The following is a 71,098-nucleotide window of genomic DNA, read 5'->3' as shown; positions in this document are numbered from 1 at the left end:
CTTCTCTAGAATGGCTCAATATGGACAATCCCCCAGATGAATTAAGGAGAAAGGGAAACAGTGCAAGGGAAGAGTTGTGGGGATTCACCTGCCGTGCGTCCAGTGCCATTAGTAGCTGGAAGGTGAGGTGTTGAGGAAGGAATAGTGCACCACAGTCAGCTCTGTGGGCTGGTTTAAAACCCAGCTGAGAAATTAAACCCACTCAAGGCTGCTCTCCTTCCCCCCACCTCTTCTGATAATGGAGGAACACTAGGTTGGAACCCAAACTTACTGAAAAATCACAATAAGCACAAGAATATTCATAAAAGAGTGCAGAAAAGAGAGAGAGATTTTTACCCACAAAAGGTGGGTATTCACCACCAAACAAATAAAAACACTTTCTGAAGAGAGTGTGTGGAATAGAATAGACAGGGGTAAAAGCTCCACCCCCTTGTCTCTGCACCCAGGACACTGTCAAAAAACCAGAAGGATAACACATTGCATTTAATAGTAGCTTTCCAATGGCTAGAAATGAATATTTTAAAGGACGAGTGGGGATGCTCACAGGAATGATTTCACGATTATTCTGAACAACACCAGAGCTCTCTCTTTTTGTCAGGGATTGTCTGTTATTTGCACAGCGCCTAAAGCTGCTTCTCTCCTCTGGCCTGAGCCATTATGGTAATAATGAGAAGAACAACAGCAGCGCCGTGCTCTGTGTGTTAATGGCCCTGTGCCGAGGTGAGAGCGGGTTACAGAGTGCTGGCAAAGATGAAGAGAGAAAAAAACAACAAGGTTTTGGATATGACAGGAACGTTTAATGATAACTGCATAAACAGTGGGGAGCTGACAGGCCAAAACTTTGGTGGAGAAGCAAAATCCTGCTGCAGGGATACAGTAGAAAGACAACAAATGCAGCACACAGTGGTGGAACTGTTGGGAAAAGAGAATGTCATAAGGAGAACTTATGTTTTTTCCCCTTTCTCTTTTTTTCTTTCTTTAATTCTCAAGAAGAAGGTGGAGAACAAAACAGAAAGGAAGAAGAGGGTTTTTATTTTTAATTTTTTATTGGTGCCACAAGAAACAGGCTGTGAATGTGAAATTCTTCAGGACAAAGATGATCAGCAGACTATGGGGTTGCGTGAGCAGGCCATACTAATAAAACTGATGCATCCAGGACACACTGCACTGGAAATAAAAGAGAAGCTGTAGGATCACAAGTAAATTAAATTAAAATTAAAGGCAACCTGTAAGATGGGGTGTTTAATTCTGAACTGTCTTTCATTTGCCTTTTGAAGAACCTGTCCCATGGGGCACATAGGATTGTAAGAAGAAATGGGCAAATCTGAACAATTTAGCAGATGCAAAGATGTTCATAATGGCAAGAGGACAATAACTAAGCAGAGGCCATGCCCAGAGGGTAAATGGCAGTACCCTGGCCCCACTAAATTCTCTTTTCATCCCTCATGCTGTTGCTTGGGAATATGTCAAAGCCATGATAAGGGGAAGTGTCTGGAATTTTGTGCTGGGGAGTCAAAACATTTTTTTATTTTATGAGGGATCTTTGTAGAGGGACCTTATTTACTATATTTCCAAAAAAAACCCATAGACTGAGTAAAACTCTGTTTTCCAGTATCCTCCCAAGAACATTACTTTATGAGGTTCTGTTGATTTTTCTCTGACATATCCCACTTGCCCTTGTGTTTACTGCTTCTACCCCACAATACAGCAAACCTCTTTTGCCCCTTCCATTCCTATGGGATGAGTCCAGTTCATGCAATCAGGACACTTTTCCTGGCATATCTATTGCCTAAAGTATATATATTTTTTTAAAAAGTAAGTTGTCTCTTCATACTCAATTGAAATAGCTAATCTATTTGATTACTAATCAAATAGACTATTAATAAAATTTGAATACTTATCTATTTGACCCCTCTGTGAGGTGGCTCTCATCAGCCCCACGCAGCAGCTCTGCAGTCACAGCACCCTCTCCACTCTCCTGGCTGCTCCTGTCAGTCAGCAGCTCTTGCTCCAGGCACGTACCTGGGGCAGATGCTGCTGGAGGCAATGCCAGACAGGTCCTGAAGCTAAGTACAAACCCTGCTGTCTCAGTGGAAAGCATGCAAAATGCATTCTTTGGAGATGGTTTTATTCCAGATTTTTGTGTGTGTGTGTGTTTGTGAATAGCTTTGCAAACCAGATTTTTTTTTTTTTTGTGTGTGTGTGTGTGAATAGCTTTGCAAAGCCCCTTAATACAAAAATCCAACAGTGTATGTCTAACAAAAAATGAGTGTGAAGGGAACAGCTTTATGAGGCTAATAGCTTTCCCTCATTTCTCCTCCAAGTCACTCCAGAGGGTAGGAGGACTAGGAGTTGGAAAAGAGCTGGAAGAACCTTCCTAGGCTGGAACTGAGGCACCTAAGCCAAACCCACCCTGGTGCACCTGGAAGGTCATTCAGGGCAAGTTTTGGGCTGAAAGCAGTTGCCATCCCCATGCCTGCAGGGCCCAAAGAGACATCCTGAGCTCTCTTCACTGGACCACCACACAGAGGGGACATGGCCAGATCTCTAATGTGGGCCCTGGGGAGCAGAAGGCATCACCTGATCTTCCAGTCAGTACAACTCAGATGTTTAAACATTAATTATTTTTATTCTGGTGTCCCTCTTACTTTTAAACAATGTTTTTGGGGTTTTTTTATTTATTTGCATGGGGTTAATCACCTCCCAGAGAAGTACTCTGCTGTCCCTTGACCCTCAGCCACGAGCTGGGGACCAAGAGAGCTGAAAGACTGAGACCCCCAAAGAGCAAACGTTAGAAAGAACTGGTTTGGAAATAAACTGACTGAAAAATCTTTATTGCTAAACACAGCATATGAAGTAAAAATAAAAGAGGAACACAAATGGGGTGGGAAAATTTTCGAGTTCTCAGAAAAAGACTTTTCTGCCTACTGAAATGTTTCAACAGATACATTTAGCCCAGCCTTTCTTTGCATACTGAGACAACTCAGAAAATACTTCCTGACATGGATAAGACTCCCCCCAATGCTCCTTATTTAGTATCTTCTTTATAACCAGATTTACAACAGCAGTCCCATGAAGATAACCCTTAATGTGATGATTAGGGCAGATTTATTAGTCAAGCCTAGCTCATCTTCTCCCCTTTTGCCAGTAATTTGGTGGCATACAGAGCTGAGATTGATAGTCTGCTTAAGCATGCAGCTAGTACGAGTCTCAATTACTGAAATGAGCTATTGAGGAAAGTTTAAGAAGCCTCCCCATGCTCCTCATCATCTCCTAAACAGTCAAAGCTCTCTCACCAAGAGAAAGAGTTGGCTCTGCCTCGTCTCCCTTTAGGTAGTGCCATCGGATTGCAGCTGCCCAGTCAGGTTCCCCTTAGGGATAACAGCCCATTACAAATTTACAGTGTGCCAGGGAGCTTCCAGCTCCAGCATGGCACAAATTAACAGCATCTCACATCACCAGCAGGAAACAGTTGTTCCTTGGAGTTCTTCTTGCCAGGGTACAATACAAAAGGCGGATGGGCAGTTCAGGAGCAAAACTTCCACTGCCCACAGCAGCTCCAGGTTTCTCCATAGCTCTGATGGGACTGTGACTAGAAACCTCTAAGAAATGCACAGAGGGTGCTGTAGGCTGCTGCAGGGGCTGGGAAAGCTCTGTTGTTTCCTCCTTGCAGCTGTGCAGATCTGAGGGCTGCCAACATCTCTGTCTGGCCAGGGCACTTCTCCTGGCAGCATTCTGGGAAGAACAAGCAGCTGTATCCCGAGGAATGATTGACAAACTCTGTCACCCATTGCAGCTGAGAGGCTGGCCTGTGCTGCTTGCTGTAGTGGTTGGTCCTTCACCTTTTGAATGGACTGTGAAAAAGTGCAATAAAAAGTACATTCTTTTTCCCCCAAAAAGAAGCTTTTCCTGTCTCACACATCAAAGCTGTGTTTTGCAACTCTAACATGTTTGCTGTGCCATCCTTTCTCTTTTCTGAGACTCCTCAGAGGCTCGTTCTGAAAATCTGGCAAGAACAACAACTGATCTCACCAGGGTTGCATAGTTTGTCTCTCTCCTTCTGTGTTATTGTAGATAATTAGGCAAAACTTAAAACAATGAAATTGTGTGGTATTGACAAGGGATCTTTGAAGATTTTTTCTCCACCTGGCCTTTTTTCCCCCAACTGAACATCATTTTGAGTACAAACAGACTTGAAACACTCCTCATCACATGTGAAGGTGATTTTAAAGATTCCTGCAACAGCAGGTCCCTGCAATGTCAGGAGCAGTCCTGCAATGCTTTTTCTCACCCAGTCCTGGTGGAGTGGAGTACCTGCCCCTTGAAAAGAAGTGAGCACCAGCTCCCTGAAATGGGGAAACACCACAGAAGGCATGGAGAGGCCACAAACACAAGTATGGACACACGGATGTCCCTTGCTGGAGCCAGCCTTGGGGGGAAGGAGGGCAGCTGAGCAGCTGAGACTTGAGCACTGCTCACTGCAGTGTGTCACTGCTGGGGACAGTGACACTGCTGTCCCACCACGGGCCCTGGGGGTGGAGGGGAGGGCTGGCAGTGTCAGCCAAGCAGGGCTGCAGCTCCAGTTTTCAGTGCAGGCTCTTCAGCTGTTACCAGCACACGAGGGGTTTACCAGCAGGAAACAAACATGGATCTTACGACATAACCGGTCCTGGGGGTGCTGCCAAGCAAGCACAGCTTAAAATCAATCAGGCAGCAGCATCAAACACTCAGTGCTTGGCTGAGTGCTTCCACTTGCCCCTGCTCAGCATCCATGTCAGCTGGGGCAGACACAGGACCTGTGGGAAGGGTGAGGGACACAAAGGAGCAGCTCTGGCACAGCCTCCCCTGCTTGGCCAGGGCTGTCCTGACTCCAGGAACAGCTGAACCCTCACCTCAGCTTTCAGCTCAACTTCACCCAGCAGTGGGGACAAGTCTGTAGCTCTGACAAACTGCTGTCACTGTGGTTACAGTGCTCTAGCTGCTGCTTCTCTGAGCATTTCTTGCTGGGCCCAAACAGAGGGTCAGCTGGGAGCTACAGCTCTCAGTGTCCCAGTGGAAACCATCTCCCAGCCTGGAGCGGGTTGGTGCCAGCCTCCTGCAGTCTGCTCAGGGGCCAGATTCATTCCTGGAGTAATGCCTTTACCTCTGATGTCCATGGGCAGCATCTCAGCCAGACCCGAGGCTCCTCTGAAGCCTCTCCATATCAAGCCTGTGCTGTTACTGAGGTGATTTTTACTCTCCTTTAGGAAATACAAAGCTCTGAAGAAACCTGCCCTAAAAGAAGAGAGATTCTGATTAGGTATAAGGAAGAATTTTTTGATGGTGAAAGTGCTGAACCACTGGAACAGGTTGCTCAGAGAGGTGATAAATGCCCTATCCCTGAAAACTTTGGAGGTCAGGTTGGATGGAGCTCTGAGCAACCTGGTCTAGTGGAAGATGTCTCTGCTTACTGCAGGGGTTGGACAAGATGGCCTTTATGGCTCCCTTCAGAAACCAGCTATTCTGTGATTCTTGGAAATTCTAACTTCAGACAAGAGGAGGAAATACTGAAACATGCAGTTAAAAATTAACTTACTACCCTCAGTGAAGTTTGCTTTGAGACTGAAATGCCAGAGGACCAGCTGGGTCAGCCTGGAGATGAACCCAATACTTTTCCCCAACAACTGCATTTGGAGCAAAACTATGCTCAAGGGTCCTTGTGGAGCAAACTGCAGACAAGAGAATTAGAGAATTTCATGATCCTTCAATAGGAGAAGTGCTCAGGACAGGAGTGTTAGAAGTGATTTTTAGGAGAATACTGCAGGTGATACTTGAGACACATGGAAAATCTGTGTTTGAAAAAGCCAAGGCATAACATTGTCTAGCAGCAAAGCAGTGGAGGGAGGAGAAAGGCACACACTGCAACAAAGCACCTCAACAGTCTTTAAATTTGCTTTGCAGTGAACATTTTCCTTGAAGGTTCAGATTTCAGGGATCAAAGACAACAATCTCCTCAGGATTTTTCCAAGATGCTTGAATACTTTCTCATCCCACCTAAGTTTAACTGGCCCTAAAAATGAGACATTTGGGTTTCAGGGCATCCCAGAGAATTACTCCAGTGAAACTCCTTAGCTTTGTCCACAAAAATATGAAGCAATGATAATGATGAAGAGAAGATGTGTTCAGACAGAGAAGATGGACCAAACATAAACCCTTACTAAACCACCTGAAATCACAGCCTCTGCAGCCTGCATCCAAGTCTTCTGGCATATGAAAAACTGAGATTATAGGCACACTTCTGTTTTTGTTAAGTGTAGAGCCAACTGTTCATATGTTTTATACTTTTGAAAAAGTAGAGTTAGGATAGGGTCATGAGCCATAGGATCCTTAGGGTTTTACCCAATGAGTATCAGTCTAATCACCCGAGCTGAAGCTGTTTTACACAAAATGCAAACATCTCCTTCCTTGCCTTCTCTGTAGCCATGTTGTAGCCGGACATTCCAATGGTTGGAGGTGCCAAAGCTTTGACTGACCACCTCTGAGGTTAGAACTCTGCTGGACATGGCAATTCAGGTCCAGTAGCTCTGCCTTGTGAACTATCTTGAGCAGCCTGGACTGATTTCTGCACTTTATATGCCCAGCATCATTTGCTGTGTTTTCCTCTTGGTGACCAGTAGACAATTCCCCAATGGGACCCTGCTCCCTATTTCCCTGGAGAAAATGAAAGTTTTGGACTGAAAAAGGAGGGAAAAGCCACTTTTTCAATATTGTTATAATTCTTCATTTACGAGGTGCAGAGGCTGTTGTACATCTCTCAAGTCTTAGATTCTCTCTGCCTCCCCTTTAAGTGTTACACAGAAATGTAAGGAAGAGGGAGGTGCCTGTCCCAGTGATTCCAGTAATTTATAGAACAGGTGGATTACAAGAGGTGGGTAAAGCTGGCAGACTAATTGCTTGCAGGTAAGAGGCATTTAAAATGGAGACAAGTTATTGTGAAAGAGAGAATCTATAGTAATCAAGCAAAGAAAATTTCCAAGACACCAATAAAAACTGGTGTAACAAAGTGATATTTTGTCAGTACATGAAAGAAGAAGAAAAATATTAGCAATGATCTAGCACCAAAAATACAGACATTTGGACTTCAAAAGTATTTGGTTATTCATCCAATCTTTAATTGGAGAGCCCCCTGTGGAATGTGGAAAGAGCTGTGAAATATGGAGAGGTTCTTAATCAGAAGTTGTGATATTTCTTCCAAAAATATGCCCCAAAACAAAACACTCCCTTAAACACTGCAGTTTTCTATGAAAGAAAAAATGGGGAGTTGCAACACCTAAATATTGTGGAGAAAAGTTAATTTTTCATTTTGGAAGCCGCCAAAGTTCTCAATGAGAACAAACACCTGCTGAAAAGAAGGAAAGAGAGAAAAAACCCACAAAACCCCTCAAAACCTCCAAGAATTTCTGCTGAAAGGCAATTTTAATGGAAAAATTCAGGGCCAGATGGTGCCTGTAAAACTCAGCCTTGACTAAAGAAGAGTATAAAACTCTATCTTAGAAAAGGAAGGAAGGAAGAAAGAAAGAAAGAAAGAAAGAAAGAAAGAAAGAAAGAAAGAAAGAAAGAAAGAAAGAGAAAGAAAGAAAGCCCAAAGTTCATCTGGAAGAAGTGGCTGTTGACCATGTACACATTTTGTGCAACCATACAATAAGATGATGTATGTCTGATACCTCTGGCACTTTGGGATGCCACAGGAGCTTAAGAATTTGGATCACACTGAAGGAATGTCTCCAAATGTGGCCAGGAAGGCAGGCAGAAAGGTAGAGGGCTTGAAAGGGGAGGACAGGCTGATGAACTCTAAACCAGATTTTTCCTGCCCACATAATACAGCATTTCTGCCATAACAGATCTGAGTATTTCTGGTAGTTTTGGGTAGAAAAGGAATAGGATACAGGGTGTGCCAATTTGGAAGAAACCACTAGCATGTTATTAAATATTTAACCTTCCAAATTTAATTGGTGAAATCCACTGGGAGCCGTTTCCAGATTGTTTGCAGCGTGCTCTGGGAGCGGTTCCAGGTGAGCAGTGACTTCAGCCCTGCTTCCTTACCCTCCCTCTGGGGCAGAAGGGACAATATGGAGTGATGAAGGGTTCGAGCTCTTTTTCAGCTCTCCCTTTGTAGAATAAATGGCTCTGTTTCCCAGCTGGTTGTAAAACCAAGTCACTGCAGTGTAGCTGCTCTGATTTACACCAGCTGAAGGCCTGGCCTCCAGTTTGGAGGAAATGGGCTGCCAGTTTAATTACTTCATCCCTGCTATGGTATTAATAATCTGGGAATAAATTTTATGGTGCTAAGTAACAGCAACACTGAAGATTTTGTCACATGCATGACAATTAATGCAAGGTGCATGGTATTTCTGCTCCCCCTGTGTTCCCTTTTAAATGATGCCCCTTGTGATTTGAATTTCAAAGAGTATTTCTCCCAGTATTTCTTGTTATTGATGGTGACTGCTCTCAGGAGCAGCTCAGTGCTGCTTTGTTGGCTCATCAGTTTTGATTCCATGCCCAGATGCTAAGGACAGAAGCATGCAATTAATTTGGAAGCACAACCCTTGACTGATTTCAATTGGGAGATTTTTCTTGAGCACCAGAGCCCTGACATGTCCCTGTCCAGCTTTAGTATTGTCTCTACATGGAAAATGTCTTCCTTTTCCACTACAGATCTCTTTACTGAGAAGGCAGCTCAAAATTCTGCTATATATGCAAATACATATTGTAATATACAAGGAGACCAGCAGAGAATCACAAGCTGTGGGTGATCCCTTCATTGTAGGCAAAAGAGATATGAATTTTTGGGATTGATGAGTAAGATGAAAAGGAGAAGGAGTTTGGGATCCAGACCTTTTCCCATGAAGGACAAAAGACAAAAAGCTGCTTTTTTTTCAAGATAATTCTTTTTTTAAAAAATTTTATTTCTCTGGAATGATAAGAGCCTTTGAGGCTCCAGACTTCCTAAGAAACTTTCCTGTACTCATCCCAACCCATGCCCTGGTGCTCTGAGCCTGGAAGTTCTGGCTAGGTTAGGAAAAAAAGGAGCATGCCTGCCCCAAAACATCTCCATAGCCAGAGCAGGATGCCATCCTGGGAGTTAAGGCACTAGGAACACAAGCTCCTAGGCTTTCTGCATCACACAGGACATGCAGAGAATCTCCAGAGTACCTCTAGGGTATTTGTTAGGACATGTGCTTTGGGAAAAACCAGTCCTCTCCTTTAAGAAGTTACTCCATGTGAAAAAAAAAAACAAACCCACTCATCATATATAAAAGACAGGTAAGCACAGGGAAATTAATAAGAAAAATAAATTTATGTTCCCCTCTTCAATTCAATCAGTTAATTCAGTGAGCATTCCTGGCAGCTAGGTATTTTTCAGCCAGATGGATTAATTCTTTTAGTGGATCTAGTGAAATGTGGGGCCACTGGAGAGTATTCAAGCCATTTGTCCTCAGCTACACTGCTTACAAGCCATGATGTCCTGTTCTTCTGGCCTGTCTCCTCACCTTTGCCCTTCCACATGTTTTCATATCAGTATCTTTCCCCTCCCCACCTGGGAAATCTGACTGGTTCTCATGGAGCTCTCTATACTTTCCTCAGCTTCTCACTCCTGTTCTCTCTCAGGTTCAGGACCCTCTCTTGCTGTGCCCAGTGGTTTTCCATGGTCTGTCCAGGCAGACAACGCTGAGGCCAGGCCCTAAAACTGGCTCCATGCCTCAGCAGGTCTGCAGGCTCTTGTCAGGCATCCTGAGGAGCAGTGGGATGTGTCCTTATGGGGGGAGATGCAGCAGGAGACTGGAAGTGGAAATCCAAACTCCTCTTTATTTTCCCAGCCTGTTAGTGCAGAAAGAAAAAGGAATTTTCTTTTGGTTTTACCAACACCAAAGCATTTTTCTAATGTTACAGGACAGGCACTGTCCAGTTTGAATCTGAAGGACACTTCTCACTCCTGTTCTCTCTCAGGTTCAGGACCCTCTCTTGCTGTGCCCAGTGGTTTTCCATGGTCTGTCCATGCAGACAACGCTGAGGCCAGGCCCTAAAACTGGCTCCATGCCTCAGCAGGTCTGCAGGCTCTTGTCAGGCATCCTGAGGAGCAGTGGGATGTGTCCTTATGGGGGCAGATGCAGCAGGAGACTGGAAGTGGAAATCCAAACTCCTCTTTATTTTCCCAGCCTGTTAGTGCAGAAAGAAAAAGGAATTTTCTTTTGGTTTTACCAAACCAAAGCATTTTTCTGATGTTACAGGACAGGCACTGTCCAGTTTCAATCTGAAGGACGATGGAGAATTTGGAACCCATCATGTCCTTTGTGCACAGCTGCTGTTGAGGATTCGAAGCTATGGGGCTTCACCCACACTGTGTAGGCTGCAGGCAGCAAGAAAAGAGCCTGGCATTCTCCTCAAATCATAACTGCCAAGGTGGGAATCACACGCAGAAGACTCAGCCCAGCATCCTCCTGCTTCCAGCTGCTGCCCCAGGGTGTTGCATCTCCCACAGATGACTTGTGCTGAGTCCCTTGGCACTGCCTGGATGATCCAGGGCTTCTCCACATGCCCAATAATCTAAGGGGGTGAACCCACTCAGTGTGATGATCTGAAATCCATTCAATTTAAATTTACCCATCAGTAATTAATTTAACCCATCAGCATGCCCAGATATAAATCCAGGTCTGAGATTCCTTACAGGACTAGATGCCTCCAACTCCTGCTTTTACTGTCTTGGCTACAAAAAGTATCAGGTTTTTCTGGAAAGTACGGTCTCTTACCATGTTTATACACAGGTTCCTACCTACTGGGTGCCTGAGCAATCCATAAGAGTCAATTTTCATGGCACTCAGCTCCAAAAAAGTGTCTGATTTCAACAAAGCACTTTCACCGTGGATGAAAAGGCATTAAAGGTGAGATGCTAGATAATTCAGGAGATCCTAAATCACAAACAAGAGGAACTTTATAATCTCAGATATTTGGCTGACTTGGTTCAATGTCTGCAGCACCTAAATATTTCACCAGTGGCTGGCTCCTTCCTTTATAAAAAAGTCACGAGGTGGCCTTGGCATGTTTTCTGTCTGACAGATGGCCACATCTCAATTAGCACTAACCTGTGCCCTTCCTCTCTACCTCCAAAGGCCAGTGCAAGGCAGCACAAAAAATGACACAGTTCCCTCTCTCTTGGAGGTGCCCGTGCTGGTCAAAGAGCCACCTTTTGGACAGGAAGGAACTGGTGCCAGAACTTGCTGTAAGACTTCCTGGAAGAATCCCAAAAAGTTCAAACACAGGAGCTGTATGCAGTGAGGCAAGGCACAGATGGCAAAAGAAAGGCAGTGCAGGTTTTTTCTGAGCCTCTGAGTCTCTCAGCTCCTGGACAAATGAGAAACTGGGCTGCTCTTGCTGAATTCAAGCAACTTGTCTAAGGCAAAGGAGATACAGACAACCCTTCCTAGGGATTGGAATATATAAAAAGACAGTGCTGTCCCACCTTTCCTAACAGGTCCCTCCAAATTAATTTAGCACCAGATGCAAAGACCTCCTTCATCCTCCTGGCAGATGATATCTAGCAGCCACTTCTGGTTTAATTAGGCAGACAGTGATTGTGTTTAGATTTTTCCTCTGTTGCAAGTAAGTATGCATATCCAGTTTATAAAGAAGAGTTCAAAGCAATGAAATATTTGATCTTGAGCTAAGCTACATCATTCACTCAGCCAAAAAATTGTATCTTTTGCTTGTCGATTTGCTGTGAATACAGAGTAAGAAAAAAACGTGCTCAGCCTGGCTTAATCCAAACTCTCATTTTTATTCTGGTTTCAGAACTACCAGCAAACAAATCATCATGAACCTCAGCACCCACACAGCTCAGCCATTCCAGCTAACCAATTTTTCTTTCTCAGAAAGTTAAAAGCACTCCTGGCTACGCCTTTGGGGTTGGATCCAATTACATAGAAAGATTCTTTTTGCCTTTGGCAAGAAAAAATTGCAGATTTTGGGCTACTTGCTGATTGCTCTGTTCCATCACTCTGAATTATAATCAAGCCACATATGGTTGAGACCATACCAATAATTCTGGTGCCAGGATTTTTGACTGACAGAACCCAGGAGACAAAAGCCCTGCACAACCTGGAGCACAGGGTCCTGGGGCCTTGTTGTGCCCTCTGAGTGATGAGCAGTTCTTTGGGTATTGTAGACCTGGAGGTTATTCTTTTTATTCTGGTTCATTACCACTGTAAATTCCAGCTCTCAGCCCTTCTGCAACACCTTCACCTTTCCATCCCCTCCATCTCCTTTAGCTAGGTGTGCACCACAGGAAGATTTAGCAGAAGGAGTGCAGTGAAAGATTTAAGCCGGGTTCTTCTGCTAGAAGAAGGAAGTTTCTCTGTGGTGATCCCGAAAATCTGGGCTCCATTCTTGTACGGAGAAGAGGCAGGAGGAGCAGCACCTGGTCTGTCCTCTGTCCTTCCCTCTCCGGTGATAGGTGGTGCTGCTGCTCTTCCTACAGCCCACCAACGCACTCGCAAGGCTCTGCCTTTCCACTTCCTCATTCCTGGTGTCCCGAGCATGCATCACATTATCCCAAATTCTGGCTTTGGGCAGCTGAGGACCACACTGAAACGTGACTCTCCCACGAGCATTTTAGCACCTCAGTGGATGCAGCAGTTTGGGATTCTCCTGAAGTCCTGGAATGCTGGCTAGACAAAGCAGTTCCTGCAGCACTGGGTGTGTGGCTCCCAGAGCAGGACTCTCTCCTGCTCTCACGCTGTGCTGGCTCCCATGTGGTTTGGTCCTGGGGCTTGCAGAGCAGCTCTGCCTCCAAGGACTCACCAGAGGGGACCAAAGATCAGGACGGAGTGAGTCCCCAGCCAGGTGCTGTTCCTTAGGGTGCTTCCACTGAAGGCAGTGGCCAATTGTTGGGTCAGCACTAGCCCTGTAACAGCCCTGCTCAGAGTGACCCGTGGGCTATGACTGCCCTGAAGCTACAGTGATATATGCCTGCAAAGTCTCATCCCTTCTTTGACTCCTACAAACCTCCATTTTGTAAGAAAAGCTGTACATGTCTGGTAATTTCTTCTTCCAGGCGGCATTTCCTTTTTGACGTCCTGCCTTGATGGCTCCCAAATCCCCAACTCCTCACAGGCAGAAATGAAGGACCATGGAGGCTCACAAGCCATCATGGGCTGTCCTGCTCCAACAGCCATCAGACCCAGGGAGGTGGACTTTCTTCCTCCCCACCTCTGCCCCTTTCAGATACCTCTTTGTGTTGATCCCTGTCAGTGCAGCACTTTGTGCTTCTGTCTGCACAGAAGCTTTCCTGCTGAGGTGCATCTCCATCAGCTTTGGAGAAAAGCACCTTTGGAAACAAAAAGAAAGGGTTGGTTACCACTGCTAGACACCTGACCCCACAAGTTCTTGCCACAAGAAGCTGTGAAATGTGCTGGCACAATGCATTAAGGATGCAGTGCACAGCCTGGTATTGAGGAGGACTCTCAGTGATGCTGCTGCACCTGAAGAGAATCCACCAAACCACAAACGAGCCTGCTGCAGTTCACCTGCCCCACCACAAGCCCCTTTCTGTTGCTATTTGAAAAACTTTCTCCAAAAATCAGCAGGGTACCAGAGAGCTGCAACTATTAAAATCAAATCAGGCATAGTCATCGGCTTTCCAGCAAAAGGAACACGACAATTTATGGCAAATGTAGTGTCATAGGAAAGTGGCATAATTAACAATAGTTAATTATGAGTTAATTAGTGTATTGGTAAATTCTTTGATGGTTTTGGGCAAGAGAAGAGGCTGATTTAAAAAAATGGGAGAAGTATGCTCTGGTCTGTAGCAAAGGTTGCAACTCCTGTCATTGTTGGATTGTGATTGCTCCTCTACTTAGATCTTCTTGGTTCTGCTGAAAATTTCAAGTAAACCAAATGAGATCAGATTTCCTCATGGACACAAAGTCCCATGGTCTTCACAGACTGAAGGAAGAATGTGCTTAGTTTAGTTCAGGGAGAATGGCAAACACAGAGGAACAGTGTTAGAGGAAACTATTACTTCCCTGATGTTACTGAATCTCACTTTGATAACATTATGGAAAAAAACCGATATTTTGGAAGTGTCAGAAGGAAACAAACTGCCTGGAAGCAAGAAAATTTGACTTGATGATCCAGAAATCCGTTCCCCAGTCCATTCTGCATAAATGATTTTTTTTTCTTTCAAAAAAAAAAATCCCAACAAATCTGTTTGGATTTCCCCCTATTTCATAAATACATTTGGTCACTGGAAAAATGAATTTCAGCAGGAGTTCACTATCCATCCAAACCAGCTGGTATCTCCAATCAGTAGCATTGATGACTGATGAATTTGTACTGTAGGAGCTGAAATACCTTTGGCTGCAAACCAACCCCCCTTAAAGTCATGTCCCTGTATAACCAGGATAGAAAGGCCTAAAAGTATTACTTGGTAAAGGCATAATGACAGTGATTTAGAGACTTCTATTCACAAGAAAATAAAGGTGAAAAACACTCTGGAGAATCAGGGTGATCATAATTTGGGACTATTTCTTTCTGCTGATTATGTATAAATTGTCTCCCAGTGCCTATTACATTAAGGAAGAAACTGTTTTCTCTAAGATACAAAACCTCCCTGCAGTCTGGATCAACTCAGCAATGAACAAAGGACCAGATATTTAGAAGGAGAGAAAAATCTTCTGTGAACACCATTAGGATATACTAAACACAAAGTGAGTTTGGAACACCAATAAAATTTTGTTGAAGAGCAGAAAACAGGGCTGGAGAAAAACCCTAAGATGGGATCAAGTTAGTTAACGTGCGTTTTTGAATCTTGAACATTCTCCTTCAGCAAAGATTTGCCATGCCTTCTTTTGGGACTGTGAATAACAAACGATAAGCAAGCAATGAGAGGCAAAAGCCATAACCTGGAGAGATGGAGGCAACAAAAATGCACCAGGGCTTTCCATCCTCGTGTCTCTCTCCCTGTAGAGGCAAAGGGAAGCAGTGATCTAAACAGAACATGTGATTTCCCAGCAGCATTTTGAGCCGGGGATGTTGAAGCATCTAGAAAGAAGTGGCGACAGAGAAGCTTTCAGGCAAATGACTTGGCTAGCAGGCCTGTTGGGAATGGGAAGAGGAGTGAATGAGCACGGCTTACCCCCGTTATGCAGGATTGTTAGGAAAGCGGGGAACACCCCTCAGTGCCCCGGGATGCAGCCCAAGTGCGCTGGTCACTGCGCTAAAAAATAAAACACAAACATTTAAAGTTCTCCAGAGCTGCTGGAGCTTCCCCACCGTGCTGGGGAGCTGTCCCGGGCTGCTGGCAGCGCTGGCGGCGGGGGAGCAGCGCTGGGTCCCGCCGCGGCAGGGCGAGGTGAGGGGCAGCCGGGCTGGGCCGAGGCTCGCTGAGCCCCGCTGTGTGGGGAGCAGAGCAGACCTGGCCGGGAGGAAGGCCTGGAGAGGAGGAGGAGGAGGAGGAGACGGAGGAGAAGGGGGTCATAGAAGGGAGGGTTTCGCCATACTCACCCGGGGCGGGGGTTACACACCGAGGGATGGGAGGCTGCTCCTGCTGCGCTGCAGGAGGAAAGTTGGCCGCGCTGCCGCGCAGGGCTCCAGCTCCTGCCTCTCTCACTCCGCCTGCCTCTCTCTCTCTCTCTCTTTCTCTCTCCCTCCCTCCCTCCTCCTTTCCCTCCTCCTCCTCCCGAGCCCACAGTGCCGCCGAGGCGGTGCAGGCGGCGCAGCCCCTTCTCCTGTGGCGCTGTGCAGCCCCGGGCCCGGTCCCCGCCGCCGCCCCCGCCGCGGGCATGCTGCCGGGCGGAGCGCCCGGGCGCTGAGCCGCCCCTCCGGCCGCGCCAGCGGGAGCTCCGCGCCGCGGGTCACCTTGCAGGGAGGTGAGTGACCCCCCCAGCCCACCCCGTCCGATCCCCTCCGGGCAGCGGTGCACCAAATGCCCGCTCCGCCGCACCCTCCGGAGCATCCTCCGGAGCGCGGAGCGCAGGCGGGGGCACCGCGGCTCCCGCAGCCGCCGCGGCCGAGGGGCTCCGGGGGGAGCGCAGGGAGGCGCGGGGACTGAGCGGGGCCGCCCGCAGAGGTGCTTCCCCGGTGCCCTGCGGAAAGCCCGGATCACCATGCCCGGTCTTGCCCGGCGGGGGCTGGGGGGAGAAGAGGCTTTTCCAGTGCGCGGCGAGATTGGGAACATTGGAAGGGAAAGTGCGCGCGGGGTTCTCCTTTTCCCTTCCCTCCTCTTCCCCGTGAGGAATCCCATCCAGCGCGCTGTGGCAGAGCAGCTTTTTCCCCCAGCTCCGCTCTGCCAGCCCAGGGAAGGTTGGCAGCGGAGATGCTGAGCTCCTGGCAGCCGCAGCTCCTGCCCCTTCCCCTCGCTATCCTGCTCCGGAGAGGCGCCGGGCTGAATTTCTTCTCCTTCCCATCCTCTAGTTTGAGAGCAGTGACAGCTGAGTTGGGGAAAGGGCTGGCTGAGGCAAGGAGGCAGCAGTGGTGGCTGCTGTCGGTGGCAGTGGGGTGACATTGGGGAAGTGCCCATCCTCCTGGATGGGGTATCACAGAAGCATCCCGCAAGGGGTCAGTTCTTCAGCAGGAAGAGGCTGGCAATGCGCTGAGACCTTTCTGGAATTGGCACTCCAGGAGCACAAGCCTTCCTGGAGCAGGATCGGTAGCCAGGAGTGTGCTGCAGGGGCAGAGGTGCCAGGGTCTGTGTGGGACTGGCCATGGTGGTGGTGGGGTATAACCCCCCATCCCTGGACAGAACATGGAGCAGGAGTGGCAGGAGTTGCTCCAGAGAGCAATCTGTTGAACTGTGCCTTCAAAATCACTGGAGGGGAGCTGTAGCCTCTGTGTGTAATGAAACAGAAAAAAAAAATAATTCCAAACTTTCCAGATAGATTAAATATTCAAATTGCAATTAATTAGATATTAATCTGGTGTAAACAGAGCATTAGCAACAATTAAAAGATGCTTTGATGGTCTTAAACTCAAGATGATGCATTAACTGGCACATTGAGGGGGATATTTGTGTATTCTAAAAAGCAGCCAGAACAGAGAATACACTTTCCTTCATTCATGTATTTAAATGACTTAGTTTTAATTATCATTAATTAACTGTCATCTTTAAAGTAGCTGCAAGTTGATGGTCTGTATTAATTTCAAATTACCTTGCTCCTAATACAAAGACTGATTTTACTGGACAAGGTGACATTTTATTGGCAGTTTTGGTAACTACAGATCATGCCAGGGTGTGTGTAGGATAAACTCATTTGTAGGAATTAAATGAAGTCTCCTCTCATTAGCTGGGCAGGCAGATGTCTCACACCACTGGAGCCACACACTCTGGAATAAATCTCACACACAGGGGAGGGCTCTCCTTATACAAATGCAGATGTAATGCAGTACTGGTGTACACAGGCACCACCACAACACATTTAACTTGAGGAAGGATGCTCTCAGGGTTTAGAACGCTTTTTCTTCCGAGGACAGTATTAGAGAAAATGTGCAGTGTGTTTGCATAAGGGGTTTTTTGTCTTTCTTTCTCTCTACAGCAAATTCATATCTGCAGACAGCTGTAAAATGCTTCCAGTAGAGTTATTTAATACTATCCATGTAGCTATTAAGATTGCAGATTACATCTGTGGTTATTAAGAGTCCAAATTTTGTTGTATTCACTTTGGAGACTCAAATTTTTACAGGTTGTGGTTTGTACGGTGCAATTGGGGGGAAGAAAAGGAAAATAACTGCAGAGGTGCACACAGGAGAAAAATACTCTGCGTGTACATTGGCTTTGCTTTGACAAACATGAGCAGTGTAAGTGTCGGAATACACATCCTCCAGCAGTCATGTCAGTTGTTTCTGAGTACCCTTTCTCTGGCAAAAAACCTGGAAACTACTTAGAGTAATAGGGTCACAGCAAAATGTTCCTCTTCAGATGGAGATGCCTGTGACCCCGAGGATTCACATGGAGCTGGTCTAACCTGTAGCACCTAAATCAAAATATTCTGTGATTTCAATTTGGTGCTGTAAAATCAGAAGAGTGACAAACTGGTTGTTGTCACTGCACAAGCAAAGACTGCATTTTGAAGCAGTGGTGCAGTGCATGAGTGGTGTGAGTCCATGCATGCCTTCAGCAGTGCCAGTTTTATACCTGGCATCCCTATGGATGTGTATTTGTACGTGTGTCCCTATAAAACCTGATTGTGTAAAGTTCCCTCATTTACCAGTAACTCTCCAAATCCATGCTGCATTTCTGCCCTTACACTTTGAGGCTTCACAGAGGCATGAGAAGAATGAACTGGCTGTTCACACACCAAGTTGGAATAATTCTGGCTGAATTTTGATGAGGTTTGTGTGCTTTGATTGACTGCTCAGATACCTTAAAAATCCCTAGGGAGAACAAAGAACTCTAAAATGGTATTTGCTAAAGGACAGAATCATCAAATGGTTTGGGTTGCAAGGGATATTAAGATTATGTAGTTCCAAACCCCCTGCCATGGACAGGGATACCTTCCACTAGCTCAGGTTGCTCGGGGCCCATCCAACCAGAAAACTTCCAGGGATGGGGCATAATCAAACAGTTCATCTTCTAGAGAAAGGACCTAGGAAAGACATCCAGCCTGGTGTCAGGTGCTGCAGGACAGCTGTGCTCAGTGTGCTGCTTCAGGACATCTCCCACAGCAGCTGTCCCCTACATGCAATGACTTACCCAGTCCTTCCCCATAGGGTGGTGTCCCCGTGTCACCCACACAGCTCCTATCTTGTGCTCTTTGCAACAGAACAATCTCCCTTCTTCCAGCTGCATGTGGCTCACAGGAGCATGGAGGCAAGGCTGTGATGTGGATGTGCTGCCAGCCCAAAGCCTGTGCCTCCCATACAGAAGTCCCTGAGGTCCTATATCCCTTGTCCTCCCAGAGAACAAAGAGGACAGCACTTTTCTTCATGTTCAGACAATGCCCTGACTCTAATAGGCATCAGCATTACTCATTTCCATTTTTGTTTCTGCAGGGAGGGGTCAGTGTAGGGTTAATAAAGGTCTGTAAAGGTCAAACTATGCCCCACTGATGCTGCTGCTTCATTTTCCCCTGCCTGCCCTCTCTGCCTGCAGCTACCACTCTCACCATGGCTAAATCACTTACTCTGTAAGGCTTTTGTCCCACAGTATAGTCCTGGCTCTGCAATTTTTCTGTCTTATGGAGCACAGCTGATTTTATGGCCCCAGAAGCGTCTGTTTACTCTAATCATCCTTGCACAGATGAACTGACTCTAGTAATTTTGCTCTGTTTTTCTAGCAAAGTGACTTACAGCCCTGGGGTGCTTTGCTTGGGACAGGAGGGACAGAAATTTCCATTTTGCACCAAGTCTGCACCAGCACACTGTCTTCCTATTCTGTCATCTCTATATTTTCCATCTGTGCTTCAGGAATACCTCAGGTCCAGCCTGGAGCACAGCACTGGGGGTTTACGTGCAGAGCAAGTGTGAGGAAGTGTCTTGTCCTGCTTTGCTTCCTGCATGCAGTGTGGGAAAGCAAGCAGAGCCAGATGAGCAGGCTGTGTGCAAGAACTGGGCTCTCTGGGGGCTTGGCTGCCCATCAGGAATGAGGCTGGAGTGAGTTAGCAGGGCCAGCCCTGGATCCACATTTGGGTGTTCCTGTCTCTGTCACAAACACAGTTAAATGGGAATTTAGGTCCAAGGGGAGGCACAGGATTCAGCCAGCAGGCAAACCAAGAGGGCCAGGGGATGTTGTGATGTTGGTATTCATGGGAGAGGCTTCCAACTTCTCTTTTGGAAGCTCTTAAAGTAAGAATTGCTCCTCATGGCTCAATCTCCCCAGTATGAAATAGGGAGTTTGAATATGATTCTCCTGGTCTTCAGTATTGGGGAGCCTCTTGAAAACACAGCAGGAAAAACACAGCCAGACTTTCTGACTGCTTTCACTCTGCAGAGGAATTGCCAGAAGTGGCACAGGTGTCAAGGTGTTTTTACCCTGGTGCCTTCCACAATAGCCAGGGTTATTTACACCAGAGCAAGATGCTCTTAGGCCAGTTATTTATTATCTGGAAAGTGCAGTGAATGAAAAAGTTGTGAGTTCAGACTGAACCCCACTAAGAATTAAGGCTGAAAATTCTGAGTTGTGAAGAATTGCTAGAAAAGTCTGAATGTGTCTTTTTTTTTTTTTTTAATTGGAGGCAACTTGAGGCATAGTGAATTAAAAGCCAGCTTGTTCAATTAAAAATAAATAAATGAAACATTGCATTTCATTTTAGCTTAGGCAAAATACTTCCATCTGCTCAAAAGGAAATACTTTGTTGTAGGAATAACATTATTATATATTAGGTCGATGCAAGGTAATTCCTCCTTTCTTCCCCACTCCATTCTTTAGTTCAGATACTGAATTAAGCAATCAATTATTCAGGCAGATATGCAGATGGTAATTGTTTTAACATATATCTCTGCACAGGCAATCAAGAGACCTGGATTTTATTTCCAGCTCTATCTTGACATGACCTTGGGCATTTCACCATTCTCCAAGTTCCTTGTTTTTAGGAGGACAGATCACATCTCACAGCAGATTTGCTGCATATTGGTAATACTAAAATAGCATGGAGGTCTTTTTAATTCCACTGTTAGCAATGAAACACTTAGCTATCACTAATGCATGCATTCCTAATTTTCCCAGTGTGAGTAAGTTGCACTGCCTTACGAAACTCCCTGTAGTTTACTTAATAGAGTAAAAGGAATTCCAGCTGCTGAAATACAGCATTCCCTTGAAACAAAACCTACTTTAATAAGCCCATCTAAATCAAAGAAGAAAAATACAAGCGGAAAAGGGTTTTTTTCCTTCATTTTGTTAAATATTTCACTTTGTAATCAGCACTCCAGATCCATACATTGTCTGTGATTTTTCTCTTGCATAAGGACTGTATTTGTTGTTGCAGTTTCTAAATGTCTGGAATGCCTCAGTCCATGCTGAATCTTACTGCATTGTGCTTTAGAAACTCCCTCTCACCTGAGAGCTCATGCCAGGAAATCTGCAATTTATGTGGGGCTTGACTGCTCTTCAAGAGAGCTTTCTCCCCCCTGCTTTCTCTGCTCTGGCAGAGGGGAAACCAGCTTCAAACCCAGGGGCATTTTGTTGAATCTGATAATCCTGGGGCTGAATCACCTTCTGCTGCTGGCACAAAGGGTCACTATTGCCACTTCTTGCCATTCTGGTGATTTAGAGTCACTGAGGGATTTGGGAGCAATACTTTTGGGGAGCATGGGAGACAGGTAGGAATCTGTAAGGATCAGAGGGATTCAAATAATGGGATAATCAAGTTAAAGGAATCTCAGGAGGTCTGCTGTTCTGTCTCATGCTCAGAGAGGTCAGCTCTGGGATCACACCATGATCCTCAGAGTTTCATTCAGCTGGGTCTTCAAAACCTGCAAGGGTGGAGACTGCAAATCCTCATTGGGCAGCTTTTCCCTGTGCTTGACTGTCTTCATGGAGAAAAGATTTCCGCTGATATCCAGCAGCCCCATGCAGAAGCACATGAGTTTTTGATGCTTTTTTCCTGGCTGATGACCTGCCAGATCTGCAGAGAATGGCAGAGGGTACAGCCTCAGGCTTTGACAGCAGATGGGGACTCTGCCTTCAGCCTCACTTGCCTTCATCTTCCAGTTTTCTTGCCAGTGAACCAGTCTGCTGGGCAGGTGATGCTTGGTCTGTGTGGATGAATGTCCTTCTGGTCTGCTGTGAGGAGGTGGCTGGGGCTGGTCAGCCATAGCCCAATGTTCCAACTCTACGGCTTGCTCAGAATTCAGGGGTTTGTATTCAGAGTTTCCCAACTGCACAGGACATTGGGTGCCTGGCAAGGGTCTCCAGAAGGCTTAAGCTGTGCAAAGTCCCATGGAGAGGAGGAAAACAGCATCCTGTCAGGTCCTGGGAGAGCGAAGGAGATTTGGCTGTAACAGAGCTGGCTTCTGCTCCTTGTCTGCTAGACACTGGGGCACTGCATTTAGCTGTTCTCTCCCTGCCCTCCCTATAGCTGGCATTTCTCTGTCTCACACCCTCTGCTTAATTAGTTTGTCAGGCACTGTCATCGTAGCAGGAGGCTGCAGAACACCCAGCAGAGCGTGGCTCTCAGTGCAGCTCCTCATTGTAGCTGGGCTCTGCTCTAACACGAGTGATAGCTTAATAAACCACAGCACTGCAGACTAGAGATCCTGGCACTGCTTGCAGCTTCTTATTAAAATAAGAAAGGAGGAGGGGGGAATTCAAGAAACTGGAAAGAGTGAAGGTTAAAGTAATTAATGGACTCACTTTTTATAGCAGACTGGGGTAAAAATGTCTAACCCCAAGGCAAACATTAGATTGCAGGTTGATATATTGATTATATATCTATCAATAGATAGATTGATTAATAACTTGAACTTGGCGTTTCCTTCTGGTTCCCATCTCAAGTATGAGTATTTCATACTCAAGTATGAAAATGCAGAATTATTTCTGGTTGGCCTCAGTGCCACTGAGTGATTTGTGGGACAATTAAAGCCATGCAAAGTCAGAAGAAATCTGAGTCCAACCAATTAAAATTAACTCTGCATCTTGGAGCAGACTGAAAAGCTTTTTTATTTCAAGAGCTCTGATGAATTTCATTCTCCTGTCAACATCATTCTGAAACCTCACCATGGTCATAGGTAATGAGAGCTTTTTTCTGCTTTGAATGTTGGCTTCCTGCAGAGGAGGCACCCTCCCTTCTCCTCAGGTGGTCTGTCAGAGGTTACCTGCTTTGGCACTGCCATCCAGGGATTCTGGGCTGCAGGGAACCTGGAAACGGAGCAATCTTAATTTTAGGACGTGCCTGTGAGTCACAGGCATGTGGGCCTGGCCCTGGCCATGTCCATGAAAGCTCCCTGTGAGGGTGGAGTGGCTGGATCCACGTCCAAGGAGTCCCTGCAGGCAGGACAAAGGCTCTGAGCCACTGCAGAGGCACAGGCGCCTTTTTCCCCTAAGCATCACCCTAAGTGACCATGTGCCACTCTCTGTCACAACTCCATCTCAACCTCTTCAGGAGTAATACTAATATAATTATTTCTTTCTCTTTTTTCCCTCTCTTAATGTATTATCTTGAAAAGGCCTGAGTCTCATCAGCCTCTTCCCATTAAGCAACTCTCTTGCAGGGCCAAGAACGTTGGGTCAGGCTCTGGTAAGGCAGGCAGCCAGCTACAGATTAAAAAGCACCTGGGGTTAAACCATTTACCTTGATTGCATGCTGCCATCCACATCTCCCTGCTCACCTTCCCTGGGGCATGCTGCCTGCCCTGCTGTGTGGGACTCCAGGGAGGATGTCCTGAGCAATGGACTATCCCTGTTACCAGAGGAGCTCTGTGAGGGAAGGATGCTCCCTGTCTTGTCTTCGCCTCATTTTGGATGTTTTTTCCCACTTTTTGCCCATGACCAAGGGGAAAGTGTCATTCAGAATCTGCAATATTGGTTTACAAGACTGGTTTAAATGCACAGAAGGTAAGAACCTGCCATATAGATGTTTAGATCCATGGTAGAGGCTGAGAAACAATGCAGCTCCAAATCATGCAATAAAACTGCCCTAAAATGGCATTTTCCTGAGTGCTACTTAAACCAGATTTTGCTGAAATGATGTGACCACAGGCAGGTGCAAGGCCTGACCCAAGCTTTCCAGCCATTGATGCAGTGACGGAGTGCTGACCTCTTCATACATTTCCCTAGGAGAACATTTGTTTTATTTGTGAGTCTTCCCCCAGTTTCTGCTACATCTGTGGCATACTCCTCCTGACCACTTCACTTTGCTTGTCAGGTGGCAGGAATGTGTGCAAGAGGGTTTGTAGTTTTTGGATGAAGTCCCTCTGGCTTCAGCAGGGTTGATGGTTGATGTTACACATCAGGGGGCCTCTTAAATTTTCAAGCCAGCTTGGGAGAAACTGAGCAAAGTCTGAGAATTTACTCTTCTGCCCATGGGGATTTACTTTCATACAGTTTCTTTGGGGGAGGTGGGAGGAGGAAGTGGAAGGTTTGTGGCCAAGCAGCTGGAGGCCCAGCAGGATGCTCCTGCTATCTGGATTGCACATGTAACTTCCATGGGATCCCACCATGGTGGAATTTCTCTTCTGTAGCTTTACTCCTGGTTCACTGAAGAGAACCACTGAACTGCCTGACAACACGAGAAAATGGGGCTTTTGCATGTTAAACCAAGTGCTGTGAATGTAAATATGTCAGCACTCTGGGTCAAGCTCTTGTGTATGTTGAACAAGTTTTTTGCTTAATTGGTAGTGTTAGAACAGCTCTTAGCAGTGGTTTAAATACCTCTTGCATCCAAAAGAGAGACTGAAGGGATTTGGAGTCTGGAGTTAAGAGGAAATAATGCTGGGCTTTTGCTAGACATTGCTGTGTTAGAGGTTGTCTGACATAAAAAGGAAATAGAGAGAAAGCGTTGAGTAAAAAAATTACATTTGTTTATGTATTGTTATGTATTGTATATGTATTCTTGGTTTCCTCCAGACAGCACAATGGGGACAGGTAATCCTGCATTAATAATTTGGTCTTAGGGAATATAATGTGGAGAATTTTGAAGTCAGTAGAATGTCTGTAATTTTTATGCTCATGCCCAGAAACAAACCCCTGAATTTAGAGTTCCTGTGGCCAATACATAAAGTATTTTAAAAGGCATTTTCCTTTGGCTACACCTGAGAAAAATCAGCAGCCTGGTGAGAAAGTGTTTGGGCTGGAAAAAATGGATTTTCAAAGGATAGTAAAGCACTTGCCAAGGGCAAGGGTGGCTGCAGACATTGACAGGTGAGCACAGCACCTGCCCATCTTTTGCAGTTGCAGATGTCTGAGAACTGAAAATGGTTCTTTCAGGAGATTTTTTTGGTTGTTGTTTTGATATTTTTTTGGTTTTTTTCCCATCTCTTATACAAAGTGTTTAGAGGAAAGGGATGTTGTTCCCAGGATGACAGCTGTGTACCTGTGGGAGGCTGGAGCAGGCACCAAAGCTATTCTTTGATGGGGTCCATCACTACCAAGGCATTTCACCTCATCTGTTTCCCTGCATGCCCTGGATGTGGGGCAGGTGTTCTTTGCCTCCCTGAGTGGGGCTGTATTTGGAGAACTAAATCAGGGTGTGCACAAACATGGGGCTCTGTTTTCTCTTGAGACTGTACAGAAGACAAGCTGACCTGAGTCCCTCAATTCATTGCCTTTGTCCTCACCTTCATTTCTGTTCCCTTTCTTCATCAGGAAAATGGGAGCCACTCACCCGGCGTGAGCTCTAAGGCACAGCAAAAGCAAGGCCACCGGTCCCATGCCTCAGACAGCTCCCAGTATGGATGGCTTGGTTGAGCAGAACAGCGTGCTGATGCACAGTAAGATCACTGAGGCTGGGAAAAGGAATGGCTTGATTAACACAAGGAACTTAGTGGCAGAGAGCCGAGATGGCCTGGTCTCCGTGTACCCCACCCCTCAGTACCAGAGCCACAGGGCGGGCAGCCTGTCCTCTCCCAGACGCCCGGAGAACGGCAGGAGTGACCCCGTGCAGCAGCTCCTGGACCCCAGCATGCTGCAGCAGACAGTGGAGTCTCACTACAGGCCCAACATCATCCTCTACTCCGAGAATGTGCTGCGCTCGTGGGGCGAGGGCCTGGGCTCGGAGTGCTGCGAGACCACCTTCATCGAGGAGCGCTCGCCCACCAAAGACAGCCTGGAGTACCCCGACAGCAAATTCATCGACCTCTCCGCCGACGACATCAAGATCCACACCCTCTCCTACGAGGTGGAGGAAGAGGAGGATTTCCAGGAACTAGAGGTCAGATGTCACTTGGGATACCTGGGGAAGGCTGGGAGGAGGAGGGCATGTTGGAAATTAAGTGTACACCCCCCTAGAGATGAACAGCAGGGGATCAGCTGCTTTTTGGGTCAGCTGTATCACTTTCTCCTCCAACTAGGACAATGAATGATTGCTCATCTTTATTTGTTGGGTAAGGTCCCAGATCTGTGGATACCGATGGCAAAATTCCCACTGGCCCTAATGGAGATCAGCATTTCCCTTCTGCCTCTGAAGGGGCTGGTCAGAAACAGAGGAAGACCCATGTGCTTAAATGCTGTTGGGGCTGGGAGCATCTGTCTATCTGCATGGAGCCCATCTTACTCAGCAGGCCAGCATCATCTCTTGCCTTCACCTGACTTGAGCAGAATGTTTTAAATTACTGGCTCAGACACAACACATTCCTGTCTCGGAATGAATGCAGAAACAGAAGTCTGTGGGTTTCAAGCTGCAGTGGATCCTTGTCTCTGAAATAAATGATATTTTTCTGCTGGAGCTAAACACTTTTTAGATCCAAATACAATGTTTTCTACAGGAGTCCCTTTCCTCATTGATTGCTCACTGTAAAGTAACAGGGAAGACTATGGGAACAACTTAGTTCTTTCTTAAATGATGCATTTTTAAAAAAATTTTATTTTAACCAGAGGCCCAAGTGTGGCAGGTGTAAAGTAACAGGGAAGACTATGGGAACAACTTAGTTCTTTCTTAAATTATGCATTTTAAAAAAAAAATTTATTTTAACCAGAGGCCCAAGGGTGGCAGAGATTTGTGTTTGCCAGTGTTTGTGGGAATGGAGGGTGAACATAATGCTGGTGATCTGAACACTTCCTCCACCATTGGTCAGAGACTCTTAATCTAGCAAAGACCCTCTGGCTGTCTAGAGCAAAGCTATGCCTTCAAACATGAATGTCACAGCTGAGATAGGGACACTGGTCGTGTTTCTCTGTTGCTGTGATTTTCGGTTAGGACCGAGATCCAACAAGCCCTAAAATTTCTATTTTCACCTCCTGTAATACCAGTGCCTCACCCTGTGATGAGCACAGGGGAAATCCAGCAAGAGCCTGACTTCCCTTTTATTCTCTTTTCTCTCAGTATGGGTAAGGTGGGAAGAGGGAAGTGTTTTTCGCAGTACGTGCCATTAATGCAGGATTCAATGCCTCCACAGGGAGACGGAAAGCTTCTCTCTGAAGCATGTGAGAGTATTAGCTCAAATCACACCCTTCCACAGAATTTCAGAATTGACCGTGGGAAGTATAATTTCCTTAATCAAAACAAAATTCCTGGTTGCTGTCTTTTTGCCCCAGTTTCCTCTCATGCAGTAGTGACACAAGTGACTGCAGCACACATGGTGTTATTGACACATCTGGCCTGACATTCAGGCAGCAAAAAAAAATAAAAAAATCTCCCTCTCATCAATTCAAGTCAAGAAGACATTCTTGAGTCAACTTTTGGAGAATGAGATAAAAAAAGGCTGGGAAAATGAGCAGCATAAGGAAAAAACCTCTTCAGAGTGGTACTGGAGGAACTTGATCAGCTTTTCACAGAGAACATTTGTGTCTTAGAAACCAGCTGTAGAACTTCATCCTCCCCTGATCTTAAGGGGAGAAATGAGACAGTAAATTTTGGTAACATGCTCTGACAGTGTGTGCATCCTTTTCCTTGGCTCCTTCTTCTTTCTGACCTGTTTCTCTGGAAACAGACCTGCTGAGATGAAAGGTGGCAGTTCTTGAATGAGTATAGAGCATCTGGAATCGCAGATTCCCTGTCTCATTTGAGTCTTTGGGGTGACGCTGTGCTCACAAACACAGGTGTGTGCACAACCATCTTGACCTCTGTGAACAAAGTGCTCAGAGTAAGATGTTCACAAAGTACACGACACTCCATGGATTGTCCTCTCCATCAAAATTTCTCCTCCACTAGGAAGAGGGGAGGAGAAAGCATGGTTTGGATAAGGACCTGGTTAGCTGGAAACATTTACTTGGCTAGAAGCCTCTGCTTTGAGAGCAGTGTCTGTCTCCATTGCTGTGCTCCCTGACCCACCCTGTGAAGCACTGAGATTTTCACACTCTTACATGAACTTTTCCCTGATCCCAAAGGATCAACCTGCTGAGCAGCTGTTTGCAGCTGTTTGCAGCAGAAGTAGCTGCTGGCAAGTATCTTCCATTCCAGGAAGGTCCAAATTCTGCAGATTCAGCTGGTCATGCAGGAGAGGAGAGATGAATTTGACAGCACCAGACCAGAAAAAAATGTGTCTGCTGTGTTGTGCTCTTCTGGTTCACAGAGGCTGGTGGACAGAGTCTGTGTCTGTGTCGCCAGATGTGTGAGGGCCTCCTGGGCTTGGCCAGAGCACAGCTTCATTAGAGACCTAAATTCATGTGTGGAGGAGACTCTAGGGATGGAAGAGCACTATTTAAGGACAAACAGCCACTGTGTAAAGTGATGAACCATGCCAGATTGTTAACTACACAAAAACAGCACCTGAATCACACAGCACAAGTGTGTCACACTAGAAAGAGGTTTTTTCCCTGCCAGTTATTGACAAGAAGCAAATGCTTTTTTACTTACTAATAGGTGGGATGGGAAAGAGTGAGTACCAGGACTGGGAGCAGAAGTGAGGAGGAACAGGGTGACACCACAAAGGTGCACATTTTGCTTTCCCACCATGAGAGTCCTAAAGGGTTTGAGTCTGCCACAGAGTGGCACAGGACATTGCTGTGTATCTTGTCACGTTCACTGTCAAGCCACAGCTCGTTGAGGCGTGGAAGCTGCAGAGTGTCAGAGCAGACCAGGGCTCATGTCTGCTTTGGCACTTCTTTCTGGGATAAAATTCTATCAACTAACCCCTATTTGGAAACATTGCAAGAGAACAGCTTTGTGCAGAAGAGGTCTTTTCTCCTGAAAACTGAGGGCTACCTCCTGATCTCCACATGTCAGTGCAAGGCAAGTGGAGTCCCAGCTTGAGCATCTCCATAAAATGCCTTCTGGAAGACACACCAGCCATAGGGTTGTGAGTCATTTCTCTTTCTCCATGTCTCCCTGGCGCTGCCTGCCTTATACCAGAATGCCTGCTTAGGGTTTTTCAAGATGGATATTTAATTTCTTAGAAATGCAAAAAAATTGATCTCCTCCCTTTGTAGTGTCCCCCCCACATCAATGCAAGACTCTCAGAGGAGGGACACAGGCAGAAAATAATTTTATTGCAGGTCAGACTGCTTCTAACATGATTGCCTTTTTGAAAAGAGTTGGGCTCTTGATAACCAGAAAGGTTGCTGTTCTCTGGCAGAAAACTCTGCAGTAGAGAAAGGTTCTGGAAAAACACAGCCATTTTGATAAATTCGGTTTTGGTTTGAAGAATTGACCAAGCCAAGCTTCAGGGTTTGCTTCTGTGTTAGCTGTCAGCCTCCTCAGGATGGGCCTGTCCAGCTCAACATGTCTTAGATGAGATGCTGGGAAGGAGACACCTTCTTGCCTTCCCAAGTCTGGGGACCCTGAAGAACGTGGGAGGTGCGACAGAGGAGCAGGAGACATCCTGATCATGGGTTGTACCCTGCAGCAACATTTCACCAACTTATTTGTAGGGAATTTTTACTAGCAGTGCTTCTCAACTCCTGGTGGAGTGTTGTTCAGTCTGCCTAAGAAAATCATAGTTTTCTGGAGGGGAAAACATCTCAGAAACAGCTCTCATTAGCATATAGAGCCCCGCTTTGCTCCAGCAATTTCCAGGCATGAAAACAGAAGGCTGCACATTCTGTCAGGGATTTAAACTTCTCTCTTCCATGCCCATCCCTGAAATCAAATGATTCCCTATTTAGGCATCTCTGTAAAATTTATAAATATCTTATGAGTTCTTTACGCCACAACTAATAGACAGACAACTTGTCAAATGTGGCGGCAGTGAAATATGAAATGAGTTACAAGATGAAATACCCTCCTGTTAAGAGTTCATGTGCCATCTTTTATCCAAAAATAGCATTTGTCATATTATACTCCTGCTAGTTTCCCTCCTAGCCACTAGGTAGATTGCTTATTTAGAGAAACCCAAGCTATTCATGGCAGCAAATTAAATTATTCATATACGTCGCATAAAAGAATACCTTGGAGCTCTCTCTTAAAACCCTCTTACTTTTTCCCAGCACCCAGCAATATCTGAAACAATCTCTAAAAGCACAATAAAATGAATGTTCTGGGAGTGAAAGAAGAAAAGAAATGCAGTGCTTTCAAGGTATAAATTTCTTTTTTTTTTTCCACTAGAAGTTGCTGGATTCTGTGGTGAAAACTCATCCTTTGGACCTGAGCATGCTATTGTAGAAATACAATTTGGATCCTATTCCATCCAATCACTCTTCTCAATGTTTCCAAGCACCTCCTGACACATTTTTTTCCACAACATGAAGAGAAGACCCTGAGGAGATTTATGCCCATCAAGCCCCGTGACATCACTCATGCTTTCTGTCAATGCTTCCAGCGTGTGGTCCTGCTCTGGGCTGTGTCCTCAGCCTCCCCTGGCTGTGGGTATCCAGAAGGCATGTTTGAACACTCCTTGGGGACTGTGTATGGTAGAGTTCCCTCTACAGAGTGCTCTGCAACCCAAAGACAGGGTCTTGCAGTCTGGTTTTACTGATGAGTTCACTGGCTGTCACAGGTCTCCCCTGAATTGGGTGTGCAGCTCTTTTCATGTTCTGCACCTGGGCAATGGAGGAAAACAGCGCCATAAATACCTTGCCCAAGCTCCTCTAAGGCTGTGTTGAGAATATGGAATTGTAATTTTCAGTGGTTTTGTCCCATGGCATATGCTCAGAAGAGCACAGGTGTGCTGTCAGAGGTGTGGTGCCCAGGCATGAGCTCCTAAGAGGAGTGGCACTCAGGCATGCAGTCACAGCACTGAGTCATCCTACCCACAGGACACACTTTATATCTCTGAGTTCCTTCAAAGGCACATTGTTAACAGATTACAAGAGTGATTACACTTTGCATTTGACTTATTTTTCTCCTTTGAAGGAGAAGCCACTCAAGTCTGGAGATACTGAGCCCTGCCAAGGGATATTAACCTCTATTAACCAGCTCCAGATGAAGGGAGCATGGCTGGGAAGTCACCTTCAGCAGTGTCCAAGTGCCCTCCTATGAATCTTGTTAACAGTAGCAATTCCCCTTCTCACACCATTTCCCTGAGTTTTCAGACTGAAGCTCTGCAGTGGTGTCTCTGGGATGCAGCCTGTGGGTGGCAGGAGCTCTGGAAGAGCTGCTTGCTGCCATTTGTAGAGGGTGGATATTTAGCACACTTCTTTGAGGACTGCTGTGTCAGCTGAGAAGCAAAAAGGGGACAATCATGAAGGGTCACAGCACTTGCCCCAGCTTGTTTTAGTGCAGGTATTTCATTGCTGTCTGCAGTGATCCCCTTTCCAGTGGCAATGTGCTGGATGCCAGTTCTTGAGGAGCTACAAGCAGGCTGGCTGAGGGTGCCCAGAAAGCATCACAAGGGAGGTGATCAAAGTCCAGGGATCAAGGAGGAAGGATAGGCCTGGGCAACTACATCCAGGGGGTTTTGCCCGTTGAGTTTTGGTGTTGCCAAGTTACATGTGAAAAGTTTTCCAAGCAAGGAGAGACCTCTGTGAGCCCATTCTGCAAGGCTGCCTGCCTGACTGACAGGGCAATTTTTAGACTGGGAGTTGGGGAAACAAGAGGAGCTGCAGCAGGTCAGTGTTAGGGGATTATGGATCCTTTAAATGCCTTTAAAACTGAAAGGCAATCTCAAAGTTGTATAAAGAAATAAATAGAAGAAAGTTGTATAAAGGAATAAATAAATAGACAGGCAAATTTAAATAAATAGCAGGCTTTAGAGACATCACCTCTTAAGAAGTTATCAGCAAGATAATTGTTATAATAAATAATAAATCAAGATAATAAATAATCATCCCCCTGCTGCTCAGGGATGAGTGAGTGTGTGGAGGCAGAGCACTGATAAAATACAGCCTTTGGCAGAAGAGTCTCCATCCAGCTGCTGCCTTCAGCACCTGCTGCATGGAGGTGAGCTCAAAAGACTTGCAGGAGAGCAGAAGGATGCAGAGTGCTGGACAGAACAGGTCATCATGTTTAACTACATTACGGGACCAGGCATTGTGTGGAGGGAAACAGAGCACATATTAACTTGGAGCAGCATTGTGTTGGTCTTTGTCAAACCAGACCACTGGACCATCTGGATTTGAAGGCAAATCCCACGGGGCCACATAAGGAATTAGTTTTGTATGCAGTGTGTGCATGCTGCTGAATTGGTTGCTTTGAAGGAAAAAAGGAAAAGGGCTGCTTCCTGAATATCCATCAGAGGTTGCTGGCAGCTGTAGTTCAGAGCAGACCCTGTTGTCTGACATCTCCAGTGTGCTTGGCAGGCTCTCTGCAGAGCAATTGTAATGTCTCAGTTGAGGTAAAGCTCATAGCTTTTAGGGGTAGCCAGCCTTGATTTAAGAAAAGGCTTTTTTTTTAAATAGAAAATCCATTACAACTGCAGAAAAGGGTTCATCACCATCTCTGTTAAAAATCTGCACCTTGTGTCTGCTCTTCCTCTATTCTTCTTTCAGTCACTTCAGCTTTTCTACAGAATGAAAGAGCTGCCTCTGATCAGAAATTATCTGTTCAGGCACTTATGGGCTGTGATGAAACTGTGTCTTAAATGCATCTTACAAATGGAGTTGGCTTCCCTTCTTTATTCCTTCCTGGGTAGATGTTTTTTGTGGCATTCTGCCTTCCAATGCCTGATTTCTCCAACAAACTTGGGAAATGGTGCCCGGGAAGGGAAGGGAAGGGAAGGGAAGGGGAAGGGAAGGGAAGGGAAGGGAAGGGAAGGGAACTCTAACTAATGAATATAATTCTGACTTCTCAACAAGAATAATATCCAGCTTCTTCAGTGTCAGGGTGCAGTTCTTGCAGGTCCAGGAATAAGTGAAGACAGAGAGCTAGGTAGCCAAATTATCAATGATCCCAATGTCAGGAGGGGTTCTGAATGGAGAAGATTTCTTAGTAAGCTCAGGATGAGGTGTCCTGTTGTGAGAGAGAATGTTGGGAAGGAAGGTTTGCTTGGGGAAAGGAGTGTTTAACTGGAAGAGTTGAGGTACCTTTTGCTGTTGGATTTCTTTCTGGGATTTCTGACTTTTTTTCACCCTTCTGGTTCACAGTTGGTCTGCATGGGCAGGACTTTATGATTAGAATTGTTCTCTCACACTTGGTAACTCCTAGGTGGGTCAATTTGGCCTTTGGGAAGCAGCATAACTGATAATTTTGTGATTCAGCACATGGCCAAAGTTACCTGAGAAATCTTTTCCCCATTTCATCTTCACGTGAAAGAAAAGGCAATTTGAAATATCAGAAAGGTGATCTCCACAGATACTATACCAGCACACAAAAACCTGAAAATCAAATACTTGAAAAATCAAAAGCATTTTTTGGTTTTGTATCTCACCTGTTCAGGTGAGTGCACAGTTTCAAGGGGTGGTTTCAGCAATACTGTGGATTTTCTCCCTCTCCTTCTCCTCCTTTATTTTTGAAAGGAAATATTCATCTGACTACAGAGCCCCTTCCTTTAGTGGGCTTCCTTTTCAGCTCCCTGTAGCGATATCTTTACATTTGTCTTTTCTTGCTTTCAAGCTCATGCAACAGTGATGGAGTCTGCGACGCAGTGGGTGAGGAAGAGTAGAGCTGCTGGCCACTGCTGTGGTGGAGGGGGAGAAGTGGGCAAATGATCCGGGGATTGGCTGATGGCAGAGGAAAAGCAATAATGTCATTAACCAGCACATCTGTGTTTCTCTTTTGCCGCTCCAGAGCGATTACTCAAGTGACACCGAGAGTGAAGACAACTTCCTGATGATGCCACCAAGGGATCATCTTGGCCTCACTGTGTTCTCCATGCTCTGCTGCTTCTGGCCACTGGGAATTGCTGCCTTTTACCTGTCCCATGAGGTAATGTTAAAACCTCTCCTGCCAGGCATTCTCGAGGGCAGTGGGAGGTGGTTCAAGGGGAAGGCATCTTCCCCACCTGGATGTGCCTCTGTGGTAGTGGTGGCTGCCTTTTGAGATACTTCACTGAGGGAGGTGTCTACAAATTATTTTAGCTTTTAGTTGGCAAATGTCAGGTTATATGTCCAGCTAAGAATCCTCTGTGGACATGGCTTTTTAATAGAAAACACCCTTGATAGCAAAAATGCTTGGCTTTCCCATTGGGAAAACAGTTCTACTTGTCCCAAGCTGATAATCTAGAATTTCCTTCCAGGAGTATAAAAATAATTTCTGTTCTGCAGATGTGAATTTGCTTTCCAGAAACCATTTCCTTTCCCACGGAAAAGGAAAAATTGCTCAGTCAGTTCTCCCTTTCAAATTTTAATATGCAAATATCTTTTTTAGCAAAGAAGTGACTGTGTTTTGGTTTGTTTTCTTCACGAGGCAGTCCTAACATTGCTTAACTCGCAATCACCTCGTGCCCATCATTTGTTTCGACAAGTATGTCTTCATAAGTGTCTGCAGTGTAATTACTGAGTTTCCCAGCATGGCAGATAATGTGAGGTGACAGAGAAGGCATCACACTGGCAGCCTCATCAGCGACTGCGAGGAAACATTTGATTATATTTCTCTCTAGTGCCTATTGCAAACTACAGTCGCTGCTCCACAGCACCCTTCACATTCACCCTCTCAGCTGTCTTTCTAATCTGCCTGCACTAAACATCTACCAGCCCTGCTGATTTGTCAGACTAGAGCAGGCTCTTCAGATCTGAAGAATCCTGCTCTTCAAGATCAAAAAACAAAAACTCAAAAAAGAGACAGAGAGCTACTTTTTGTTGTTGTTGTTGTTTTTTGTTTTTACTTCAAATGAACAGTCTGTCTTTGCTCCGGGAAGCCTCTGTGACAATTAGTAGTTGTCCTGTGGAAAATAACAAGATTTGATTGTTCGGGTTTTGATTGTTTGTGAGACAGTTTTATCTGAGCAAAGAAAGCACAGCATGGTCCAATAAATACAAAACCCCCAATGTAATTAATACTAAAAAGCAATATGGCTGAGAAGCTAAAGGTGCTGAGAACCAGTGTGCAAAGGCCAGTGCATCCAGCTGTGATTGCATCCCAGGGGCCAGCATGAGTGTGTAGTAACCTCTGTCTTCCATGGGAGAGTACAGAAGGTGGAAAAAGCATGAATACAGGGAAAAACGTTGGTACTGTGCTGAAGGATTTTGGCATTTGAAAACAAAAACTTGGGTGTTTTTTGGTTTAGTATATTGATGAAGAACAGATGAATGTGGATGCCTAAACTCAATTTTCAAATCTCTTGTAGAAAGATGGTCCAGCTTGTTCCCGTCCATCAGAGACACATCTCTCTGTCCTCTCCCCGAGCTCCCAGGGAGCTCCTTTCTCTCCCTGCCTTCCCATTCAGCAGGTCCATCACACCCCTGAGAAAGCATGTGGAAAAAGTGATTCTTCTGCAAAACCCCACATCCAACAAACTGGCATTTTCTGGGGGAAAAATGAAACCAACATTAAGCCCAAACCCCCCATGGCTGAGAACTTGCTGAGATAGTTGGTACAAACCACTAAAACCCTGCACCTTGCTAAGCTAATATTGACAGTGATATCAACTCATACTTGGACACATGAACCACCTATGTGATTTCTGTTTATATAGGTCATTGAACTTAAACTCCTTCATAACATTTGAGATCACTTGTTAATTCAAAAGAATAGTCCAGCTTTCCCCTTTATCAAAAGCTAGAGGTATAGCTAAAGATCAACTCTTGCTACTCATGATCAAACCTCTTTTTCTGCAGTTGCTTGAGCTCTTGAAAATTTTGTGTTTTCCAAAGTTTCCTGAGCAGTTGTACCAAAAAGGCCATCTGGGAATAAATCATAACACGTAGGAAATCCAGAGATGGGGGATGGGTTCTTTGATGCAGTATACAGCACTGGCAGTGAATTTTGTTTTAAAAATCTGGTCTGCTCTAGGTGTGGGACGCATTTGAAGATGAAGCCTTTGTTTGCAGCAGATGTATCTGCAGTACAGCTCATTCCACAGGCATAGGTGCTCTGTTTGTTCCTGCATCACCTGCCAGCACGCTTATGACGCATACGCCTGTGTCATGCTGCAAAACAATTACACAAGGCTGGATGCTGTAAGGCAGCAGAGGTGCTCCTTACCAACAGAATGATTGAATTTTGGGGGGTTTGTGCTCCATGAAAGCCAAGTTTCTCCTGCAGGTGATGTTTCTGCTCTGTGTGGGATCTGCTGTCTCCGCCAAGGCTCTTGCCAATGTGCTGCTGACCTGGGGCTTCTTGCAGAGCCTCTGCATTGAGGGGTGCAGCCGTGCAGGGTCTGCCTCTGTGGTGGCAGTGAAGATGTGCATCCACAGGTGAGCCAGCAGGGAGGAGCAGTGAATTCAGAAATGCAATTTATGAAAGCTCAGCATGTTTTTTTTTTTTTCCCATTGGGATATCCAGTTTTCCAGGCAGGATGTCGCCTGGTGATCTTATCCCAAGCAAAGCTGAGACTTGCTGCTTTTCATCTTCCCTCAGAAAAACACAGAGCTTTGAGGCCATCACTGTGCTGTCCACTTGTTCAGTTATTTTCTTCTGGTTTTATTTGTGTTTTCCTTCCCACAAGAGTCTTGCCACCACTTCCTCTAGCTGCCCAGTCCTGTGCTCCTCTCAGCTCCACTCTCAGGATGGGGCCCTGTGTCCTGTCTTCTCTCACATTTGCTTCTCCAGAATGAGTCATGTGAGTTTTTAGGCTTGCCATTTTTTGGATTGTCTCATTAGTCAACAGTTGAAGAGCTCAATCAAAGGACTTTTTTGTGCATTTTGTAAGGAAACTTTTGGAAAGAGGAAAATAAATTATGTCTTTCACCAAAAACTCTTCCCCAACAAGCAGTGTGTGATCAAAAACCCACCTCATTATGTTTATTTTTTCATAAATCTCCACCCTCTGGAGTCTTGCAGGTTCCTCAGTTTTTATTTCCAAAGATATTTTTAGCATTGTAGATTGTAGGCAAGTGTGAAGCCTCATAAATCAAAGAAAGAACTTTAAAAATATATCTTTTTTGTCTTGTCAAGTTTACCGTTGAACTTGTCAGATGATTTCTCAGGGGCTGTCAGGCTCTCTGCTTGGGCTGGGGGGTGGTGATAACAATCTTGAAAGGTCTTTTTGCATGAATCCTCTTTTTCTCCCTGCTTTTATTTTTAGGAAAGAGAGCAATACCATGTCACACGTTTCCCTCCCTACTGTAAACAGAAATTCATTATGAGAGGGCTGAGCCTTTGATGCTATGAATGAGCTTCACTTTGTGCCTGCTCCCTTATAGGCAGAAACAAGAGTGTGCACCCAACTCCCTTGAGCCTTCCTAGGACCTGTGCCACTCACCTGGACACACACCTGGAAGAAATCCCTCTGCACACTTCTCCACATGCTTAGGTTCTCAAATAGCCTCCACACCCTCCCTCCTCCCCAGCAGCAGGTGAGACCTGCCAGGCAGCAGACTGCACTGGGAGCACGAGGGAGCAATCACTTCCCTTCTGCTGCTCTGGCTCCCTGCTGTAATTACCTCCCTCGCAGGGGGATGCGGGGATGCAAAGCTTTGTAATTATTTGCTCGCATTGTCTCACTGGGTTAAAGGATTTTCTACAGTTTTCACAGGGAAACAAGGCCTACGTGAGCAGAAAAAAAAGAGTAGCTTGTCTTTCTTCCTGATAACTTCTGAAACATTTGGTTGCTTTTCATCCAGTTTTCAGAGACAGGGGCTTTAGGAAAATATCTGTATTCTGACATATTTCAGTAGTCGCTGGGGAGAAGGAAAGAAGGTTCATGTTCCCACTGCAAGGTAGAAAATAATACGAATTCTAGCTTTTTTCAGAGTTTCAGTGCTCAGCATACATGTGTGGATTTCACTGTCCTTGCTTTTCTGGCATAAGGTTTTGACATCCAACTTCAAAAGAAGAGGAGAGAGAAATACCAGCCAGGTGTTATCTGCTGTTTGTTCCTTAGAAATTTGGCTCATAGGCCCCATATCAACAGGGAGAACAATGAGACAGAACAGCAGTATGATGTGCCACACTCCACCACACTGGCTGGTGATGCCCTGCTCTTATCCATCCACCCTGCTTTTTTTCTTATCTGTCCCACTTTACTCCATAAAAAAATGAATATGGTCTATTATAAAGAGCTTGACACACAGCCAGGAGCGTGTGTTTGTACAGGGGATGCAGCAACCTCTTATATCAAAGAAGAAAAGGCAAAGGAAGAACAAGAAATGTGGTATTTTTCTTTACTTGGCAGTGACATGCCAAGATCTATACTTGCAGGATATGCTGGTCGGCACTGCTGAAGCAATGCTAGCACAGCAGACAGGAGGCTTTTGCATTTTCAAGAGATTTTTCCACACTGCATTATTTCTTGGTCCAAGTAATGCTTGAACAAAAGAGCTGTCTAAAGATGATGAGCTTTAATAAAAATAAAAGGCCTTTGTTTTGCTGTCTTGGACCAGATACCAAGTCACACCATTCTTTTGCTTAAGCAGGGCTGCTGCTTTGAGTCACAGAGATTGGGTAAAGGGCACTGGGTGTACTCTGGGGCTGCCCAGCCCAGTCTCTGCTGACTGTCACACAAAGGTTTGAGCTCTCTGTGCTGCTCGCTCAGAAAGCAAATCCCTGAGTTCTTTGTCCAGCTCTCTGCATGTGAGTACAGGCACACCCAGGTGCCCTTTTACCCTTCTGAACTGTTGTAATTTTTCTGCTGCAAAAGGTGATCTGTAAAACAATTAAACCCAGTTGTGCTAGGAATGAGTGAAAATAGTTTAAAAAGAGTTCCTCCTCACAAGGAACTGCCAGGGTCTTTTGTAGAAGTTGTCCTAGAGGAGCTCAGTGCTGCTGTCTTGCTGAGATGGCACAGTGCTGGCACTGTGGCTACTGTACTCACATGAGAGCCCTGGTCCTGGGAGGCCACCAGGACATGGACTTCTTGCAGGAGGTCACAGCTGGCTGCTGGCCCACTCTCCTCCCCTTACTCCCATCAGGCAGGTGGTAGATTTGCCAGGCAGAAGGGAATAAAATAGCAAGGCTTCTCTTCCCAGCCACGACACAGAGAGAAGCTGCCTGCTGAAGGAGCCAGGTACACGTCACCATCAGAGAGTGCTGGCTTTCCTGTGCTTGGAAGAGCAGCTCAGAAATAGATGACCCTGGCCCCTGGTTAGGGACATTTGGGTGACATCCTCGGCCTCGCAAAAAGCTTGTGGTGTGGTTTAAGACATTCAAGAAGTTTGCGACTTCTGGTCCTTTGGGAGAAGAGAGGAAAGCTTCATCCTGGGTTGGGTAGAAGAGGATCTCCTCCCCTCTTCCTCCAGGCAGTTCTGCAGACAAAGATAGCTGCTCTGAAGTGGGGATGATGAATTCCCAGCATCTCCAGTTCTCATCTGTCCAAGTGGGAGCTGGCTGCCAGCCAGTGCTTTGCGTGTGCATGGACGTTGCTCCTGCCAACTTTTCCCTTTGGGTAGATGTCTCCAGAGAAGTGTTTGTCTGCACAAGGAAATGGCCATTTAGAGTGTGTTGTGTACCAGCAGAGACTGTGCATCCTGGGTGAGGTCATGGGCCAGGGAGCTTTATAAGTGTCTTGTATAATTTCCTCTTCATTCCTCTTTGTCCTTTTGATCTTGTAGTTTTATTTCCAAGTCACGAAGTACAGCTACAAAAAGGAATTAAATTAATGAATGACCTGATTGCTTTAGCCCTTAAGCTAATTTTAAATAATTGAAAAAGTAGCTGGCAAATAACATTCCCTGGAGAGTTTAATTCATTACGCAGGTGTTTAATTACAAGGAAGTTTTGAGATAGGAGAGAGACCAACTTGAAGCATTTGAGGAGATGAGGGATCTTTTTTTTTTATTTTCAAGAGCATCCTGCACAATAGCAAGTATTGTACATGAATTTTTCTCTGCCAGTTATTTATGCCTCACGCATTTTGCTAAGCCAGATACAGCCCCAGAGGCTTGTCAGTATAGTCATACTGCAAGGGTATAAAATATCTTGATTGCCAGGAGGGCACCCTCTTCATCCTGCTGTTACTTTTTGTTGCTTTGCAATTGACTTGTTATGTCACAGTTTTATGAGAATGTGAGGATTGTTTCAGTCCACAGCTGCCACTAAGCTGGAAGTGCCTGTAGTATTCACAAATTCGCTCAGAGGCCTCTCTGGTGGAATCATCTGAAGAGTAGGGCAATAAATATTCCACACGAGTTGATCAGGGATTGTCTCCCTGACTTTTAGGCAATTCTGACTAAGTTTAAGGAACTTTTTAGTCTTAGGCAGTGGAGTTTTAGTGTTTTGCTTTTTTTCCCCCTTAAATTTAGAGAGCAGGGATGCTGTTAGTGGGATTATGGAAATGGATTTGGGGCTTTTGTTACTAATCCTCACTTATCTCAGCTAAATACTTCCAATTTTTTTCCATCTGCAAAGGTAGATTTTCCAGGAAGAATTATATTTCAGGAGAGGAAACAGAAGGAGTGTGTTCACAGCCTGAGGGCAGAAACAGGGCACATTATTTTGCACCTCCTAATGTCTGCCCTGCTCAAAGAGGCATGAGAAAAAAAAGAAGAAACCTTTCTGCAGGTGTGGTAATGGAACACGGTCCCTTCCTTCTGGCCATCCCAATGTCTGTTTCCATTGTCAAGGAAAGCCAAAAGGTTTTGGATGCTTTGTGATGTGCTGAAGGTCTTCACATGCGAGGAGGTGAATGATCCGCTTTGAAGTCTGCTGTGGCAAGGAGAACTGCATGTTCATCTGGAGCAGTTCTTTGGGTGTTGTTTTTTTTACAATAGACCTTTCTTTCATCTCATGCCATGGCAGCACCCTTTAAAAAACAAGACCAGTGAAAAGAGGCCCCTCTCACTTGAAGTTCAATGTATGCAGCAGTAAATGGATGAGGGTGTTTTCGAGGCTTAAGGTTAATATTTTATCGGTCTGCAACATACACGGAGTTTTTAATATTCTTATCAAAGATTAACATCATGTACCAGAGACTCAGGGCTATATTCTAATCTTGAATATACAGCTTGCTATCTCTCAGCATCTCTTTTGGTGAGGGCTTCTGAATTACTGCTTTGTTTGAATGCACAGCAAAGGAAATTGATCACTCCTGATTTCAATCTACACATCTCTTTCAAACAGGCTGCAGAGTATCTCTCCGAAGATTTGAATCTAGTGAGCTAGGCACCCAAAGATGCCTCCCAGACAATGGTAATTCTTCATTGAATTGACTGATTTCCCAGCAGTAGGAAAGAGATCAAGTTTTTAATATATTTATTCTGGCACAAACTACAAGAACCAGCTAAAAAGAAATGGACTAGGATCTACCTGCATCTGTGCAGTTTCCATCTAAAATATTCAGATATACCTATCAAGATATTTTTGTCACATTGGCAATAAAATTGTTACTCTTGGTAATAAAACCAGTCTGCAATTTCATCTGCTTGGGGTGAAAAAAATGTCAGCTTCTCTATGTTGGGAAAACCTTCCCCCATGCCAATTTGGTATTAAATACACTCATTATGGGTTGTGATGAACAGGAAGTTATCAATGACATTTCCACAAGTTGCATTATTGACGTTTCTTGCATTAGTTTTAAGTAGCCTGGAAGAGACAGGGGTGCTCCTGCCAGTCCACACATGTTTGCAGGAGGACTCAGCTTCCTCCAAGAGGATGGGCATGACCAGGGGCAAGAGAAGAGGTCTTACAGCATCCTCTGGGAAAGATGGGCCTGGCAGCTCTGCTTGGCCCCATTCTTCATCCTGATATCATCATGAAATCCCCGAGAAAGGGTGCAATTCTAACCAGACATTACCTGGAATTCCCATTCCCAGTGGTGGCCAGTGGATGTTTCTGTCTGTCCCAGAATTATGAGGTGGATCACCATGAGGGATCTTTACTTACAACTACTGTCTCTACCAGGAGAGGTAGAAATGTAATGGTGGGAGCAAGAAAGGCAATTTTTCTTCCCAGTTCTGTTCAGAGAGCCTTGTCTGGCTTACATTTGGACTTTTTGTGGCTCCTTCATTTGATAGGGAATCTGTAGAAGGAATTGTGGAGAATTAATTTCCCACAGATCCAAACCAAGTAGCTTCTCCCAGCATCTCCCTTTGCTCTGACAAGGACATCCTGCAAAAGCTGGCAGTGGTCCTTGGGCTGATAATGGCAGAGAGCACATTCCAAATCCTCACAGGTATGATAACCCAGGAAGTGGGATTTGCTCCAGAGACACGTGGGACTTTGTACTCATTTAAATAGTAACTGTCCCAGCCTGAGATACCTGAATTTAATTCAAGACACCACACTCAGTCATTGTTCCAAAAGTGTCCTCATTCCTTGACCTTGTTGCACAGATGGCATTGTTCTGAGCAGGTTTCTACAGGCTGTAACTAATTAAGCAATTAATTAGGAGCCCTGGTTTACACAGAAGCCGTTGTAAAGCAAGAACTTCTGTGACCTCATGGGATCTTGTCAAAGTGCTGGTCCCAAGACTGTCCAAATTATCTGTGCTAAAGATTCAGCGTGTTCACCCAGTCTCAGTTTGCCTGACCTGAGCATCACCTGGGTCTTTCCTGATGTGTCCTCAGGACATCACACGTATTTGAAAGATTCACTTTGTTAACGTGGTGCAGACCACGTTGTCCTGTGACATACAGTGGCTCTCTCTAGTGTGCTCTCTAGTTGAGAGCACAAATTTCTTGTTTCCCAGCACATTCAGTACCCCCCACAGTCAAAATCCATATTTAAATCCCAAGGGCATTGTCTCTTATTATTACCATATCTGACTTTGTTCTGTTGAAACTTGAGCAATTTTTCCTCAATCAACCTTGTTCCAAAGCTTCAGATATTGTGATTCTAATTGTGTCAAGTAAGGTCATTCTTCCTAGCAAGTTGCAACCTGAGGATCAATGGTAAAATATAGAAATACCACCATTTGTAAACTCTGGCAAAGTTACTTTCTGTTTATTCTTTTCACCACATGCATAGCAGAATCATGGAGTCTGTTTTAGGAGAAAAGAGAGAAGAAAAATCAGAAGTGGAAAAAGGAGGGACTTGCAGGGATGGGGCTTTAACCTTGTCCATGTAACCCTCCCAAATCATAGGGAGTCCTTTGGTCAGCTCAAGGCCCCTTTGGTGAATCCTGTAAAACTGTGTCACTGCGAGTTACGATGTCTCAAGGAAAATCCTGACTTTAAAACAAGCCAGAGACACCAGTGCTCTGAAAGGGAATCTCACCAGGGCATTTCAGCCAACCCAGATGGAAAGGATGCTCAGTTAAGCAACAAGAACAAGAGCTACTGCTAAAGGCTGAAGTTAAGTATTTTAGTTGGTGTTTGGATGTAGCCTTGGTCGTGCTATTGATGATTTGTTTTTGATGATGGAAGTTTTATAAGTGGTTCAAGGACCACATTGTTCTGCTTTGCATATGCAGGAGAAAGTCTCTCACTTTTCTTTGGTGAATTGATTTAAGAGAGAGGGGACATGTATTTATTGAAAAGCAAATTAAAGGGTTTTTTTTGTTAATGATAAATGGCTGAGGTTAATTTAATTTACTACTAATTCCAAAGAGAGCAAAGAGAACCATGATGTCATGTCTTTTTACCTCCATTCAAATGTTTCATTACCTCTTTTTCTGACTGAAATGACTCATGAAATCATAGACATTGCACATGGCAAGGACTTCTAAGTTCATCTTGTACATTTGTCTGTCACCACTATTTTCTTATTCAGAATGGTAAACAGGGAAACTTCATTAGAGACAAACACATTGTTCTCTTAAAGAGTGGGGAATACTAAAACGTTCTTTACTCATTTTTGTACTTCACCTGGGTGTGAAAGCAGAGCCCATGAAGTCGATGTGAATTAATTCAATGCCACATAGCACCAAGTAAGTGTTACATCACTTCTCACAAACGCTTTGTCACGTGTTGTTTTGCTGATTTCCTTTTACATCTAGTGGGCTACTTTTCAGAGCTAATGGCTTTCATGAGTCACTGTGAACAATGAAGTCCCAGAGCATCCCTGATGGGTGACATCTGTGACTGGGGACATCAGGTTGGAGGGTAAAAAATACAGCTGCTGGAAATAAAGGTGATCTGCTGGAAATTCAGAGCATGAAAGGCAGGCCTTAGAACAAAAGCTGGTGGAAGAGAAAGGGTCTGATATCATATGCCTTTACAGAACCTGGCGTCCTCTGACCCTGACACTGCTAAGAAAAGGGTGAGGGACACACACCAGTGACTTCTCAGGAGCTGCAGTCACACACAAGCCAGGCTGCCTCTCTGCCTCTCCTTGCACATTCATTACTGCTGTTGTGACGTCTCTGCTGCCGCTGCTGTCTGCAAACCCTGTGTGCTCTGTCAGAGCTGGCAGTGTAGCTTTGCATGAGCAAACACCATCACCTACGCTGCTGGACAGCTGCTTTTTCAACTTGTTTTATGTCACCTGTGTTCTCTAACACGGTGAGAACCCACAGGAAATCGTTATCCTCAGGGCAGCACGTGGAAACCCAATCCATCTCCCGCGACATCTGCCTGCTCCGCTCCCAGGAACGCTTCCACTGTGGCCTCAGCAGCTTGTGGGCATGGGCTCATCCTTCCCTCTGGAGCAGAAGGGACTGGGACAGCTGCTCCCCCTCCACATGGATCCCCTGACTTCCCTGATTAGCTGTCTGTGGCAGGGATCTCTGGGAGCGCTGGCTGCCTCTGAGCCCCAGCAAGGAAGGGTCATTAGCCTGCAGCCTGTCTGCCTGTGGAAAACATCTCTGTACCTACCAGCAAAGGATAACCATATCAGCACTCAGTTGGACTCCATTAATATGGCTGTCAGGAGGCAAATGTCTCTTGACATGAAATTATGTGCCACTGATCATTTCAGCTGCCAGGGCTGCTCATTAGTTCACAAAAGAGTTGGGTTTGTTTTTTTTTTCCTTTTTTTACCCCTAGTGAAACATCTTCAGACAGCATCTTTCACAGCCATTGCATCTGCTTCCTTGAGAGTCAGGATGTATGTGGAAGGTCCATTTTTGTACAGTTAGGAGCAGGGATCTCATTTCTGGTGCAAAATCCCAGCTAGGAATAAAGGTCTTGAGGTCTTAAACCCATTTTGTCATGGCCTCATAAAATTTCTTGAGTAAGTCTCCTTATATTTGGGATATATTGGTCTTGTATTGGGAATCCCCAGTACCCTTGGTCCCTTCCACAAGCTGTGTCCCCTCTTCATTCTTCTCTTATCTCTGCAAAGAGACATGCCACCAAAAGCAATAATGGCCCCCCCTGGCTTTGACAGGGCTGAGGGTGCTGGACCACCATGAGGGAATATTACATGGCTTTATATTTGTGATTTATACAGACAGCACTGCATGGGTTTACAGCCTGTCTGTGCACTCGCTGCTCTGCTGGGAGCTGTAAAGAAGAAAATCATATAATAAAAACCCTTCTGGTCCTGATGTAAAATTCAGCACAATACATCTCTGCCTGTGCCAACTCTTCCTTCTTGCTTTTGCCTGCACTTCTATTGTGTGGCACAGTTACCAGGATCATTAAATTCAATGTCTGAAGGGCAGCTAAGGCTCCTCGATGCTGCACAGCAGAGCAGGAGAAAAGGCTGGAGAAGAGCTGAACAGGGAGAAAATCAGGAATGCTCTCCAAGCATGGGAAAGGCAGGAGGTATTTATATTCTTCTCCACACACTCTTCAGGATGACTAAAACACTCTCAGTCGAGTGAGATGGGTTTGATTTCAGAAAATGCTTTCTAGAGGTAAGGAGGGTGAAATGCAGTATCACTTCACCTGGGCAGAGATGGGCAAAAGGTTTAGATAAGCAGCCAGGAATGGCTTTACAGCTTTTATAGACACAGATGAAGATCTCTACAAGCTTTTAATTACTTTTCCTTATGCCTGTTTGCTACGCACCAGAACTGATTTATTAACATGCGTCTCCTCTGTGACTAATTTCAGGGGAGAAAAAAAAAGCATAATAATTTTTAATTTCACACAGCAGCAATCAATCTACTTCTTAAATTAGTTTACTGGCTACTTTGATATCTGGTGCATTTGCAGCCTTTCCCAATGATCTTATTTACAGAACTTGGGGTTGGTGAGTACTGTCTTGTCTGTGTCTCCTAGCCAGCTTCACTAGAAAAGGAAAATTCTTTCAAGGCATAGAGGCAGTGAGTAGACCTGACTTGGAGCTACTTTGAAAGGTAGCTCATTTCTTCAAAGAGCAGAAAAGTGTTGGCAGCAAATACCTGGAGCCTCTTTTCTCACATTCTCCTTCAACAGGAGAAAAAAAAAGAAAACCAACCAAAAAAACCAAAGTAAAATAAAACAAAACAAAACAAAAAAACCACAAACAAACAAACAAAAAAACCCAAACAACAAAAAACCCCAACTAATTTAACTAATTTTTCAACCTAAGAAGTCTTTCCAGACTTCAAAAATCTTCCTTAGGATCAAATTCCAGTTCTGACATTTCTATGCTTTTCCATGAAGAAATGGGAGAGAGGTGGGACTGATGATTAGAAATCACTTTGCAGCTCTGGAAAACCTGCATTATGAGATAAGAGGTCTCCATTTCCCATAAATGGGTGCATTTAAGGCTCTAGGATTTAATTTTCTACTTAAGGTCTATACTTTGTTTCTGAGTAATGGGACAGATCAGGACTCCAGTCTGGTTCCTTCTGAATTATTCTTGATATCCATGAAACATTGTATGCTTCTTTGCTTTCAGGTATAATGTCCATTTTGCATGATTTCTCACTTCTTCACACAACTTTTGTGTCCTTCAGCTGGTGGAGTCACATGAGATCTCTGTCACAACAATTTGTCTTTTGTTTGTGTTCACTTGGTCTGATGTCATGTTTACAATATTTTGGTGAGTTTCCTAGATAGTGACCCTACTGCTTTTTAGGATTGCAGACATCAAGTCTGCATATTTTTATACTAAAATTTAGTTATTTTCTGCTTTATTTTGTTAACTCCCCTACACTCTGAAAATAGTCAGTAGTCTCCTCCAAAAGGAAGACTTTCAGGGGTTTCTTAATACTCAATAAACCTAAAGTGAATATCTAAGAATAGTTACATTTTTTATCATTACATTTATCTAAGAATAATTACAAATTCATTCTAAGAGGCTATGTTGACACATTTCTGGCCATCAGAAAGGGGTTGACAGCTGGTCCAAAAGCAGACTGTTTCCTTTTATTTCCCCTCCCTGCAGAAAAAAAGAACTTAAACCCAACATACAGAATTGCTACCCTGGTTTTTATTTGTGTTCTTTAGTGGTGGTTGAAGTCCCTGCAGGAACATCCTGGAGCTTCTTGGGCATGGAGCATCCTGGTGGAGCTGCCTTTAAGCCACAGCAGAGAACTGGAATCAAATACTTCCCTTTTCTCAGAACAGTTTTACATTTCCCCAAGAAAATTTTCACAGGGAGCTGTCCCATTCTGTCAAATGTCATAATACAGGCAAACAAACATAAAACACATGGAGAAAAAATTCCCAGCCAAGCCCTGCTGGTTGTTTCTGTAAACCTCAGGTTCTGCCTTGCAAGTTGACTGGTGAAGAAAGGGCTGTGAAAAATTCCCCCTGGGTTCAGTATTCCTGGGATGCTGGGGCTCTGTGTCTGTGTCAGCTGACAGCTATTTCCTCCATTGAAACTTATCCACTTAGAACAGGAGCACTTTTAGTCCGTGCTCTGCCAGCAGTCACAGCTATTTTAATCAGCCTCTTTTGCCAATTCTGGATCCTGCACATCGTTTTGACATCCTCTTCAACCAGATCATGCAGGCAAGCAGCTGCTTTCAGAGCAGCCCTCTCTGGAAGGTTGCTCCAAACTGCAGAAGGCAGATCTGTTTATTAATATTTAAGATCTGTCACTGACTCTGTTAGCCAGCCTGCTGGTTCTACTGGGATCTTCACTGCACAGAGGAATGAACAAAGTAGCAAAACAAACAAAAGGGATCTGAGATCTCTAAATTGTTCTTTTTCCATGGCAACCTTCCTTGAAGACTAGAAGGCTGCTTAGAGGAAATAGCTTAGTGTACTTACTTTCCCAGCCTTTTTACACTTCCCAGGGTTTGTTTCCCACTGATGAAAACTTACTGTCCCTTCAAGTGTCCATTCTTTGATGTTTTGCAAGCTCATTTGTCCAGCCTCAGACTTGCTGAGGAACAGCAGTACTGCTAATGGAGCAAGAAGTGATCTTCAGCCTTTTTGGATCCCAAAGAGTGGTTTCTCCTCCAAGCCTGGCAGCATTAGAGATGAGATTCCAAGGATTCATAGCAAGACATCTGTCATGAGTCTACTCTAGTCAGTCCTTACTTCAATGCCAACAAAGTAGCATGAGCGCTGGATTTTGTTTCATAAAATGGAACCACAGAAACAAACTTGTCTGGAGGTGTTCTGTCCTTGGACCACCTCAGCTCTGTCCCACTGAGGTCTGTAACATCTGCTACCAATGCAAAGTCTGCCTTCCCGTCCTGTTCCTCAAACTTCTTGCTGTTTTTTTAGTTATCCCACAAGGATATTTCACTTCTGCTGTCTCTCAGAAGAGTCCACAATGGGGAATTCTGTGGGGTTTTTTGAGCCACAAATATCCAGACCTCTCAAAGGATTTGGTGCACATGGGTCCTGTCTCTCCCTTTGTCTGCTGTGGGAGGATGTCCTCACCTCTGTGTTCATGGGAGGAACTTGAGAAACTCTCTCTATGCCACTGCACACTAAGGGCATGGACAAACCCCAGTGCAGGTTAGACTGGTGCTTTACCACATCTGTGTCCTCTCCCAGCTGCAGCTGTGCCTCATCACCAAGTGTCTTTGCTCTGAAGAGCTTCATTTCCACCCATTTATGGTGGAATACCAACCACAAGGCTCGAGTCTGGGGCTGGGGGAACCCAAAGCTGTCCTTGGCCCTGCTGTGTGACCTGAGATCTTGCTTTGCCCCTGAGCTTGCACTCTGAGGTGATGGATGCAAAGACCTAATAGTGTTCTTTGAAGCAAGACCCCTGACAAGGCATGAAAGTGTTCTTGCAGTTGTGGAGTGCAAGGTGGGGAGGTGGTGCAGGCACTGAGAGGTGCCTCAGATCTGGCTGCTGTTGCTACCTGTGTGTCTTCCCAGCGGGAAAATGTTGCTAAGTTCTCCGTGCAGCCCTGGGAGCGTGTCATTCTCTGCGTGGGTGGGTGTAAAAAAGCTGTTGCAGAAAGTTTCAAAAGGAGCTCAGCAGTGAGAAGAGCTGCAGCTCAGGCCCATTTGCAAAACACGAATGCCACCTCCGCTCCGCACGGGGATCAGCTGACACTGGCAGGAACGGTGCCACTTCTTCAACTGCTCTTGCAATTTCTTCAGTTCCTCACGGAAATTGTTTCGTTCAAAACATAGGTCAATTAATCAGTATCAAGGCAAGAGCAGGATAACACACCACTGGCCCTGGTGCTGCAGAGAATGGCTCAGTGCTGGCACTCTCATGGGTTTGGGAAGGTTGCTGTAGAATGGGGTAGAAGTCACATCTGACCAAGTTTTCCATGATTTTCTGAATCAAAGCACCCTTGCCAGCCCACTCTGTGTTGTGAAGACCTTCATGTTCTGTTGAATTTGCCCAGAGGAGATTTTTGAATACAACATACAAATGACAATAAATTTCAAATTCCAGAGAAGTTAAAGGCCACTAAAGATTGCTGCTTGAGTTCTCCAGCTCATTGCAGCAGGATATCTTACCTTTCTCCTTATCATCCCCTTTCCCCTTCCCAGTGCTCTTTGGCATGTTGCCTAATACTGAGCTGGAGAAGGAAGTTTCAGTCTGCAGTCCTGCCCAGGAGGGGAGATGGCACAGAGAAGAGACGAAGCACCACATCCAGCCCACTCTGGAGTCCCACACAGAACTTCAGTGCACACCACTGCCAATCTGCCCTGCTGCCCAGGGCTGCCAAAGTCACCAGTAGTTGTGGCTGTTCCACACCACCTCCCAGGAGGTCTTCTGGTTTCAAAGCTTCCCCTTTCCTGGAGCTCCCCTCCTTCCCCCTCATCCCAGGTGTCTCTGGACATTTGAAGGCCTTCTTTCTGGCTGCTGCTCGCCTGTGGGACATATTTGCTGACATTCCCTGAAAGGATGTCATCAAGTGGATACTTCAGCCCCCCCAGCATGCAGACACCACAGAGCACGTCTTAAATCTGTTTCAGCAGCAGGTTGGAAATGTCACTGAGACATTTGCTGAGGGAGTCAGGGACAGTCCTGCAGTGCCGCTGCCATCAGGACTGGTGGAGCTGTGCCCTGGGACAGTGATTTCCTATCTCTGCATGTTGTACTTATGATGCTGCCGTTGGCACAATAAACCAAGGAATCACTCTGAATGAGCAGGAATAACTACTTTTGTAACAAGGAAATATCTCCTCCAGCGGCAGACAGCTTTTCTGTAGAGGGAGATAGAAATGTAATTACAAGTGCAATATATCTCTACCTTTGAGTCTTTTTGGGGTTGGCATCCTTGCCACTGTGAGAATTTCGCCTCTGAACTGAAGGGCAACAGAGATCTCCAAAGAGCCACAGTGTAATAACATTTGTATCCTGTTGCAAGAAGTGTTGGGGCGTTCTGCTTCCAGTGGAAGAGAGAAGTGTGGACAGTTGTCTTCGTGTCACTAAGATGCTCTTGGTAGCATTTGTGTCTCTTTTACTGCCACCAGCACTTGTCCAGGAAAAGGGTCCCTGTTTTCCTAGGAGTTCTACACATCAAAGACCTTGAAAATATTAAGAAAAATGCTTCAGCCCATTCCTGAGGACTTACAGTATAAAAAAAGTGAGACACAGAGAGGGAGAAGAAGGCGACAATGGGAAAGTGGTGGTCACCGAGGCAGACAGTTGTTTTAGGCCTCTGGCAGAGTAGTTGCCATGAAGTCATTAAGCATGAGCAAATAATTAAAACTGTTGTTCATGAAAATTTCAGTGGAATATTTTCAGAGAGGATGTATTTCAGTCATGAAACATGTATTAGCCCAGTGAAGGGGAGACATGACAGGGAAAGACAGAGGGAAGGGGAAAGAGAAGTAAACAAGCAAACTCTGAAATAATTAATCATCAAATCCTTTTCCACTCTCATGACTTCCTGCTGAAATCCTCTGATGGATGAATGCAACAGTTACATCAGACCAGGATGGGTTTTGGGCCTCACTGAGTAACTCCTTTTGTAGCTCCACATCTGCACAGTGGAAGGTGAAGCATCCACACTGTTCATATCTTTGCATCCAGACTTTCACCTTGCTCGACTTGCTGCCATCTGTGGATGGGGCCCACCATATTCCATAGCCTTTTGTGTAAAACTGCAGCTGAGTGAATCAGACAGGTCTGTTTATCTCCACAAGAGGTAGGAATTACTCTGAACAGCTTCTGTCACAGAGGCAGAGCAGATCTTCCTTCAGTACTCTGCTCTTACTTAGGAACCCACACAGGAGGCGGATTTTAAAAGCAGCTTGGCACTGACTGCCCCTTCCATCTGTTCCCAGCTGGCTGAGGTCTTGGGAAAACCCTGGCACAAGTGAATCCAAGATATGTATCCTGTGAGCTGTCAGATCCTAAGGCACAGTGGTCCCTAGGCTCCCCAGGCTGGGGTGAAGCCCATGACTCGTGCACTTTCAGTGTCTCAGCTGATAGATGGACATTTTTGCTGTGGCAGTGTGGCATGTGATCACTGCCATGAAAAGGGACATCCCGTGTTTGACAAGGAAGGAGAGTCTTCAGCTGGGTTTTGCAGGAAAAGCAAGCTTGAAGTACTCCTCTTCCTGCCTGTACGTGATGGAGTGATCCTGGACATGAGACAGCCCAAATAAAGGGACTTCCATGTGGAAGGATATTTCCTTCCTAGATGCTGCCATCCTGCCAGATGCCCAGGGTAGCACACCCTGCTCCCCATAATTTAAAAGAAAGGGATGGGATAACAAGAAGCAAAATCCTTTCACCATGAGGATGGGGCCTGCATTGATTCCTGAGCTTTGCATTTGCCAGGATGAGTCCTCTGCTCAGCCAGGGCGTCCTGCCGAGGCTTTTATCCCTCTTCACACAGCGCACCATATGGATGGGCTGCTCCTGCAGGGATGTGTTTGTGCATTCCTGCCTCTCCCCAGCCATCCCCTCCGTGCAGGACGTGCAGGCAGGGACACAGACAAACAGCCCTGCACACGGGGAGCTGCAGCAGCTGCTGCTCAGGCTTGACCCACCTGCTGCTAGACAAGCCGAGAGGCTGGAGAACAGAGTTCTTGATTCCTGTTACTCATTTCTTTTGGCATAAACAGCCAGGCCAATTAAAACACAGATGAGGAGACACTTCCTATATGTATGCAAAAGAATGAGAGGGAAAAAGAAAATAAGCAGACTTCATGGTTTTGTTTGTGTACACTGGAATAATTTTATATTAAAAAACTTGAACAGGTTGTTGATGACTACTGAAAGGCACAAAGAAGATCCTTCTTAGCAGTCTCTGCCCTCCCTGTTGGGCAATGAGGACTTCTGTTTGTGTGCTAATGGGTTTCCACTGAGGAAAAACCCTGCTCCTGTGGAGCAGTTTGTTAAAGGGAGAAGAGACCCCGGGGATGGCCTCTTTCTTCCACCAGCAATGATCAAAGCAGCAAATATTCTGACTTAGGGCCCTGGAAAACAAAAATGAAGTAGTCCCAGAGTGCCAACGCAGGAACTGCTGCAGCACTACTTCATCCTACTCCTTTCTCCAAGTACAGCAACAGGAGATTCAGGGAGCAAGGCTTCATGGAGAAAACAATATCATGAGGTGGTTACAGCAGGCATTGCTGAGGTGCTGGACAAAAAGAGCACCAGAGTTAGAGAATCCTTGGAGATCCATGCCTCAAGGCAGTTTGCTTTCTTCCTGAGGTCAAGAATGGAAGCCGACTCAGGCACGATGGAGGCACATTAAAAAGATGTTCAAGAAATCATGGAACTTAAACCAGCAGCTCTGTGCTACAAGACCTGCAGGGTTCCCTCATTTACTCTTTTTCTTATTGCCCTGCAGTTGTTGGTGGCGGGTTCTCTCTGCTCTCCCTGTGATGCAGGCAGACACACTGTTGGGAGAAGCTGTTCTTTGTACTCGGGCAGGTGACTCACTCTTCAACAGCCTTGTTTCTGGAGACCTGCCCTGATTTATCACCAGATTTCTGCCCTGCTCACTGTGCAGTGGAAGGATAAGCAAAGCCTTCCTGGCTGGCTCTTGGTGCTACTGGGCTCCTTGCAGCTGCACACCTGACTGCCTTCTGCATCCATAACTCAGCTCTTCTGTGGGGGAAGAGGTAAATCTCCTTGAATGACACCCACACTGGTGCAAACCCTGCCCATTGAAACCCAGCAGCGCTGCAGTTGTAGGAGGGAGGGCTTTTGTTTACAAGACATTAGGGGCTGGTATCTGCTGGCATGACGGCTCTGGGATGTGTTTCTGCTGGAGAACATGGAGTTCTTGTCTTGCAGTTGCTGAGTCACAGAAAAGGCAGAGCAGTAATTTCAGGGTGCTGACAGCTGAACACAAGGTTAGACCTTCCATTGCCATGCCAACGGCGGTGGTGACGCATGGCAATTAATTGCTCCAGGTCAGCTGGTGAAATTTTCCCATTGTGAGAAAAATGGGATCTTGTTGAGTCTTCCTGTGCTGAGTACAGAGTTGAGCCCAGAGATTCCAGAACACGTGCTCCAGTTTCTGCAGCCAGTGCTGCTGGCACTGGGAGGTGCTAATGGGTGCCTGGGTATGGTGCCTGTCTTACGGAATTTTTTTTTTCCTCCTAATTCTTTCTTTCCTCATCCAAGGATGGTTTTGGAGGCTAGGCAGGAAGGATGCCAGATATTTTCTTTGCACTGCAGTGATCACACTAAGTAATGCAATTACCAGGTCTCCCCCACAGAATGAGCATCCTGGACAGGAATAATTTCCTTGGTGTCTCCCTTCTCAGTTCTGTGTTTTCCAAAGTACATCCTCAAGTCTGCAGTCAGTAGCAAAGACAAAATATCCCCTAGGTCCAGAACATCTCTTCCCAGGCATTTATTCACTTAGACCTCCCAGCCTCAACAAGAGGAGTTGATTCCTCAGTAGGATCACATTTATGCAGAAGAAACATGTGTTGACTACTGAAAATAAATTAAAAACAGAATGCTTAAACACCCAAATAGGAATTTATGCACCAAATTATTGTTGATTCGTTAAGACTTTGTGTGCATATATATATAGCATTTCAGAAACGAGTTTCTTTGAGAAATTTATTGTATCAGAATGTGTCCTAAAATATTTTGGAAATATTTTATCGTATCATATCAATACATTTTCAAGCAGAAAAAAAGGAATGTTTTTTTTTCAATTGGAAAGGAACTTTTCATCTGCAAGGTTTAGTTAATGTGTATATATATATATATATATAAAAATATATATATAAACACATAGAAAAGTTCATTATCAGCAAGAAATAGTTCAAAATTATGTATAGAAACTCCTAAAATTAATTTCCATAATTAAAAAATAATTCTGATGGCATCCATTTCTGTTCAACATATGTTTTTTACAGTGTTTTCTACTCTTGGTCAGAAATGAAAATTTTCATCTCAACTCCTTGCTTTTATCTCTGATTAATCTTCAATGGAGTTAGACTTAAAACGAAATATTAAAAGATTTCCTTCTTTTCTTCTCCTCTAGACCTTTTAAAACTTTCCTTCTGCATTTTTATCTTCTGGAATGTCACAGTTGTATTTTTAATGCAATTAAATTAATTGACAAAATGCAGACATTATGTTTTATGTGGGAAGGAAACATTAGTAATTTTAATCAAAAGAGAAAGATAACACATTAAATTTTTGAAATAAAAAAACCCCAACCTCCTCAAGTGTCTGCAAGGAAGAGACAGTTTTGTCCAGGGTTGTTTTCTGTTGCTGCTCAGAAGGAATCCCAGAGCTTTGAGACACCTGAAACATGGATTTCCAGACACTCAGCTGTGTTTGCTGCTGTTGCCTGGCTGGGATCCAAAGTCAGGAGGCAGGAAAATGCTGACTCTGGGAGCAGGCAGGTGCTGCTCCTGCTAGGGAATGGCTGTGGATAGGAACAGAAGGAACTGAAGCACCTGGGATCCTACTTTTTTTTGTGGACTGGGCTTTGTGGTGCCAAGCTTGGCACTTCCTACTTGCCCTGGGGACTTGAGACCACCAGGAGTTTTCTGAAGTTGAATTTAGGGCTTCCTGCTGTTTATCTCTCTCCTCTCTCTCATCATCTATCTTCAGTGTTTCCTGCTATGTCAAATGCATCCTTCTAACACCAGATCCAGATTGACTGAGTCACTTTCTTCTTGACACAGATTAGAAAAGCTCCTTGCATCTTTTCAAAACCAAAGTCTTTCTCTGTGAGGAGAGCCTTGTTCATACCCTGCAAAGTGATGTATTGCAGAGCTGGCTGATACAAAAAGCTCAGTGCAAACTGATTTGCATCTTAAAGCAATACAATTAAACCAGCGAATATTCTGTGTAGACACTTTCTGTATCCTAGTGACCCTGTGATTTAGTTAGATTTCTCTCTAATTGGTGTTAAAATAGAAGTTTAGTGGAATCCACATACGTTGCAGAAGCCTCCACCTTTCCTTGCAGTATTTTTCCAGGGAGAAGTGTGTAAAAGACACAGATCTATCTCTAGAGGATCTTGCAAGCTCAGAAACAATGTGATTTTGAGCCACATTTTGTAGCCAGTTCAAAAAAACATTAATTCTTCCATTTTATCCAAAAAAGATTTTGGTCTCAGAACTTTGGAGAAAGTTTCCAGCTTTTCCAAGTGTTGTGATCCAGTGGGTGAGAGATGCCCTTGCTCGAGTTAATGTGCAGATAATACCACATGCCAAAGTCAATAATACAGATTTTAATTAATAGTGAATGTGAGGTAGAGAGATAGAAAGAAATAGAAAAGATGAGGGGGATGAGAGAGATAAAGCAAAAGGTAATCACCAGCTGTGGATCCAGAGGTATCCTGTTGGTCCTTCTTCACCCTTCCTTGGGAGGCCCCAGAGTTGTTTTTCTGGGGATTCCACCTTTGTGCAGTCCAAGTTCTGTGTGTCCACGGAGCACAGATGCCATTCCCATCCTTTAAGGTGATGTGTGTAGCAGCAGTTGCTTCCTTTCTGACATCATGCCACAGGGGGAAGTTTTGTCCTAATCAAACACATCCTTAGGCCTGGAATTAGCACCTTTCTGTGACAAATTTCTGCCACCTTTGCTTATTTCAAGTTGCCACTGTGGTGACTTGACTTATGGCAAGTTCCTTCTGTGGCCTTGATAGTGTTGGGAGACAGGGAACTGTGTTATGTCCTTACACCTGGCCACAGGGCAATTGAGGGCAGCCTGCTAATGTTAATTCAGACAGGAGTCTAAGTGGGATGTGTCCCTACTGAAGTTGTTTGCCTGGCAAGAGTGCTGCGGGATCATCAGGCTCTTAATTAGCTGGTGCCCTCTCCAGTTATAAAGCAAATTGACTAAACATTCTGGTCTAGTGAGGAGATGGTTAAAACACTCACAGCCTGTGGCTCTCCTTGCCCTTAGATTTTTTTCTGATGGATTAACAGTGCTGGGAACCCAAGAAAAGCTTTTTCTCAATATTTTATTGTCAGGCATTTTTTTCTCATATCCCACTCAACACAATCCATGGAGTATGGTTATTGTTCCCTGTTAATCACCCCTCTGGTCATGAAGCTCCTTGTGCCTGCCTGCTAAAGCCAGTGGCATCACTTATGCTGTGTCTCCAGGAGAGAGGGAGAAAAGAGGATTAAGTTTTAAAGAAAACAAAAATGTAATGCAAGAAAAAAAAAATTGGTTTTTTTCCCCCCATTGCTGGACTTAGAGAAAGTAGAGGAATGGAAAGAGGAAAAAAGGCTTTCCTATAAAAGAGATAATCTTCACCATTCAATCTTTGGTGACTCTTTTGAAAAGCTGAGTTCACACAAGGTAAACAGAAGGGAAGATGAATAAGTTACCTCACATTCACTGCCAGGTGCTGCAGAGTCCACAGTGCCTGATAACTTCTTACCCTTTTAGTTAACATATTGAATTCCAAAATGTTTCTCAGGAAACAGCTCGGATGGATATCCTTCTTAGAAAAATAAAACCACGTCGGTGAGGATCACAGGAACTGCAGACCTTGCAGGCTGGTCTGGCAGGAATTCCCAGGAACAGCCCTCCAGGGACAATGCCATATGACTGGTGTGGAACTCACCACTTGTGCTGGCAAAAAACAAACTCTCCTAAGGAAACCAGGTTCTGCCAATCACAGTACAGAAAGTGCTGTTCTGAAAGCCCTCGACACATGAAGTTGGGAGTAGATAAACAGCATGACACAGAATACACACAGGGAAATCATGGGTGGCTGTAATACCAAAAAAAGTAGCTGGGAAAGGTACTGTGATCAATAAATGAGTGCATCTTGCCTCCAGAGTTCTTAGTCTTATCTCAAAAATCATTAATATGGTACGGGACTTTATAAATTCCCAGAGATTTAGTTTCAGCTCTGGAGGGACACCTGTGGGTGAGGAAATTGATGAACTAATTCTCTGATCAAATCTCTGTGTCAGGAGGAGAAACCACCCCAGAGACAGTTTTAGAACTGTGCCTGTTGTCTTTCCCTTCTTCTTCCCCAAAATGTGGCTCAGGGAGCCCGAGGCAGAAACTCCCATCATTCTTGCCTGTTCCAAGGGTGGGAGGTGAGGATTGAGGACTGAGATCTTCTCTGGCAGCACTGAGCAGCATCCTCCACCCTTTCCCGTGCTGTGTGACTCATGCTGGAGGGAAGAGGCATTGTTGTGAATGTAAAGCACACACTGACATCACCAGGGAGGAAGAGGACCAGAGACAGATAGAATGAATCACAGGAAAGAAAAAAACTAAAAGAAAAACAAATCAACAAAACAAAACCAACAACAAAACCAAAACAAAAACATAACAAACAAACAAACAAAAAATCAACCAGACAACCAAAAAAAGCCCCACAGGGCAGGTTCCTTCTCATTTGTTACTCTGGACATACTGCAGGGAGGAGCAGTAGGTTTGGATCGGGACAAAGAGGATCTGCTCTCTACACCAACCTTACATAACAAGTTAGAGGGACAGAGAGATGAATGCAGCTTTCCCCAGAGCCTCCCTCTAGCAGGGCCCTCAGTGGAGCCCTAAAAAAGTCATCACAGGGTTCTAAAAGCCCTGTTTTTCCTTGTGAAATGGAGAAGAGACTTTCTCCAGGCATAATTGTGTATAAGCAGTTTGTGAAGAGCACCTTCCAAAACTTTGTACAACAGCAAGGACTTGTAAGTCTCTGAATTTTTATGTGTAAACTGGGCTTCCCACCTGTCATCTTCTGTAAATTTTCTTCTCTTTCATCACAAAACATCTGCTTGAGGGCTAGAAGCAAAGTGGAAAGGCAAAATCATCTTCTTTACCATAAACATCTAAATTCCTGTATATGCCCGGAAAAAGAGAACTGCCTTTGTATCTCAGGCTGAGGTCTCATTCTCTCCAGTGCAATCAAATGAACAGCTGTTGCTGTGGAGCTTGTCTAAAAACATCTCTCTGCATTCTGCTCATTCAGGTCTTTTATGTCTGCTGTTCCCAACATTTGTAGTTTTATCTCTACTCAGAGACACAATCAAATGCCACAGGCAACACCAGCCAGGGGCTGAATCATGTCTTTGCCTATGCCATATTTTCAAATTCCAGCAGAATTCTTTGATACCAAAGTGGTCCAGTGGCTGAAACACAGATTTTATGAAAGTTGAACATGAAAAAGAGACAGGCTCATGCTGGTCTTCATTTACACCCTCATCCCCCCATTCACACTATATTCTCTTGAACCTTTCATGGACTTCCAGAGATAAATATTGCTCCCAGTGTATCTCCTTCTACCAACTCAGCATTGTTTAATTTGGTGGCAGTAGAAGTACCATTTCTCAGGCCACTGCTTTTCGCCTGCCACATCACTGTTCAGCAGCTTGGCAGGAAATTGTAAAGGCTGGAAGTTAACATGGTATTGCAGGGAAAAGAAGGAGGTGCTCACAATGCAGGGAATGCCATTTGAAAGGCTGGATGAAGAAAGGTCAGATTAAACTACAGAGGGGCTTAAACTGTTTGGAGCTGTTTGGAAGTACCTGCATTTCAGGTGAAACCTGCTCCCCATTGTTTCCTCAGTAAGTTCCAGATGGAGAAGGTCTGTTTGAGACTCATGTCCATTCCCTGGGCCATTCTTGCAGCTGAAATTACAGAAACTCCTGGAAGAGCTCTTTGCCACCACAGGCTGAACTTTCTATTATACCATGGGCATAATGGAATTTTCAAATACCTGGCAGAGCAAAGAACAATTTGTCCTTTATTTTGTTCATAATTTCTGCCTGTGGTGCTGTTTGGCTGGACTGCATAGACCCTTTTAATGCATTCCTCATGGCTGGAAACCATCCTGCCATGTCCCAGTCCCTGTGATGAGTGTCTGCCAGCCCCATGCTTTCCCCAGCTGACTGGCACCTCCCTGCTGGCATTGTCAAGGTCCAGAGCCAGATCCTGACTTCACCCTCTACCCATCCATGCCTTTAGCAAAGACACTGGAGTCTTTTTCTCACCATCAGTGGAAATAATTGGTGGAATTACTGCCCAAAAATTGGAGATCAGCAAAAGTACAAGTTTAGGTAAGTTAAAAAGAGGAGACAGAGTGTTTGACTAGAAGAAAGATAGAAGATACAGGAGCAGAAGCATCATCTGTATGAGCTACTCCTCATTCTGTGCCTTTTTTTTTTTTTTTTTTGCATGTCACTTGAAGAAGTAAAACTCAGAATCTGGCTAGTGGCTGTGTGGAGCCTGTGCATCCCTGGCCTTTCTGGCTCTTTTTTCCCATAAAGTGAAAAGAAATCCTTTCACCATCTGACCAAAGGGGTCAGGATGATCTCTTCTCCTCCTGCATGGAGCCAATCCTGCTCTCCAGCCTCGGGGAGATGAGGCAGGGTTAATAATTGTGATCAGCGTGTTTCTTGTTTGCAGATACTGAGTACCAGAAGGGATTTTGAGAGTATGATATATGAGTCACTGTGGGATGCAGCAGAATGTTTTAGCCTTGCTGCTTGGAGGTACATTATTCATCTTGTCTCGGCCTGTAAAACCTGCAGCCCAGAGACACCCTGAATCTGGTCTGCAGAAGCTCAACTTGAACCTCCAGGGAAGTTCCTTGAAAGTGTTTCTTAAAAGGACATTCATTATTTTAGTTTAAAAAAAAGAAGATAATCCTTCCAGATCTCCTTACCCCTTCTTCCCCCACCCCTCCTTACTTTTCTGGCTTACTTTCAAAGCCTCTAAAGAGAAGATTGATTGGTGGCTGGTATTTGCAAAAATCCCCATTTTCAGCCTCGTAGCACCCAACCTTCATCACAGCCTGTGCCCCCTGCTCCTACCCAAAAGCTGCATTAAATTGTTATATCCATCACCTGACTGCGAGCCACAGCCTTGCCAGGGAAGGGAAGAAGTGAGTGGACAAAGTACTATAAAACTCCACAGATAACACAGTTTTATTCAGAAAGAACACTAGCTTTTGCAGCAACTTTCAAGTGCATCAGAAAAGGTTGAGACACCTGTTGTAGCTTGATGAGCCTGTAGTGAATTAAACTCTTGTTGGTAGAGCATTTGTGTCTTCATTTTTGCACCAGTCTTGGCTACACTGTTCTCTGTAGTAGACAGATGTAGCTGAAAAAGCTATGGAAAAGCTGGGTGTGATTTGGCTGTCTGATCTACACAGGACATTTCTTGACCTCGTGGATTTTGCCAATGCACAGACATCTCTCGTGGAAAACTCAGCAGGATGTAATTTCTTGGTGTCAGGTATGAAATGGGAGAGTTAGATTCATCCCAAAACCAAGGGACTTTCTAAAAGTGATCAAAACCACCAAAGAGCTGATCGTGTTTAAAAAACAATCAAGAGAAACTATTCATTTTTTGCTAAACACTAAACTATTACTTTTGGCCTTAGTTGCATTTTGTTTGGTAAGTATTTTCAGATCCTTTTAGCTTAAACCTGCAGAAATGTTGTCATTTTCATATAATGATGTTGAGTAGTAATGGGAGGGTTTTGCTAATTAGGAAATAGCATCAATTTTCCTATTACTAAGCAAATTCCTCCAGGTTACTATGTCACAGACAAAAGCTGGTTTCTCCATGTCAATGTAAATCTCTTTTACCAGAATAAAAGAGAACTATAAGACTGTCCTTCCCATATGCCACTACCAATGCAGTCTACAGTTAAAATTCCATATAGGAAGGATTTAATTCTCCTAAATCACAAAATATGCATTCAGTTAAGAGGAAAAAATGCACTCAGATTATGAATAGAATTTCTGTGAAGGCACGGGTGTGTTCCCCAAGCAAATTCACTTTTTATCATAATGTCTGGAGCTGCATAATTCAAAAACTTCATGGCAGCACATGACTAACACAAGATACCTGGTTTTGGCTGGGTGAGCATTTTAACAAGAAACTGGGTTTTTACCATAGATCCAATCCTTTCACAAAGGTCAGGGCTGTCCTCAAAGAGTTCATCAAGTTAAAAAAACCTGTTCTTTTTCAGCAGGGTTGTTGCTACACTGAAGATCCTATCAGGAAAAAGGCTACTAGTATTTGAAAAATCAGCCTTCTGAATCCTTTTGGGTCTTCCAACTCATTATTTTTGGTAAATCCAACCTCTTCTATTGAAGCAATCAAGATATACTGTCAAGTTTTCAGATTATTTGACATTTTGACTAATGGTTTCTTTTCCCTTTGACTTCCCATCTATTTTTAGGTGAAGAAATGCTGGTTTAAAACTTTACAAAGTTTCATTTAAAAGAGGTCAACCCAAATGTTGCAGATTTTTCCGTTACATAAAGTGACATTTCAGAAATGCCAATTTGAAAATGTTCTATAATTTTTAAACTTTCCCTTCATTTTGGGGGGTCGAACCTCGGTTTATCCAAAAGTTCTGTAATGTTAATTGCTAGGTATTTACCTCAGTCCAACTTCAGTAAACAAGAACCTTCCAGACCCAGACTGGTTCTGTGGTGGGCAGCAGATACATGAAGAAAGTCTCTGAGGGGACCTGAAGGACCAGCTCTTTCTAAAGCTTTCTCTGCTTTCCTTGCCAACACTTTTAAGAGCCCTTAACATGATCCCAAAAGGCCTTGGTGTTTTTAAAAAAAAAAATAAAAATCTTCCTTTGAGCCTTTGGTGATTCCAGACAGGAAGATCATGAAATCTTTGGTTACCCTGCAGAGAGGCTTTGCAGAGTGAGTAGGATGCTTTCCCCACCTAAACCAAAGGACAAGACAGCAGGTGTGTAAACCTGTGTTCTTTCTATCTTGCTGCTTTGAAACAGCTCCCTCCAGCCTGCAGCCTCGCCTGTATTATTTGATACTGTTTCTGCCTGAAATATTCATAAAGCATTATGCTTAAAAAATTAGGTTGATGAATGAGAAGAGACAGTTCTCCTAATAAAGTCATTGACAGAAGGGCCAAAGAGTTTTTGGGGTTTTTATAATGTGTGGAAGCTTGTCATTTGGTTGCTGCATATTGGTCTGAGTAGCAAAAACATAAAATGAAAAAAACCCCAAACAAACAAACGAAACAAAACAAAACCAAAAAAAAAAAAGGCAAAGACAAAAATAGAGTAGTAGATGGCTCTGAAAAAGAAAGTGTCCCAGCACATCGATCATTTTTGGAGACATATAATTAAAGCATTGAGGTTTCCTCACTCGTAATGAGGGAACAAAGACTGTCTCAGAACTTAAGGAGCTCATTTGCTTATACAAGACCTGTAGTGTAGCTGACAGATCTCTTACTGCCTGCCAGGTGTCCCTGCTTGATACCACACCACAAATGACACCCTCCTTTGAGATGCTGCTGGTTCCATCACCTCTCAATTGTGCAAGCGACCTCATTTGACTAAAAAATGCCTGATTGCCCACCAGTTTAACCTGTCACATCCCAGGATCCTGTTTCAGCCAAGAAATTAGAGTCATACCTTTATTTCACAAGGTAAAACAAATAAACTTGTGGCGTTGTTGTTGTTGTATCTCTTGCAGACAAACAAAGCAGTAGCCAAGGGGGATTTCCACCACGCAAGCTCCAGCTCCCGGCGAGCTCTCTTCCTGGCTGTCCTGTCCATCACAATCGGAACTGGCATCTACGTCGGGGTAGCTGTGGCTCTTATTGCCTACCTGTCAAAAAACAACCATCTATGAGCCTCAGGAAAGGGGGAAGAACCAGCCAAGCCGGCTCCTGCACTGCAGGAGTCCCCAGCACATCAGACTGCGAGGTTTTCCAAAAACAGACAAACACTTTCCGGGGGCAGGTACAGGATGAGGTGGGCTTGTGCATTGTGGTAGGGTGGGAGGCTGGAGGGGCTGGGGGAAGTTCCACCATTTGTGATGCACAAGTCTTGCTTATCTTCATCAACCCCTGTACAAAAAAGGGAAAGAAAGAGCAAAAGAGAGACAAAGAATGAAAAGAAGAAAAAATAAAAGGAAGGAAGACGGGGGAAGTGTGGAGAAGGGTGTTTTGCCTTTGCCTTCTTTTCAATATGGTGTTTACAAGCATCTGGCAAACTGAGCTGTTCTCTTATTACCTTCTTGGTCACCTGAACTTTGCAGCCAGCATGAGCTTGTGCTTAATTTGCTTGTTAAGCACGGCACTGAGATCTGGGAAAGCACGGACAGCGACTGGTTCTCTGAAAGAGCAATATAAAAACAAGAGGAAGAACATGGCTTGTTTTGTCTTTTGAATGCAGGACTCATTTGCCTAAGAGTGAATCAGACACCTCAGTGTAGAGTGGTATTGCCTGCTCTTCTTGTTGGGGGTAGGTTTCCATGGAAGGAGAAAAGGAAATTAAAAACATTTTTACTTCCTTTCCTTGTTTTTGGATTAAGGTGTGCCCCACAGGCCCCCTCAGTGAAGACCAGCTGAGGTTACAACTGCATGGCTCGGCTCTGCAGACAGAGTACAATTTTGAAGTAACGTGAGACCCGTTGTAAAATTAATTCCTCCATCCAGTCACATCGTGATAACAGCACTTTACTGTGGCATTATTGCTCATCTGGGCTGCTCCACCTTGCTGTGGAGACCTGCACAGCAGTCAGTGCAAGAAACCTGGGGAAAAATGCAAACTGAAATACTAATAAGTTTTTAATTAAAAAAAAAAAAATCATCACGGTAAAGCATGGGAATTAACCAGAGAAAGGAATGCTTCATACATTTCTGGGGTCCTGCTCATACACAGACCAGTGAATACCACTCAGATCAGAAGCTCACAGCTCAGCTGTGCATCAGGGACACGGCATAGCCATGGAGAGACAAGTCTGTTCCCCAATAAGCAGAGCAGTGGTAAATTGTAGGGGAATTGAACCTTGTCTTTCCTTCACTGACTGAAATGATACATTTATTTTCTTCTTTTCTTGCTCCCCACACTCAACTGGTTTTTCATCCTAAAGATTTCCCTGCACTCAACTATTTTTTTGCCTAACCATTTCGTCCCACTCCAGGGTGTAACAGCATAGACATATATATGTAGCTACATATATATATACACACAGAGAGGGGAAAATCAGTCAAATCAGTGACCATTTTATTATTTAACTGCCTCGTGTTTTACAAACATGGTTTCTTTGAACAAGGATGTCATCAAAGATGTTTTCCTCCAACTCTGTATTGTGTGTCATCTTTGCTCTGGGACAGATTTTTTCTCTTGTTTTAGATTTCCATTATTTTGGTTTGAATTTGACTTCTTTTGTTTTGGGAGGGGAGAACAAACACATGCAATCCTATTTTTCTGGTAGCTATACGGTTTATTAAAACACATGGTATACAGCTACTGGTGCTTTGTGTGACACTTTTTTGGAGTGGATGTGAAGCTTTAGACTGGGTGAAACTTGGCCCGGGACACCCAGTGCAGCTGCCTCGAGTGGTGCTTGTATGCACCATCTCATGCTGTCCCTGGACCCAAAAGCCTGTTGTAGTCACTGACAGGTTTTTTGGCAGTGAATTCACAGAACCATAGAATGATTTCTGTGGGATGGGAGCTTAAAAATCATTTAGATCTAACCCCCCTGCCACAGACAGGGATTCCATCCACATTAGATGGCAAATTGTTGGGCTACAAGCTAAGCCTGGAGACTGGCAATGTACTCCTAGTCCCTTCTGCATATGTATTATGCATGATTTGTGGGAAATCAGTCAGTTTTTCTCATAAAGTCTGAGCTTTGGAATACATGGTGTTGAATAAAAAAACCACTGATTATTCACTTAAAGGGAAAGGAACTAGTATTTCCCAGCCTTGATTTGAAGTATACCTGGAGTTCCAAAAAATCAGAGAGCAAATACAGGTACTGTAAGGTCATTAAGCAAGCCTAACAACAATAATAGCAATGTAATTTTAAAACCAATCTTGTGGTTGAGGACTCTGCCTTATGATCTTTGGTGATTGTGCTGGCTGAATATTAACCTGAGAGGCAAAAGCCAGCTCCAGAGCTAGGAAAAACTCTCCCACAAAGGCAGCCTTAAAAATTCCATAGAGGCCCTTGCAACTGGCTTTAAAAATACCATTCCAAACACAGGGAATTCAGCTTTCCATGTCCCCAGGTCCCTCAGTGAGCAGCAAACAGGAGCATCAGCACTGTGTGAAAGACCTGCATAGCAGGAGCACTCCTGGAAACATCACCTGGCTGAAATTTGATGTTCTTGTGCTTCACATCCCAAAGCAACCCACGGTGTGACATGGAGCTGGCACTCGGAATGGCAGTCCAGGGTGGTGAGCAAGGAAGCTAAAGGGGGTTTGCATGCTGGGGAGGTGGACCTGGGCCTCACTGCAGATGGGAGTGGGGATAAAAGCTCCCAGTGATGGCTTTTGTGCCTTAGTAGGGGTCCACTTTGCTGATTGTCTGAGCTGTGGGTCACTGAGGAGCTGAACAGGCACCTGTGTCTTCCTAAGAATAGTGATGTTGTCATGGCCTGCTGCAACATCTCTGGTTGGCAGAGCAGATACAATCATCTAAACATCTAAAATCCTCTAAGTCTATGGCATGAAGACTAGAAACTGCCACCAGCACCTGCTCTCTCTGAGACAGCACCAGTTCACCTCACGTGGTTATTCTCTCCTCATCCTTGGGGAAGAGCAGGAATGGTCCATATGCAGTGAGCTCCTGTGTTTGGATACAGGGACATCTTTAGTTTACAGTAGATCTTTTCCTCCCCAGAGAGAGAGGAGAGAAGCCTTTCTGAAGTGAGAGCTTTTGCCATATTGGCTCAATGAGGAGGTGTTAAAGAAATGGCTCTGGTGTCTTTAACCAGATGACAAGCTGTTGTGATACCTAAGATCAGCTGCAAGGAAAAATCCCAAACTGTTAAGTCCAGGGTCAAAAAGCTCCAACTTAACTGTATAATGTAGGATGTCATTATGGATTAACCTCAAAAAATACATGAGGAGGGCTGAAGATTCACTGAGGGGGAAGAAAAAAATCCTTCTTTCTGAAAGACTCACAGTTTAAGGGAATAGTGACACTCAGCAAATAATTTGCTGGGTCAGAGACTAATATTGCATCTGTCATCTGACAGGATTTCATAACTGCCTGGTACCTCCATCGATTTTTTTTAGCCTTCATTTGGGAATCTCCTAGCCTTGAGCATTTTTATAGCTCAGTCTGAAACTAATTTCTCCCATCATCCAGGCAATTCCCACCGCAGAGCCAGCTTGCAAGAGCTCCCTGCTGAGGAAACAAGAGGGCATAGCTTGGGAACATCACTGTACACCAAGGGTAGAACAGCAGAGGAAGTGACAGCCACCTTCTCTGGGCTGGCTGCCACGCATCTCTCACAATTTGGGAAATGCCACCTGCTGACTTGCAAAGGAAATTCAAAGGCAGCCAAAAATGTAATGCAATTAAGTGCCTGTGAACTTTACTGTAAGGAGGATATGAGAAAGGGCACAAAGAGAGTGCCCTGTGTTTTAGATATCAGAGAGCATGCTCTCAGGCTGCTGGAACCTCAGTCAGAGGGCACAATAAGCCACGTCTGTGGAGAAAGTGGCTCCAATCTCAGAGATATTTACACTTGTCTGAGTAAGGCAAGACCACAGGAATCTGCAGAAGGGCTGCACCTGAGAGATTTGTTCAGGGCAAGATGCAATCTAAATACCTGTCCTTGGCTTAGAGAGCTTCAAATCCAAGATAGGAGGCAGAGATGGAGATGGGTGACAAGAATGGTGTGAGTTTTCTCGATGAAACCAACCCAGGCCACTTCAGCACCCTGCACCAGCATCTCTCAGTATCAGCCAGCACAAAGGATGCTCTCTGCTGGCTTCATGCCTTTGCTCACAGATGCTGCTGTAGTGACACCCTCAACAAAACATGGTCAGGCAGTCAGGTCACCAGAGCACACGGTGCTGCTCCCCTTGTGCGCAAAAGAGCATTGGGCTTCGCTCCAGACATGGTGGCATGACTCAGTGCTGCAGACATCAGGATCACAGCGGTGCCAAAGGAAGGAGAGCAGGAGCTGCCAGCACTGTTACAAACTGAAGGTTGTGTGGTGAGCACAACATATGTCTGCTGTTTACTAATCATGAGGCAGCTCTGGGGAACCTGCTCCAAGCAACTGTCAGAAGGTGGGTGGTGCTCCTTGGTGCCACCACATTTCCCTCTTTGGACATGCCCAAGTGTACTTACAACCAGGTGATTTACACTTCAGGATATGCAGGAGGAAGCAAAGGGGAGGAAAAGACTCCATGAGTGAGATGTTGTGAGGTGGGAGGTAGGAGAGAATCTGTAATTTGCTACATCCAATTTATGAATGCACAGAGACAGGGTGCCATGTGGCTGGGAAGAAAGCCACCTTCTCTTGGCTGATAACTTGGTGTTGCTTTGGTCAAAACCCTCCCTCTGAAGAATTTCCTTGCAGGCAACGGACTGAGCTTGAGCAGAGGAAAAGCATCTGAAGTGATGCACCAGATGGAATAGAGCAGCCCTCCCTCCCCAAAACAAGGCCAGGTGTTTGCATACACATTCAATTTGTCCTTCCAGAACACTCAGTGGTGTTTCAGACTCCTCTTTCAGACTCCTGCTTTCATAGGGCTCTACAGGTGCAGATGCACATCCATACATTTATATACATATAGACAGGTACCCCTACACATACATATCCATACTCACATACAGGCATATGTGAAATGCTGAAAGGGAAATCAATTTTGTTCTCAATCAAGGAGCAGGCTGCAACTTCAGCAATAAAAATAACAGCAATGCTGCTCAATAATCACCTGCAGAGGGGACAGCAGGCTGTGAGAGCTGGACTTTCCGTGCTGTATTTTTGAGTCAGCTGTTTGCTGCTTCTTTTCTCCCTTCTACCTTTGCCCAGTGCATCTTTTGCTGCCACTTAGCAGGGTCAAACTGGTGGCTGTGCATGGAAGTGGTAGTAGCACATCCTCAGCAGCATCCCCTCATTGTTTTACAATGTAAGGACACAGCCCTAGGAGGGCAGGCCTTCATCCAGCTTGGCCATGGATTTAATATCTTTTTTTGCTAAGCCTTCAGAGCTAATCTAAGTTATCTACCACCTCTCTGGAGTTATCCCGACATCTAGAATCTCCAGGATTAAAGATGGTGTTCTGTGTATGGGACCTTAGAGCACCTGGGGCTACATTTCATTGTTCCATCCAAGAACTGGTTTATCCATCATGCTTTTAGAAGACCTGCCATAGTCCTGGTGTATTCATTATTTTCTACTCATTTGAGACATACTGAAGAGGCAAGAGTGATCACAACAAATAAATAAATGCTCCAAGGAGCCAATATAGGCTAGCAAGTATAGATTTTCTTTCAAAAATAGTTTAATGAACCAACAGCTTGTATTATTACTAAATTGTTGGTAACCAGTGGCAACCCACAAAACTGAACCATGAGCAAGTAAACCAAAATATCTCATTGAAGGCTGAACATGCAAGAGGAAGACTTTTAAGATAACACCTAACAGTGGTACTTCTGAGAATAACCTGAAATGTGAACTCCCACCAGTTACTTTCAAGCAGCCAGTGGCTTGTTGAAGCATTAAATTTAAAAAAAAAATAAAATAAAAGGCCAAGCAACCACCTGTTGAGTCAAGCACACAGAAACTTGGGTTAAAATAAACCTTCTGGGTGGCAGTCAGAGCTCTGAGGGGCTAGGTGCAGATGGACCTTATTTCCATTTATTGTCAATTCAGCACTATGAGTTTGGTCCTGTTCAACAAGACCTTTCATGATGATAGATTCATGAATAGTGTGATTTACTGATACCATAGGTCTGGCTGAATTCAGTAAGAACATCCAGAGCCCAGATTCACAAATAGTGTGGTTTATTGAAGCAAAGGGAAAGCAGCCTGAGGTTGCTGGTGATACATACACAAACTACAGAGTGTGTCTGGACAGAAGGTACAGTAACAGAAATTTATGAGATATATACATTCAAATATATCTGGGTCTGTTCCAATGCAGTTAGAGGCAAAAATCTGACCTGAAAGTATCCTTTTGTGAGAGGAAGAGAGAAAAAGTCCATCAACTGATCCTGAGCAAGCAGAGGTGTTTTTCTCCTGTTTTATTCCTCATTTTTTCTCTAATCTTTTTCTTTGCTGTGAAACTCCTTCTTTTTTATACAACAATTTTTAATCCTTCCCAAAGAGAACTACAAGTGTATGTCATAGGCTGGGTGTTGGTGACAGAAGTCATATATGTAAGGAATATCAGCTTTTCTCTTCATGTGCATTCTTTGAGGTGTGGGAGTTTATATGCAAATAACACTTAATGAGGGTCTTGGTTACTTTTGGTCAGCATTTATGGTTGATACAAAAGGTTAAACAATCACTTTGATTCACCCCAGACATCACTCAAGACAGATGCAGGATCAGCAGGAGCTCTGTTCAGGCTTTTCTTGATCATTAATTCATCACTGACTTCAACCCACTCTGCAGCAAGTGTGACAATTTACCACACCTCTATTTTCCTGCCGCCCTCGAAGAGAAGAACCTGTTTGCATTAAAATGGCACACAGCAGCAATTGTTTTGTGTTTGCTAAGAACATTTTTCATCACAAAATAACATTTAAACACAGAGAAGTTTGGCTGCAGGAAAGTGTTCATTTCAAGGACATTTTACAATTGAGAAAATAAAAAGCAAAACCCTTTCACAATCACAGAATATTTCACACTGATGTTTTGGAGATGCAGTGCCAGGTACTTTCTTTAGAAATTATTTGTCTGAAATATTTGGTACTGGTCCAAGTGCAATTCGGCTGGCAACACATCTTGAATTTTCTAACTGACTTTGTTTGACAGATCCAGACTGAAATTGTTTTAAACACTTTGTTTGTTTATTTTTTTGAGAGAACAGGGAAAGCACAATATTTTTCTGGTTTGAGCCAAGAAAAACTGTTCAGATTGCAGTACTAGCCTCTCAGATAGGAAGTCCCATTCACAGACTTTTATATTTCATTCTTCTGTAGAGAAATTCTCCATGCCTGTGTTAGTTGCCCTAAGCCCCCTTGCAGTGCCTGGAGATAGTGGGAGCAGCTCAGTAGGAACCCATTCCTAAATTCCGAGGCCAAGGTGCCACAGGCATTTTGAGGCAGACACTGATGTGCCATCATCACTTGTCATCTCCAAGGAGCTGTCAGCTGGGGGGCAGCTGAGGAATGTTCTGTTGGCTGAAGATGCCCTGTGCCTGCCTCTGGACTGGCCCTTCTTTCAGTCCAGCACCAAAACATCACAAGAGGCATTTGGGAGGGACTCAGGGCAGGGTGTGAGAGGTCAGAGTGAATATCTTCTAGCAGGCTCATGGCCATGGCCCAGAACATCTTTAAAGGCTGCATTCTTGTTTTCTTTGGCAAGGGAGTTCTCTTGAAAATGGATTTCCTGTTATTTTCACTTCCTCCCTTATCCATCAACACAAATTATCTTTTCTTCCTTCTTTCTTGGCTTTCCTCACCAGACACTGTTGGTCAGCTTATTCATCTGGAATCTGGCATTTGCTAACTGATCTGATTAGAACTAATTACTAATTATTTGTATTACTACAACCCTGATGTTATATGCACCATGGGAATATAATTTAATTATGGAATAATATCAATCAGATGCATAAATTAAAATGTTCACATATTAATATGAACCAATTTTCTACTTTCAGCTGTAGGATCTGTCAG

At 44.7% G+C, this 71,098-nt stretch overlaps 1 protein-coding gene and 1 long non-coding RNA gene across 3 annotated transcripts; one reads left to right on the top strand and one right to left on the bottom strand.

Annotated features, from left to right (window-relative positions):
• Window positions 1–14,945: 14,945 nt before the first annotated feature.
• LOC120506284 lies at window positions 14,946–15,649 on the bottom strand. The gene is made up of 3 exons (XR_005628478.1): window positions 15,538–15,649; window positions 15,170–15,250; window positions 14,946–15,075 (listed from the first exon to the last, which is right to left on the bottom strand). It is a non-coding gene; the product is annotated as an uncharacterized LOC120506284 (long non-coding RNA).
• Window positions 15,068–64,749, top strand: SYNDIG1 (synapse differentiation inducing 1). Of its 2 annotated transcripts, none has more exons than XM_039717669.1 (4): window positions 15,068–15,385; window positions 25,268–25,832; window positions 33,660–33,797; window positions 62,966–64,749. In XM_039717669.1, exons 2-4 carry the CDS (start codon window positions 25,332–25,334, stop codon window positions 63,122–63,124), a joined length of 798 nt encoding a protein of 265 aa, XP_039573603.1. In that variant the 5' UTR covers window positions 15,068–15,385; window positions 25,268–25,331; the 3' UTR covers window positions 63,125–64,749. The 2 variants fall into 2 exon arrangements, with proteins under 2 accessions (XP_039573603.1, XP_039573595.1); XM_039717661.1 differs by having other exon boundaries at window positions 15,068–15,902.
• Window positions 64,750–71,098: the final 6,349 nt, after the last annotated feature.

The sequence above is a fragment of the Passer montanus genome, unplaced genomic scaffold (genome assembly GCF_014805655.1).
Source record: "Passer montanus isolate IOZ18808 unplaced genomic scaffold, ASM1480565v1 scaffold102, whole genome shotgun sequence".
NCBI lineage: Eukaryota > Metazoa > Chordata > Aves > Passeriformes > Passeridae > Passer > Passer montanus.
Note: the sequence above shows the minus strand (reverse complement) of the source record. Positions and strands in the feature narration are given on the sequence as shown.

What these genes read in the sequence shown, in the direction of transcription:
- SYNDIG1 (XM_039717669.1), top strand. Translation starts at nt 25,332, where the DNA reads ATGCCTCAGACAGCTCCCAGTATGGATGGCTTGGTTGAGCAGAACAGC. An exon ending in AGGATTTCCAGGAACTAGAG is followed by an intron (nt 25,833 to 33,659) that starts GTCAGATGTCAC and finishes TTGCCGCTCCAG; the next exon opens with AGCGATTACTCAAGTGACAC. An exon ending in CCTTTTACCTGTCCCATGAG is followed by an intron (nt 33,798 to 62,965) that starts GTAATGTTAAAA and finishes TATCTCTTGCAG; the next exon opens with ACAAACAAAGCAGTAGCCAA.